Genomic DNA, 70474 nt, shown 5'->3' with positions numbered 1-70474 from the left:
GTTCACATGGTTTTTCAAATAAAAATGAATATATTAACACTAAAAAACTCATTAGTCATTAGTAGCACAAATCTATATGTATATAACAGACATTTCTTACCAAATACCTAGAGAACCAAAAGTCTACATCGATTCAAACAAAATCATCAAGCAATTATTCCCTTGGGAAATAAAAATGAAAATAAACCAAGCTAAGTATGTACAACTTGGGTTCATAAATCTAACAAAAATAATGCACCATGTCTAAATTTAAAGCTTTTCAAACTATGATCAGATCACCATTTTAAAAATGAACTTTTTCTTAAGGCTCTAAATAGAAGTGTACAAAAATATGCAAAACTTATTTTAGTTAAAAATTGAAGGATGAAATAATCTGGTTTGGACTCCACCATATTTGAACTAGTTTTATTGATCTTTTCTCCGTTATTACTCAGACTCTTCGTTTCACATTGGTTTATCCTAATACATTATTTAGGATACAACAAGACAAACAAAGACTCCAAATTAGACACAGATATACAGACAAAATCCCTAAAAGTAACTGAATCTAAACCCTTCAAATGCTTTGATATATGTTTCAAAGATTCCATCAAAGTTCAAGAAACATGGTTATTCACAGTTTTTGTTTCTCTTGAAACACTGCATGGCTTAAGAATGATTCTTAACAAATGAATCAAAAAGTGACTAAATCAATAATCTCATTAACATATGCTTAAACTCATATGCATACATTCATGCTATATTACCCAATATATTCATTTCATCTCAAATACCCATGTCAAGCCCTCTTCAACTCTAACATGGATATGAACATTACTCGAAACTTAAATTTGGACCAAAAACATTGAGATTTTTCAGAATATAGCCAAGTCAGACACTACAACATGTGCCCGTCTCTAACACATCATCAACGAACTCGAATTCGAGTAACCTAACATCAGCATCAATGCATGCAAATATTTGTATTAAGAAAGGAATGTTGAGTAGCAGTAGTTAACATACATAGGTGTTAAGCTGTCTGACAAAGCTGGAGAAGTTGTTGTGCTTGAAGTAGTTAGGAAGGAGATCTCTAGCAAACTCAGGAGGGCGCCAAACAACGAAAGTTGTCTCATCTTCACCCCAAGATACAATGTGGTCGGTACGAGGATCGTCAACAAGTTGGTAAGTCTTAGTTAAGAAAGGAGCAGGAACTGATTTCTGAGACTCTGACACTGAGAACACCATTTTCTGGTGTTGTTCTTGATTAAGATGATGTTGATGAATGCTGTGATGATGATGATGATGGTGAAGAAGAGGATCACTCCTTTCTACTAAAAATGCCATTGTAATCAGTAAATTCTTTGAAATAATGTAAGATGATAAGATCTTAGGGCATGTACTATGATATAAAGATGATGATGATGATATAATATATAGTATGATGGAAATGAGAATGAAGGGGATTATATGATATGATATGCTCTCCAGCTGCTCTACTTGTTGCTCAGCTATTGCACTCACTACTATTACTGCTGCCTAGCTAGTGCTATTTACATACTCCTATTCTCTCTCTCTCATCATAATTTTATAACTTTAAGAAGCAGAAACATATGACAAAATCACTAAAATAAAAGCAGTGATTCTCTCTCTCTCTCTCTTACTCTCCTTTCCCTTCTCTATTTTTCTTTCTCACTGGCTTTCTAACTTTAAGAAGCATATGACCATGTCAGAAAAGTCTAGGGTATTTTTAATTTGGCTATTATGAGATCCAATCAAAGTTATTAAGCTATTGATTGTCCCCCTTGGAAGCTGTAAATATATAGGAGAATTTGTTTTACTGTTAAGCAAAAATAGTACAGAAATTACAGGGATGGGGACCTCAACTCAACTTATTCGTGTTACACTGGCTTAAATGAGATTCGGGTTCAATCCTCACCAACCATAAACTTAATTAAATTTTAGCATATAAAGACATGCTCACAAATTTCTGATCCTCCGGTAGGTCCATAACTAATACTGTAGTTATTAATTTAAATATAAAAGCATTATCCCTGGTAAGTACACAAATTTTACCTCACAGTAATAATAAAGGAAAACACGTTTTATATTCCTAAAGATACTAATAGAGTAATAGGGGCCTGTATCTTACTTTATAATTTACCCTTTTATACTTTTACCATCACCCTTTTTCAAAGTTTTTATCTGTCTATTCTCATTTCTTCCTCCATTAAAGAAAAAAACTCCAACACATTTTTCACATAACATTGGAGGTAAAATGAATCATTGGAATCTACATATATACACTAGGAATAACAAACTAGCATTATAATTAAGAAAACAAGGTACATTCTGCAATATTCTTTGGGTCATCCTATATTCAAAATAGAAGCATTGGACAATGGATGAGAGAGAAAGGGACAATATTATTCCAAGTTCTATTAAATTATTATAACATGTAGTAGCTCAAAATTCATTTTTATATGAAAAAAGTTATAATAAGGAACATTCCTATCTCCTAACATATGATATGAGTTTAGTATACAGTAAGTAGATATCCCAATCTTATTATTAATTCATTTGTTTTTTCGTTGTTCAAGGTACACCCGTGACTCTACAAAGAGAAAGAGAAAGAGAAAGAGAAAGGGTTGGAACGTGTTCCTTCTCTCAACCCTTTGCCTTAAAAAATCACTTTTCATCTTCTCTCTTTCGGCCACAACTCTAGTGGGGCGTGGGACTATGTCCTAACAGCTGCTTCCCTATGTGGGGGGTTAAACAGTTCTACTGTAACAAATGAACTCATCTAGATTCTCCTAAGTAGGGTCTACTATTTTGAATAGTAATTAATATGAAAATTACTTCAAAAACCAATAAACCATCCCTGATTATAAACCCGTTCAAATAAAAGTTGATCAAAAGTAATACGAGTATTTGGTAGTACGTTATAAATATACTCCCTCTGTTTCATATTATAATTCCTATTTTCCTATTTTGAAGATCCAAAATGTTGATCGTATGTAAAGATAATTATACCCTCATTTTTTTAACTTTATTCATTGAACTTCCTAATTTACCCTTAAATTATCCACTTGCCTTATACTTTTTTTCACTTTCTCTCTCTAACTTTTGTCTATAATTGTACTTTTCACTTTTCCCTCCTTAAATTATCCACTTGCCTTGTACTTTTGTCTAACTTTTGTCCACTTTTAATATACTTCATCCACTTTCTCATTTCTTAAATACCGTGAAAAAACACGAACAACAACTATATATTGGGACGGAGGGAGTATAACAGACTAGTAGATGTATAGTCGTATAGAAGGTTAGTCATGACATAAGAGCTCAAGTATTCAATGTGTTGTCTTGTAATTGATCAGGATTACAAGTAATTTAGTGATTTGTACTATTTAACAGCTTTTTATGAATTTGATAAAGAAATAATAATGAATTTAGAGAAAGTAGTGAAGAAAAAAAATACAGTTTGATGAATTACCTAGTTATTAACATCATCATTTGATGGAAATGGTAGGCTATACTTATTTTCTTTATCCCTCCTCTTTTTAATCAATAAACAAGCTCCCAAAAAAACAAAGTAAGAAGATACAGAAACAACTGATTACATCACATGCGATTAGTATTTCTATTGTTTCTTCATTTCTATTAAAAAAAAGGTTAGAAAAAAAAAAAAAAGTTAACCATCTTCTTAAGGGATATGTAACTAACTCAGCATATTGGTCTATGGCACATACTCAAAAAGTAAACTAAGGAAGCTAAAGCACACTTCAAGTTAGTGAAGTTACAACATAATAGTTCATTATAACATTGGTAGATGGGGATTAACTCATGACAACTTCATCTTAGAGAAAGGCAAAATCATTCAAGTAACTCATTAAAATGCACCATCCAACCATCCATGTTAGTCATACTAAACAATGCCCCCGGAATTGGATCATATCTTCCGGGCCATTCTCTAAGATGGATGTATCATCCCTCAATAGAGATAACAATGTAAGATCTTAATGAATAAAAAAACCAAAATAAACTAAAACTCACACAAGGTATGCTGTTCCGCAAGCGGTTAAGTAAGTCATTTTTAACATCCATAGCATATACATACATACACATTAACTTGTCTGAATCAAAAGCCCATCACTAGCTGTCAATGTTCCTTGGTCACCTTATCCTAGACTCAATCTCACAGCAAGGCCATATCTAGCACAACTAATAATGTCAATGTCGTCACTCGGCCACACCATCCTTCCATCCTTCCTCATGAACTTATTACTAGGTTCTATCTACCACCTTATTATAACATGTACAAGTATATATCAAAACAATCGCTTTTGTCACTTTCTTCTCCGAATGATCATATCACTAGACTATTTATTAGCTCAAAAAAATTCAACACAAGTAAAGAACATCCTAGATACGTATGTATCCTATTCAAATCCTAATTTTTCCTGTTGAGAATGATTTTGTTTTCTTTCATCTTGTCTAAAAAAATTTCACATCTTGTATGTAACGTAAGAGTGAGCTAGAAAAATAAGGAAGATTCTATTCTGGATTTGACTGATTCATTGTAGACTCAGAGAATACAGGGTTAAATTATGCATTACATCACATGACCAATCTCTCTCCATGTGATAAACTGCACTACTTCCATATACCACAGACAAACATACACACACTCATTTACCAGAGTGTGGGGTCAGAAGAGAGAAAGAGTTACCTCAATATGTGCATGGATTTGGACACGGACGTGGACCTCAGTGCAGACCTTTTTCTTTTTTTCTTTTCTTTTTTTTTTTTTTTTTTTTTTTTTCTTTTGGGTTTGGGTTTCCTTTTCTGTTTGTTGCTTTACGTTCACAGCATTTCTCCACAATTATTGCTGGTCACTGTACTACTATCTTAAACCTGTATGCATTACACGAACTATAAGTCAATATAAATCTTATGTTATTTAAGTCAGTGGAACAAAAGAAGCATACCTATAATTAGAAATCTCCTTATTCTTGTAAGACTAGTTGTTCAAATTAATTACCAATTCAATATGCAGAATAAAAGGGAGAGAATACTCAGGGGGAGGGAATATATCTGCATATGACCCAACAATCATAAAGCAAGATACTTTTTGAGACGAACTTTGTGTTTTGTGTAATTGTGTTGGACAATAAGTCAAACTAAGGCCAAAATGTACAAATAGGGTTACTCAAGTTCAATATGCAACGATAATATGTTTAGATAAGGTGAAAGGAATGTAGCCTAAGCAATTTAGTGCAGGTTGGCAGCCATATGAATACGCACTATGTACTCGGTTACTAGGTTTTTTTTTAAATCCATGGAAGTATTTGTTTCAGACACAAATCCCATACTTTGAAAGGTTGTCATCATAGAGTAACATAAAAAGTGCTTCTACAATACAATAACGATTCAACTAATATGCTTTAAGCCAGCCACAAAATTGAGTCACTAACATATATGTTGGCGAGCAAGCCAGACTTAGATGCCAAACATGGTGGAAAATGCACATTGAAGAATAATATGGTGCATATGCTGGTCTTGTTCATTTTTTTGCCATTTCTGAGAATCAAAATGGATAGCTGTACAAGACTATTTAAACATAAGGAGTACGATCAAAAAGAGTCAAAAGGACACATCAAAAGTGTTTAATTTAACCCAATATTGTGATCTAAGAACAGAAAAAAGATGTAATCAGACAATAAAACACAGAAATACAAGACAAAATTATTTAAGTTCCTGAAGGGAAAGATTTTGATCAGAGATTCAACCCATTATACAATTTTCCTTTGTCCTTTTATAAGTTAGTAGTCAAGACTATCAATAAGAGTGCAAATTGTGGTGGTGTTTTGGATGGTTGTAGTGATATTTCAAGAGGATCAAATGGTACTTTAGAGGCTTATAAGTGGTTTAAGAACAACAAAATTTTGCCAATTCCCGAGATCAACCTATTAGCTCTTAAAGGGTGCCCTAATTAATAAATAAGGTTTAACAGTGAAGGCTCCATGTATACAAATTAACAAACGTTCATGCCAAGGAAATGAAATCTCACATGCTAAGGATCTGGTTAAGCCTAACTTTTAAAATAGTACATATCATAATCAATGTCCATATCATACTCTTCAAATCTAGAATAATGGGACGAAAGACTAAAATTATACTCCTAGTAGTAAAAAAAACTAAAAAACAATCTTTCTAACAAGTGTGGATTTGTGAGGCCCACTAAATTTAGCTGTTAGTATATTCAAAGATATCTTTAGTCTTTTCCCCGCTTCTGAAAGTGAGCATAGAGATGCTTGAGTTGAGAATATCAAAGAGAAGGTCAGAAGAAAGAAACAGACTATATGATATATTATATTCATATAATTTTCTTTACACTTATACACCTTTTAAATTACTCGTATATTATATAGTTTTCAAAGGAAGAAGATAAAAAAAAGATACTCTTGTGGTGGATGCGAGTTTCAAAGACAAAAACAAAATATGCTTTAGAGAAGAACATTTCTTCTTTTTCACTCGTAGGAAAGACAAAGCATATGGGTCAGTCAGTAGCTCCTAACAAGGGATTAGAAAAATTCATGGATTGTTGTGTACTCCGGAAAGAGATAGAAAGAGAAATTTTCATATGATTTTCTTCTTCTTCAACCCCTCCTTTTTCCCCACTTCTTCTAGAGATCTGTGGATATAAGCAGTGGCAGCCTTCAGTTTTTGTTTTTGTATGCATGTTTATTATACTTACTACTAATACAGGCTAGCACGTGCAAGCAATTTCATTCACTTTGGAAAGCATCTAGGGATGATGGTATGTTTTTATTAGGGTGTAGTGTTAATTCCCATCTTTTAGCTACTACGGTAAGAATGTCTCTGAGTTACTCTCCTCTTTTTTATTATTTTAGGATAAGAATTAGAATCTTATTATATAGAGTAATCGAATAATGCAGGAGGTTACATTTCCAGGGAAATTTTGGGATTCATTTCTTAAGAAATGTAGAGAACAGCATGATTAACGGAAGGAATTGAAGTTAAATTCATGTGAGAATTGAAGTTCCACTTATTTTAGCTAGAGTTTTTGTCAACCCAACAACTTTTCAGTATTCTACTTCACATTTAGTTACAATGTCTAAACTTGGGGTAAATTATCGTGCTTGTGGTAACTTCTTTTATATATAGACAGGAATAGAATTTGACTAGGTTGAACGTTGTGGAGTGAAGACAAGATATAGACATGGAAGAAGCTAAGGGGTGTCATGGTATACTAAATTTAAAATGTTGGGTGAAGACAATATATAGACATAAGAGAAGGGGTGTCATGACATGGTTGTTTGTTACTCCATGGATCAACCCACTAGACCGTGGGTAAAACAAAATTCAGCACATTACCATATAAAACGACAGGTTTGGTGAGTTTCTAATTCATCTTGAACAGTACACTAGCTACATCAATTGACTAAACTAGAATATAGCACTACATATAGTTCAATAGATGTGATTATCAAGGACCTAATCAAACACATCAGAGTGACAGTGAAAAATAACAACATTAACTATACTGGTTACTATATCAGTGATAAATTTGTTAATTACTATAACAGGAAGCACAAATCAACATACCCGTGTCTCATATATGTTGACAACCTTGTTCATGTTCAATTGATCCCTCAACCATCACCATAGCCATCACTTGTTTCGAAACCACCAGAATGATGACCCAGTTAGCTAAACTGCCCTAATCAATTAAAACGCTAGATTGGATCAGCGAATTTGAAATACAAATCTGATTCTCCGATAATCCGATGTCAACGATATTATTCACACAAAAGTATTCACTTTCAAAATGCACCTAATAATAGAAGAAAAACTAGGAAATACAAAGTAAAAATTACACTATTGTTTAAGAAAAATGACTGACTTGACAGAAACTTTGAGTGGTGGGACTACAAGTCCATATTTGCAATAGGTGAGCCAGAAAATCCCCTTTGCAACGATTTAGGCAGCCTTAACAATAGATATCACACCAAAGCTAAAGTAAACATAAAACCAGTTAATACAAACCCTCACCTTTGGTCCATATGACTTCTTCTATGAGGGTGTTTGATGAACATCAGATGCAGGAAAAGGAGTAGATAGTTAATATTATTACTTTTATTAGTCAATCATGACATTCATAAGAGAAAGATTAAATTAACCGAAAGTCATCGTAATTTTAACTGCTCCTTAATTCACTAATCAAAGTAAAATATACTAATCTCCTTGTGTATAGCTCCAAATATTCGCTCATAATTTGTAACTACAAAGTACTAATTTTCACACACTCTACTACAGAAATTTGCAAATCGTATCTGCTAATTCTACCTGCCAATAATCTATCAGCTATCTACTCTGCATTTACTAACTGCTAAAGGCCAAACAAGCCTAAAAATCATAAGCACTTCGATATTCAACCTGCTAAGAGAAGGGTCCTTCACATGAAACATGATTTGCTAGGCCTAGGCAGACTAAGATGTGGTACCACACAATAAAATGTCTTCTACCATTTACTGAGAGGAGCATACAGACAAGGAGAAGATGGAGTTGGACCATAATAGAATTCAGATAAATGTAGTAGTATACTTGCAATTCTACACAATGAACCAAGAATGAAGATTTCCAAATCTAATACGGAGTAATATTTAACAAATTAATACTTTGAATTAACGCAGCATGGGCCCTTATAGATTAAGTGAAGTGAACAATAGAAGACATTGCTATTCAGCGGTCTGATTCTCAATTTGTAACCTGTTGCTAAACAAAAGTCATCACTAAGGACCACAATACCCCATAACATGTTAAGCAATATAGCTCCAGATGACAATGGAGAAATTCCAGAAAAAGTAATGCTACTGTGGGCCCTTATAGATAAAGTAGCCCAGCTCTATAACGTTAGAAAATGGAAGTTAGTTCACACTAAAATAAACTGCCAGATTTTCAAGGCATACAGAGTGTGACTTGAAATTCCCCAAAATATGTGCAAAGTTGGGGCATTCCGAGAATCGAACTCGGGACCTCTCGCACCCAAAGCGAGAATCATACCACTAGACCAAATGCCCACTCTTTTGATTGGTCCAGGGTTTTTTAATCCTAATACAGAATTAAATCATACTATACGAATGATTCTTCTGTCATCGTTGTTAACTAGCATAATAGCATCATATATAAAAATGTAATTCTACATTATCAAGGCAAAAAGACCAATCATCCAAGCAAGCTAAGAAAACAAAAGAGGTGACCCATAAAACAAAACCATACTTTGAGAAACGAGTCACCATCCTCAACAAGACACCAAGACAGTTCTTCAAAAAGGCCTTCTTTTGTATATAGCTGACACCTAGCTTAAAACCTTATTAACTATTCCTAAAAATCATTAAGACAGAAAAAGCAGTTTATGGGGAACTGAAGAGCCCATAATACATCGAGAAAGATGAAAAACTATCTTACAATAATAGAAAGGAGTAGAGTTCCCTAATACGCGAGTATTAGACCTCTCTATTATAATTTGCCTTTTAAAATACGCGGTACACATGGAAATAAGAGCATAATGTATCACTGAAAGGAGTTCCATATCAATGAATGACTATGAAGATAATGGTAAAGCCACAGTTTACTCATCAAGAAATTAAGAAATCTCTTGTTTGGTACATGTTCTTTATAATTCTTGTTAAGATAGACTTGTATTAGACAGCAGCAATGCAGCTAATCTTAGCAAAATCATGTGCACGTTAAAAAAAGATAATGCATGCAAAATAATAGTTTCAGGCATCTAGTCTCAATAAACTGCAGCAAAGGGACAAGAAGCATCTCTTTTTTCACATAATTGTCGTTATTTCCAAGCTCTTAGGTCAATGCTAAACCATTTGATCCATTTGATGATGATGATAGAAACCCAATGATCCCTTATTTAACATTAAGATAAGACTGCAATTCAAGATTACCAGCAATTGATAAGGGTGGGGAAATTAGATTGATACCTGATTTATCTCAAAGCCAACGTTCCAGATTACTATCTAAGAGTCATAATGATATGTAGTTTAAGCCCCATCAATATTTTGTGGCCTATGTCAATTACTTACCACAAAACCACTGCTGATTACTCATTCTCAACTCTGAACAAGCAATTAACATGAGAAAGATAGAGACATTACCAGCAAAAGTCCCTAATGTCAGTTTAATGGAGAGGTGAAGAATATATAAGCATAACATGCCATAGAACATAAACCTTGGATAACTTTCTATGGAGAAGACCATAAACAAGTAGTCAAGTACTATTAGATGCAGGCTTACAGCAGTAATACGTAACAAGAACAGGCAAAATTTGAGACATTCATGGTAAATGCAGAACACAAATTGATAAAAAACAGAAAAGAACAATTGAGCATCTAGCTATGATGAATCCAAATGTTCAACATCCTAGGAACAAGTAACAGTTTACAAAACAAAAAGTGTGGTCAAAGGTCGTGCAAGTAGACATTATGGTGCCAAAGCACATATAGAGGTGTATCTTTGTTAGACGAAATCAAGAACCAGATCTTTCCGATTAAATGGCTAAACCTGGCAGCACGATGTTTAAGGAAGCACAAGACATGGCAGATAAGAAAATGGAACTAACCAAAAGAATATATATATATATAGGGAGTCCTGAAAAAAGGGCAAAGTGAAAGTGGTGATTAGCATCATTGTTTCCTTTCAGGCTTTCAGCATTAACATAAACTGCATTGCTTAATTATATTTTGCAATTCAAGAGGAATCAACTAACAGAGAAAGTTAATGACGGATCAATTTGGACATCACTGTTCAATCTTGGCATAGGTATATAATTTTCCAATAATGGACTACGAGTAATTCAATTCAATTACTGTTTCTCTGATCATCAGAAAACAGGAAAACCCAGGTAAGTCTGCTAAAACATCATGTGACTTGATTTAACAGATTGGCAGACTAAATGGCACAAAATGAGACGTAAAACAAAATTGGCTCAAAACAGATTTGCAAAGAATGACAAAATATAGAATCTTTCTCAAGTGAACCAACCAACTAGCAATAGTTAATTTGTAATACACAACACTCAAATAATAACCATTAGCCGTAAAGAAACCACACACATTATGCAAGCCATTGAAATTTCAAAAGAAGGGACAACATCATTTATTTTAGCATGCTGATGGGCTTCACAGAAACAGATGTAGTATTTCATTATACAAGATTGAAGTTCCTGAACACATAGACCAAATTGCAAAGCAAGAATGTAAATTCCGCATCTATTGATTTAACGAGACACAACCAGACAATATAACTCTAACTGTCTCAAACTCAACTCAACAGACAAGTGTAAATTTACCTATCAAAGGTGTTGCTACTGAACAAACCACATATACCTTTACATGCTCTAGAGACATAATTCCTCACGAGCAAATAACAATGGCTATAAAAGCTCCTACAGCAGCATAAATATGCATAATTTTACACACAAATAAGTATAACGCTGAAGTACTATACTCTGTATTATTCAAATTTGAAAGAAGCAATTAGTGTAAGATATTACAACAAACTCAATACAACAGGCAAGTATAAATTACTGTAACAATCAAAGATGTCTTCACTGGATAGAACCGTATAAACCCTTACGTGCTCTAGAGACGTAATTCATCACAACGAGCACATAACAACAGCTATAAAAGCTTCCACGGCTTATTTACAGCATAATTATGCATAATTTTACACAAAAATAATACAATGCCGAAGACTATGTACTACAATTATTATTCAATTTCAGAAGAAGCAATTAGGGCAAGAAATTACAACAACTTAACCAATTATCTCAATTGTATTAATCATCTAATCACTATCTATTGAAGCTTGATATAGCATAATTACACAAATTAAAATTAACACCAAATGATTAACAAAAACCTAAATGTTCCACTGCAAAATAAACAAACATATACAAACAAAATTGAAATTATATTCAATGAATCAAAATTCCTAACAAAATCCAGATGAAATTCTCAAAACGTTATCCAATGAAACCACAATTTATGTAATCATAATCAAAGCCAATTTTTCAAATTTAACCTAAAATTGGAAATAATTGCAATGCATAAATCAATATAATAATAATTCGTGAAAAGTAACAAGACTAGCAACGCAATTGAGTAGTTAAGAGTATGAAAACCGATAATTCGTCGCCGAAATTAGGGAGAATGATGGCCTTTGATGGAGACGGTGAGAAACCCAGATTCTATCTTCGCATCAGTTCGACATTATAGTGGCGCGCAATTGAGTTCGAAAGGGTACCGCTAGTAAAATAAATACTCATAACTTTATCAAAAATAAATAATAAATACTCGTAACTATTTATTTATTTTTTTAACACTGAGAAATCTATTTTTACAACATTTCACCTTAATCTTTCAAAATCCCAATACTCAAATCTTATGCACTTGGTAATATGATACCATAAAAAAGTATGTTGCTTAATTCATCTTCAAACACATTTTAAAAGCACTCCCTTGCCAAATCTAGTATAATGATGTATTTTGAGTAAAAGTAAGTCATACTACGTGTAAAATTGTTAGATTCCATAAATTTATTCACAAAAAAACACAAAATGAAAACATTTCATGACACCGCCTAGATATGAATTCTCTATAGTGATATAGTCTATGTTTTTAGTGTTGCGTTGACATACAAACTATCACCCTTCAATTAGGGATGTCAATGAGGCGGGGCGAGGCGGATGTTGGTCTTCCCATCCCCATCCTAATCTAAAATTTTCATCCCCATCCCCGCCCCGGCGGGTACAATTTCAAAACCATCCCCACCCCAACCCCCACTTGGATATCCACCCCCACCTAATCCCCACTAAGACCCGCCTAATCCCTGTCTCCCAAATACACAATCATTCATAATTAATAAAGATTGCAAAAAGAAAAAAATTATTGTTCATATTACACATTTTTTTTGTTTATAATATAAGTATATTACAAAGTATTATATTTACTTTTTTATTTTACATAAATTTTTTTATAAAATAGTATAAAAATATATAATTTTGTTTTTAAAAATATATGGATGTGGGGATGGGGCGGGTACGAAGTGGGATAGGTGGGGATGGGGCGGATACGAAGTGGGGCGGGTACAACCTAAAATCCAACCCCGCCCCATCACCCATAGCGAGTATGGTTTTTATCCCCATCCTCGCCCCATCACCTGCCAAACCAAGACCCATCCCCGCCCCGTTGGGCGGGGATAGGTCGGGTCTCCTATTTGACCCGCCCCACTGACGTCCCTACCTTCAATCTCAACCATGCTTAATCATGTCTTTGATTGAATCACTAGCTAACCCTATAGATGTATAACAATGGCTTTGTCTTCCATTATATCAATTTCTGAAACTAATTTGACTTCACGTAATAGAATATCATTACACGATCCATTTGCACTTTTTGCTTGGTACAACAAAAGAGTTCTTACTAGCCTGTGTGGCTATACCTTGTGAGCATGTGGACAAAAATTGACCTTGTACGTACCTTAACTTGTACAATTGTTATACAATGAATTTCCCATTATTAAGTCGAGTTCTCATTTGTGAGCAAAATTAGGTACTCCGTACTCTATTTGCCTACCTATTTTTTATTTTTTATTCGTACCTTTTTATTGCACAGTCCCTCTATCCTTAATACTTTGCTCCATGTTCATATATTGTTTTTTTTTAAAGTTTTAGTTAAGTGGAATTGATGAAAGAAAAAAGTAGTGGGATATAGAGTAATTTTGTGAGAGTGAAGTTGTCAATCTTGTGATCCTATATACATTTATGATATAGAGCAATTTTTTATAGATACTCTTTTATGAAAAATAAGGCAAATGTGCACAAAAAAAAAAGAAAAAAAAAGGGGCAAACAATTAGAGACAATGAGAGTACGTTATTTTGAGCTAAGCATCTCTAATTCTCTAAGCTCACCCAACAACCCAACATGGCACATGGACATATGAGTTTTTGAATAAGGGTGTTAAAAAGTTAAACTTGTTAAGCTCGAGCCAAGTCTGCTCTCAAAGTATCCAGTCTGCTGACTAGGATTTGATTGTCTAGTGAGAGTGACTATGGCTCTATTCACTTTACCTTTAAAAAAACATAATATTCAATAATCAATTCAGTAAAAATAATTTTTTTTTTTAAAGACAGCAAAAATAATTTCAGTTAAGCAAAAATAATTTCACTTAAGTAAAAATAATTTCAATTCGATAAATATAATTTCAGTTCAGCATAGCCGGTTCGATAGGATAGTTTTTCTTATACAATAACCCAAAAAAAAAAAAAAAAAATTAAGATTAGAGTTTACTTTCTTTCAAAAAAAAAAAAAAAAAAGATTAGAGAAGGGTTTTGTTTTAAAAAAAAAGGTGAAGAAGGGTATAGGGTTTAAGATAGGTGAAATTCAGTAAATCAGCCGAATTGAAGCTTGAAGCTCCTCTTGAAGAAGTTCGTCAATGGAGTCAGTGCTAGGGTTACGAGAGACGAATTATAACCTCGACGAAAATCACAAATTAGTTCCATGGTTAAATTGGGAAGAATGGGATTTCGTCAGATTCTCTCTCTTCTCCTCTTCTTCCGATTCCATTGCCAAAGCTCTTCGTAGAGTATGAAAAACCCTAATTCCTCTCTTATCAATTTCAAATTATTAACATTTATTGTTTCCAATTTCTGCATAAATTGATTTAATTGTGTTTTTTCGGGAGGAGCAGATAGCGGCTTGGCGATGCAGAGGATGTTTACCAGTTGTGATTGAGGTTACGGCTTCGATTGTCGAAATTCAGCAAAAAGATCCTTATTTTAGGTGATTATATGTGTCTTATTTTGAAATTTGGTTTGATTTCCATTGTATAACTAGTTGTGTTCATTTGGGGAGCTCTAAATAAGCGAATGAGCAAAAACAATTGAGTGAGGTTGTATCGTGTGCGTGGTATAACCGGTTGTACTATGGGCGTGATGTTAAGTTTGTTAGGAGTTTTTAAATAGAAACTGGAAAGTGACATTGTAAATTGACAACAATTAGTTATTATTGCATTTGAATTTGTGATTATGTATCTTTGTGGTGGCTGTTTAATTAATTGCTCTTTGTTAATTGGATTGCAGTGAGGAGTTGAGTAATGGAGCTTCGGATTCAGAGGATATGCTGGCCATGCTTTATACCATGGCTATTATGAGGTGAGCTTGACAGGATGATTATTTGGAATTATATACTTTAGTGTCATTTTACATGTTTGTGATTGTTTGGCCTCTTGATTGATATTTGTTGAGAACACTTTTATGAGAAAATCTATGGAAAAGTAGAGTTGTGGAAAACTCTAGGACATTGTCACAAAAACTGAAAAACGGGTTTTCTCTTGCTTAGTTTCTCTATGTCATGAACAATAAAAAAAGAAAAGTGATCTATACAATTCTGCAGGGTTTGGTTCATTAAAGAGGAAATCGAAGTGCAAATCCTCAGTTAACTAACTATTAATTTCAAAAGTTATGCAGACGAAGGAAGTATAATTGCATATTCCCTATGCTTTCAAATAAAAGTCCTACTTGTCTTTTGCACACATTCTCATTTTTGTAGGAAGGTGAATACGAAAAGAAGACAGTGGGATTGGTTGATTATGAATGAATCTGAAAAAAATGGGGTTTGGTTGATTAAAGGTGAATATAATAAAGAAGGCATGATCTAAGGTGAACAATAAAGAAGACAATGGGTTATTTTTATTTAAAGACAAGATTTTTGGGTCAAATGGGACCTTAATTTGGGATGGAGGGACTTGGGAGTAGTAGGATACCAAATTTCCACTATTTTTACTCAAGTGTAAAACACAGGAAAACCAAGTAATTTACACAATCTTCATGGTTTGGTTTAAAAAGAGAATTAAGCACAATCATATAACCAAATACTAAATTTCTGCTGTTTCCAACTGTCTTGGCATATGTCTATGCTATTCGATGGTACATGGAATATTGGTATTCATGATTTTTGCTTTGGCTTATTTTTTTTAATCGTACTTGCAAACTGTTTGCAGTGGATATCCAGTGTAATGGTTGGCTTACCTACTTTACTTTGCTATTATAAGGCTTGTGAATGGAGTTATTGAGAAGACACGTAACAAAGCTGTGTCAATAGCTGATGCAGCTGTAGAAATTGGCATGCCACGCATGCTGGTCGATGTTCGTCATGGTAAGAATCCTGTGAGAAATGCAATTTGGCTATAGTTCATTATCACATTTCTTCTGGTGTCAAGTTAATATGTAATCTGTAGTAAGTATGCGATCACCCGTATGTTTTCTGACTTAATCTACCGAACTAATTATGGGTTGTCTTCTAGGCTAGACTGGTAGGTCATGCCCCATTGTTTGTTGGGCTTATGCTGTTTTTCTGTTTCTTGTAATGCCTATGAAATCTGACTGATAATAGTTGGTTTGTCCATATTATGTAGAGGGTTCACACCGGGAGCTTCCTTCCCTTCGGATACTTCGTTTAGCTTCTACTAAGGTATGGCCTTCTTTCTACCTATTGCATGCCTGAATGAGTAACTTATTATTTGAAAGCTTTAGATGCACTTTTCTTTGGTTTATTAATGATAAAAAAAACTAAAGCATTTACTAAGGATAACTTTGGCTGTACCCCGTGGAACTTATTTGTTCCTGGATCTGCATTTGTGTAGTGAGTTTCTGACCTCTTTGTGCTCATTGTTCAGCCTTCTGACATTTCAAAAGCTACATTACACTTCATAGTGTAGGATTCACATTTTATGGAAGCTTCTGTTAAAGCTTACAAGATAAAATAACCCAGCACATTATCATAGTTTTGATAAGCTGTCATTGTTATCAGATGCTTATTTATGATGTTTGGAGATGTGTTATAGCATAATCATTCTTTTATTTTTATATTTATATTGAGTAGGAGTTTTAATGTCTTGCCTGTATTAACATATCCAGGCACTCAATTGGTTGAAATCCTTCTATTGGGATTCTCAGAAGAATGCTATTCCATACCTGAGTGGGAAAAGTATTGATGTCAGGAAGGAAATCAGGTCCAAGTTACGGGATCTAGCAGTCATTTTGAAAGTCAAGCAGAGCTCTGGATCAAATTCTTCTCTAGTAAAGGGGAACCGTATGTCATCAACCTTGTAATCTTCTGGAAAATTCTTGTGTACCATTGCTCCACTTTTTTTTTTTTTTTTTTTTTTTTTTTTTTTTTTTGGTTTTGTATACTGTCAGGATTATTTATCATATTGTTGCCAACTTTGCATCTTGTGATTGCTGCATTGCCTTGTTTATCTAGATAACCTTGGTCTTATAGGACCAGAGGTGCTCACCATGTCTTTTCTTGAATCATAGCTTAGCTAGATCCACTTTAACTTTTTTGCCGGAACTTGGAGATTGTTACCATTGTCAGGTACGGGAGCGCTAAAGAACCTAGGCATACCTAGGGCCAGGGGAGAGGAACAGACTTATTAAGTTCAATAGTTTTGGGTTTTCTTACTGGGTCTTATATGGCATTTGAAAGGAAACATTTTTTATTTGCACTTTTGCAGACATGAAAGGTCAGGGTACTTCTTTTGGTTTAAGTTTCTGACTTTTAAGCTCTAATGGAGTTAATGACTGTATACTGGGGTTGTTTCTATCTGATTGTTGTGGTCTCTTTGATGTAATCCCATAGGCATGTCAATTATCAGAGTAAATGAGGGGGGAGGGTGCAAAAGTTAAAGTTGCAGACATTGCAGCTGATAGAAGCCTTACACAACTTCATAGTTAGCCATTGCTTCATTATTGTCAGACTGCATAGTTATGTACCTGGAGTAAGTTTTTTTCACTGATCTTTTGGTAGTATGGTTGACACTTGGGCATTTGTAGTTCATAGGAATTGACATGAAGATCGTGAATTACCAAGGGGAGGGTAGGTAAGCCACTTCCCATGTCCCATGGGAATTCTAACCTCTCGAGGATGCGCCACTTCCCCATTTCAACCATCTTATGCCAACCAAACAACATGTCATATATGCACTTAGGAACTCACAGTCCCCCCTCTATTTGCTTGCAACTAAACAAGCACATAGGATATACAGGTATTTTCTCTTGCAATTTAACTTACAGCTAATTAATTAGCTTTTTGCTGATCTGTACTAGTGAATAGTTCTTTTATGTGACATAATTGGCCTGCTGGTATATCTTACTTCCATCTTAGGTAATCTTCATGCCTCTATCTTCTCAAAACCATGAATACAGTCCTTTTAGTATGCCTCTTCTTGATCCTGTGTTTGGTATGCAATTTGTGTTGTTTTTTATTAGATATGGTATATGCTATATTTCTTCCTTTGAAGGAGCACATCTGCATTGCTGTATATGCTTTGTAATATGTCTCAATTTGCTTACATGCTTTTGTATAGCGGCTAGGGCTTGATATGGTATAGCCTCTCTTATATAGGTATTAAACATCGTGAACAAATGGTAGGTGCTTTTCATGGACGCAATAAATTTTTGTCCGTTGTGGCTAAGAAAGTCCAATCCTCTAAGTATGTAGGTAAGTTATTTTTAGATTGCTTTGTACTTGATGGAGCCCCTCACCTTTTTGTATATTTTGTTGCAATGACATGACAAAACAATGTTATGTATGTATGCAAGTATGTGATTCTGTGCTGTTGATGTTCTTTGATTCTCCCATCATCTAAAAATATCTGTCTGACTTCTATTGCACGCATTTTAATTTTCAATTTCGCCCCTGGCGAAATTCAGAACCCTCTACTGTTATTGTCATGTTTATTTTTATTTTTCTCACTGGTTTTTGCCGAATTGGAGATCAGAGACCATACATACCATCTAATGTCCCAACTTGTGTCACCTTTTTATGAATTTTATCAACTGTCAACAATTTTGTGTGTATTATAATTAATAAAATGAAATCATATCTTGTCACATATACGTTCTTAAATAGGTGATGTGCCAGAAACAAAATGGAAGAGAAATTCCCCAATTGCCCCCCCCCCCAAACACACTCATACGCAAATGCACGTTTAATTCCTAGGGTCTATTCATTTGTTTTGTAGTTGAACCCATATGACCCAAATTTTTCCTAAAATTCATCACACATGCTTTCCATCTATGAAATTCTTTTGCCAATGGTATATACACAATCTTATAACTTATTTGGTTGATTAATTCGCCTTTTTCAGTTAGAATTGGTACAGTTTTCCAATAGATATGTGGGATTTTGATTGCATATGTTAATTGCTTTAACAGTGATAAACTACTACACCCTAGCATAGTATGACACTTGTTTTCTTGATGTATCCAGGATCTAAGAAGCAGATAAAGAGGACTTTAAAAAGCCTTGTTAGATTATATTCTTTCTTTTCATCAGATGTGGTCGTGGTGTCGCTGGAGTTCTTACTTGATGCATCTAACTCAATAGACTTGGTGAAAGTTCCAGAAGAAATTCAGATTAAATTGAGCTTAGATGTTGCTGAGGCTGTATTTGATGAATGGAAACCTGTGATAAGTAAGGTCTCCAAAAAGGAACCAGAGCTACTACTGAGTCTCTTGAAAGCAGTTCTTGACATGATTGAGTCTCGAAAAATCATTAGAGATGATTTTGGTAATTACTAAGGGCTTGTTTGGCATCGTTTTTCGTTTTTAGTTTTCTGTTTTTTTTAAAAACCTAAAACGGGAAACAAGAAAAAAGTGTTTCCACTTTTCTATTGTCAGTTTTCAAAATTATCATGATTTTAATAAGTTTGACTAACTTTTAATTCATTATAGGACATATATTATATGATTTTGAAAAACAAAAAACCAGAAAACCACAGCAATGCCAAACGTACCCTAAGCCTTTCGTTTAATTTTGTTGTGTTGATTCTGATGTCCTTTTCTGTGTAGTGATATTAGAGATATCGGCAACATTTTTGGTTCTTTTAAAACCAAAGCTAGATTTATAACATTTTGTTGAGGGCCATTCCGATCCTTTTCAGCTGAAACATCCTTATTGCATTTAGCTTGACACTACCCTTCATTGCAATTATTTTTCTTTGCAGCAAGAGATTGTTTGACCACCTTTTTTTAATCTTGGTACTGCAATACTGTATTATTGTGATCTGTTGTCACATGCAAGTGTTTTTATACAACTATGTCTCTTTGTAATCAAGGTTATCTAGTAGATGGGATTAATTAGATGCCTTCTCTGTTGTTAGTACTCTTCTTTTCCTCTGATTTTTCCCCCTTTTTTCCAATCACAAGCCTACTGTCATTAATCCTATAAATTTTTTTTTAACCTTTGCTGGGTAGATCAATTTAAAAGCAGCCTTAGATAATTTAAGACTAAACAATTGTCTTTTTTTTTTTTTTTTTTTTTTTTTTTGGGGTTAATTTAACAATGAACTGGGCAACTTAGTTTCCCTCAGAAAAGACTGGGCAACTTAATTTTAGTATAATTCAGTGTATATCTGATAGTTATCTGTTGATTTAATACATTTTTAAGTTAGTCTTCCATAATTTTTTTATGGTTGTTTATCTAAACATCACTTTATGCATCTTTAGGCAGCGAACATTTCAGCCTACTGCAGTATGAGCCAGAGATGCATAGAATTGGAGTTCTATCTTCGCTATTTAAGTGGCTGGTGCTAGTTCTCAAAGGTCTTAAATTATTTCAACATGAAGCTCAAGAAAGCCTAACAGATGCTGTGGGTTGTCTTCCTAAGATAACGTTAATTGAGCTTGTGAGAAGATGCTTTCACATCGCAGATCCTGAAAACCGGGACCTTCTGGATTCAGCCATGCTGCTGGCAGAAATGGTTCGAGATGGCTATCTGAGTGAGAAGCTTGGCAAATTGTCATCCCTCACTAAACTTTATCCTAGACTTGCTGAAGATGGTGCTTCAGATGTGAACCCCAATGATCTTATACGTCAAGACAAGTATATTTATGAAGCTGCTGAGAAATTGGAATTGATTAAACGTTGTAAGATTAACAATGCAAGTATTCGAAGCACTCAAGATGACATTATGGAAGATTCAAATATTTGGGTCATTGCTAAATCATGGAAACCATGCCCTATAGGAATGTTGCCTCGTGATGTAGGTTCGTCGGGATGCCTACCTGTTCTTGACCATGCTGTTGATTGTGAAAATAAGGGGCCTTTGAACTCAACAGACACCGAGAAACATCTCGAATTAAGGAGTTGCAGTAAAAGGAAACCTAGCGGTGATATTGTGACGATAAATGACTCGAGCATGGAGAGAATAAGAGAGATACAGAATTCTGATTTCTGCAAGTCAGATAATTCAAATGCTATTGCAACATCTGATGGGATCAAAGGTCTACTTTTGATTGGTGGGGATTGGCAAAAAGTGGGATATCAAGAGCTGCAAGACATCAAATCTCGCATCAGCATTTTAGTGAATACGAGAATGAGTTGACAAACGGACTACTTGTATCCGAATTTTGTTGTAAGTTAATCGCATTAGCGTTTAGTTTTGGTTTTACGTTGGGTCATTTGCTACCACAGTTTTTTCCAATGATAATTTTTTTGTGGTTATGCATGCTCGTCTTCAAACTTACCTTAATTAACGGACTACTTCTGAAGGAATTATACCAGTTATTGCAGTTTATGAACAATCAGTATCTCTTGGCCAATGTCAAGTGACGTGGATCTTGAACGTGATAGCTGTAGTAATTGTCTGGTGGAAGAAGGCCGGCAGGGGCGACCTGAGAACACATGAGCAGCACAGGATAGCAACCTCCCCAAGAAACGTGAATCCAAATCACCCATATATTGGTGATCTGGTTTGGAAAGGTGCAGAATGCCTCATTCATGTGTTCTCATATCGCTCCTGTAGGACTTCGCCACCTGTTGCAAGTCATAACTCGAACTTCTTAATTTATCTTGTGATAGTGTGATTAAAAGTTGCTGGTGATTATAGCTGAGAATTTGGGTATTGATTTTATAGTGCAACTGGGAAATCTGGTACAGGGTACTCCATTAGTCCAGTACTCCAGTGTACTGCATGATATAATATGGTGGAGTACTAGTTTAGGGAGTTGTACAACATAGTCATCTTTCAGTTTGTACTGCTGCTGATAATATGGGAGTACTAGCTTTGAAAAGTTGTACTCATGTTACCTTTCAGTTTGTACTACTACTGTTGTTTTTGTAACTTGTACTTTGCTGACTTTGAAGTTGTACAGGCACTGTACTTCACATAAAAAAGGGGATTGTTGGTTTGTAAATGCCCTGCTTTCCCAAAATACCCCTCCACCTATATTTTGTAGAACAAACACAGACTCTACCTATTTGCTTCCATTGTATATTCGCATAGGTGCGGGGAAAGTGATATATACACCCGAGTGTACCGTACACCCATGAGTATTTTGTTCTCATTCTAGTGAGTTTTTTTTTTTTTTTTTTAATCATCAAATAAAGAGCAAAATCTAACATTGGGGTATTTGGATACATGTTGCACCCGGGTGTATATAATAAATTTTAGGCATGTGCCGTGTACCCCTTTTTACGCTCCAAACTAATGTGTGTCCCAGATGAGCCCGCGAGGTTGAATTGATGCGTGATATACTGATATGTAATCACATAAAAGTGTTTGGGAATTAAACTTAGCTACAAATAACATGATACAAGTGTGTGGCCCGAGCGATCTCCGGGTCATTACTATAATTATCATATTGCAATACTTAAATCTTTATATACGCAGTGCATCTTAAATATTACTCCGTATTAAATTAACACTCCAATCAAAGTTAGATATATAATTAAAACCATTATATATAAAAGTATAACTAAAAGTTGGCTAAGATGATCAAACTTTCAACTTAATTATTATTGGTCATGAGTTTAAACACTATAAAGATCATTTTATTAGCATTAATAAATGTTGATTGTGGAGAATGTGGCATGTTTATAGTGTTTGAGAAAGATGTCACGTGGCACATATAATTTCTTAAACCCCTTTTAATAAATTAGTATAGATATACTCCGTACAATGCAAGGAATTGGAGTAGAAAAATTCTATAATATTATCTCGTTATTATGAGGGGCTTATATGAAAACTGAAAATGACTAGGAACAATTGTATGTGAAGGAGAGTGTCACCTAATACATAAACTTTATCCCCTTTACATTTTTTTTGGTAATTATATTTGCTTTTCATATGATAATGATAGACATCATAGCTCACAAATTGGTTTGTAAATTGAAACTAGTTTTGAATTTATAAACATTACAATTTACATCTAAATTGAACATAAATTCTACAAAAAAAAAAAAATGTTAATTACAGGTTCTAATTCTAATAACATTATTATAGTTTGTTTTCTTTTCAAGTAGTTGTATAATTTAAAGGAAAAATAAAAATAAATAAACCCATCTTTACTCGGTCTTTTGAAAACAATCTCACCTTTGAGGCTTTGATATGGGTATTTTTTTAACAATCCCTGACCGGTTGGTAACTGATTTTCCTAAGTTGTTTGTCACGTGTTGACTTTTAATAGGTTGATTTTTTTAAGAAAATATTGAAAGCACAAACATATACTACTTCCGTTTCATATTATTTATAACAATCAAACATTATCTATTCACAATTTATATCAAATCATTGCAAATAATATAAAACGGAAGTAGTACATTAAAAAAAATAAAAATAAAAAAAAACCTCACAAACCAGCCCCGCGCCCTCTTAAGGCCTGAACCACCACTCCAAACAGGCAAAATCCCCCATTGTTGCACTCCGAGCTTTCTCCTATCACTCCAACCAGTCTCGCGGCGGTCTTCCTCGCTTCTTCTCCGAAACCCTTCCTTCTTCCAAGGCACTCTCTCTCTTCAACTTCTTTTCTTCGCATTTTTATTCTTGCTATTTAATCAAATTGCAATTCAATTTTCATGTTTTTGGAGCTAATTCACATATTGCTGAAGTTTTGAAAGTTTTGGATTATGAAGGGTCAATTTTAGGGATTGTTTATTTCGCTGCAATATTGACCTAATTGGTACGACATTGTGCAATGAAAATGCCTAATTGTGGAAAAAATAAAATTAGTGCATAATTCTGGCCTTACTTTGGTTCAGTAGAATTTTAGAAAGTTCTTTGTCATAATGATACGGGACAATGTAAGAGTCATTCCCAAAAGGGAGCTCGAGAGAAGGAGGGTTTATTGTCCAATATAAATCCCACATTAGCCCCTTGTACGACTGATGTGGGACTCAAGTCCTATACCTTGCAATGGATCATAGGATCGTAACACAAAATTTATTCTGTATATATAAGTGTAATTTCACAATTTTAGGGCTAAATTGTTCCAAACAATGGTTAGAAACATAGCTTTACGAGTGAGCGAGAGTGCAAGCTCTAAAGGGAAAGGGAGTTGCCATCCTCAATAGTTTGACCTTTGATTCTCCACTCGAGTTGTAGGTCAAAAGGATTGTTAAAAGAATATTCACGTTAGAAGTGGGATTGTTTTGAAATAAATTAAAAGTGAGATTATTTTCGGAAGACATAGCAAAGTTTTTTGGTTGTGTATTGCGTTCATGATGCAATTGTATTTGGATTTCTCCAATTTTGACTAGTTATATCAAATTTTATTGTTAGAGGTTGTTGGAACAAGTGTGTTTTGGTGTAAATTTTGTGGAAAACAAAAAGTCCCACATTGGTGGGAAATAGAAGTTTGTCCTTCCTTATATTGGAGAATGTGGAGTATTTGGGTGTGGCCCTTGGGCTACCCACATTTTGTGGAGAGCCGGGCTGGGCTGGGTTGGGTTGGGTCGGGTCGAGTCAGGTTTATTAATTAAACTTAATTTTTGCTCAGTTTTTGAACAAGGCTTAATTACGTAATTAGTGCCTTGATTTTTGCTAAACGGTTTTGACTGGTTATCTCTCTAACGTTTATTTCCAGATTAATTAAACTTTGGCCGTTTTACTAGCTGTTTTGACTGGGTAAATTAACGTTTTAATTGACCGTTTTTGGCGTTAATCACGCTGGTGTTGGAACGGTTTTTTTTGCCTATAAAACATCATGTTATGTTCACTGTTTTTACATAACAAAAAATCACAGAATTTTTCTAATCCCTTTTTTTCTCTTACAAAATATTCGAGCAGTGTTCTTTACATTTTTTGGTGGTTAGTTGTCCACTGGTTCTGTGCAAATCCACTGGTATTTTCCTTGCTTAGACAGACTGTTTTATCCTGGGGAACATCCGGTTGTTGTACGAGCTGCTTGCACAAATTAAAGGGCAGTACCGTCAATGTTCTAAAGAGAGCGACATAGTCCGCGACTCAGTCTAATTCCCGGTAACTTTGTTCTGTTTTTATTGTTTACAGCAGTTCGGTTTATAACAATTTTAGAACATTCTTTTCTGCCTTTATAATCATCATGTCTACCGAGGAAATAACTATGTCCAATGACCTTAACAAGCCCTTCCGTTTTGAAGGCGCTCATTTTAAAAGGTGGAAACAGAAAATGCAGTTTTTCTTAACTGTTAAAAAAGTGCATTCTGTATTGACTATCCCTAGGCCTGTTATTCCTGATAATGCTGAACAAGATGATCTAGTGTATTGGAATTCTGAAATTGAAACTTGGAATGAAACCGATTTCATGTGCAAAAACTATATTCTTAATGGTCTGTCTGATAACCTGTATGACTATTATAATCTGGAAAACACCGCTAAGGATTTGTGGGATGCCCTGCAAAAGAAATATGACACCGAAGAAGCCGGTGCCAAAAAGTATGTTGTTAGCAGGTACCTGAAATTCCAGATGACTGATGATAAGTCCGTGGAAGTGCAGTCCCACGAACTTCAGAAAATTGCCCATGAGATAATTTCCGAAGGTATGGCTCTTGATGAACAATTTCAGATTGCTGTTATAATTGACAAGTTGCCTCCTTCTTGGAAAGATTTCAAAAACAGTCTCAGGCACAAGACTAAGGAATTTTCCTTAGAGAGTTTGATTACTCGGCTCCGTATAGAGGAAGAATCCAGAAAACAGGACCAGAAAGAAGAAGTCTTACAGCTCTCTGCAAACAATGCTCCTAAGCGTTCTGCTGCAGTTCTCAAGCCCGCTGGTAAGAACTTCAAGCCTCAGAACCGGAAGAATAACTTCAACAAAAATAAACAGAATGTTCAAAAGAACGATGGAAAGCAACAAATTCAACCCCCTAAGAATGGTACTGGTCAATTCCTATGTTATAGGTGTGGAAAACCAGGCCATATGGCACGAAAGTGCAGGAACATGCCTAACCCTGTACCACAGGCTAGCATGATAGAAGAGCCACTTGTGGCTATGATTACTGAGATCAACCTTATTGGTGGATCAGAAGGGTGGTGGGTAGACACTGGCGCTACACGCCATGTCTGCTATGATCGTCGGATGTTTAAAACTTATTCTGAAAACACCGATGATAAGAAAGTGCTGTTGGGTGATTCCCATTCCACTAATGTTGCTGGTATTGGTAATGTTGAGTTGAAGTTTACTTCTGGCAGGACTCTCATTCTGAAGGATGTACTGCACACTCCGGAAATGAGAAAGAACTTAGTTTCTGGTTTTCTTCTTAATAAGGCTGGTTTTACACAGACCATAGGTTCCGATTTATTTACTTTAACTAAGAATGAAATGTTTGTAGGGAAAGGTTATGCTACTGATGGCATGTTTAAACTGAATGTTGAGATTAATAAAATTTCTGATTCTGCTTATATGTTGTCTTCTTCTGTTAATATTTGGCATGCTAGACTCTGTCATGTGAACAAAAGACTCATAAAAAATATGAGCAATTTAGGCCTTATCCCTAATGTTTCCCTCAATGACTTTGATAAATGTGATTTTTGTAGTCAGGCTAAGATTACAAAAACACCTCATAAGTCTGTTGTTAGAAACTCAGAACCGTTAGATTTAATTCATTCTGATATTTGTGAATATAATGGAACGCTGACCAGAAATGGACAACGATATTTCATCACCTTTATTGATGATTGTTCTGATTATACTCGTGTTTATTTGATGAAAAATAAGAGTGATGCTTTTGATATGTTTAAGTTGTTTGTGACAGAGTTTGAGAATCAGTTCAACAAGCAAATAAAAAGGTTGCGTAGTGATCGTGGAACTGAGTATGATACTGATGCTTTTGTAGAGTTTTATAACTCACATGGTATCATACATGAAAGATCAGCTCCTTATTCTCCAGAAATGAATGGTAAGGCTGAAAGGAAAAATAGAACCTTTATTGAGTTAGTAGTTGCTATTTCCTTAAATTCTGGTGCTGCTGATCATTGGTGGGGAGAAATTCTTCTCACTGTTTGTTATGTCTTGAACCGTATTCCAAAGACTAAGAGTAAGATTTCTCCTTATGAATTACTTCGTAACAAACAACCTAACATTTCTTATTTCAGAACTTGGGGTTGTCTGGCATATGTTAGGATTCCTGATCCTAAAAGAGTGAAGTTAGCTAGTAGAGCTTATGAATGTGTATTCATTGGCTATGCTGTTAATAGTAAAGCATATAGATTCTTTGATTTAACTGCACGAGTAATTATTGAATCTAATGATGTTGATTTTTATGAGGACAGGTTTCCTTTTAAATCTAGAAATAGTGGGGGTTCGTCCTCCTCTTTTATTCCTGCAGTCAGGTCTAACTCACAGGATTTAGATGCTGAACCCGAATTAAGAAGGAGCAAGCGGGCTAGAGTGGCAAAAGACTTTGGCCCGGACTTTGAAGTTCTCAATGTAGAGGAGGATCCTTCTACCCTCCAAGAAGCCTTAGCCTCAGTTGATTCAGATTTATGGCAAGAAGTCGTGAATGATGAAATGGACTCACTTGAGTCTAATCGAACTTGGCATCTGACTGAGTTGCCACCAGGATGCAGAACAATTGGCTGCAAATGGGTCCTAAAAAGAAAGCTAAAAGTTGATGGGACCGTTGATAAGTATAAAGCTCGTTTGGTAGCTAAAGGCTACAGACAAAGGGAGAATGTTGATTTCTTTGATACTTATTCACCTGTTACTAGAATAACTTCTATTAGAGTGCTAATGTCTCTTGCTTCTGTTTTTAATCTTGTAGTACATCAGATGGATGTAAAGACAGCATTCTTGAATGGTGAATTGGAAGAAGAAATCTACATGGATCAACCAGAGGGCTTTGTCATCCCAGGAAAAGAACATCTGGTATGTAAATTAGATAAGTCTCTTTATGGTCTCAAACAAGCACCTAAACAATGGCATGAAAAATTTGATAACTTAGTCATTTCACATGGTTTTAAGATAAATGGTAGTGACAAGTGCATATATGTAAAATTTGAGAATGACATTTACACTATAATTTGTCTGTATGTGGATGACTTGTTAATTTTTGGCTCGAATATTCACGCTGTGAATAATGTGAAGCTATTGTTAAATGCTGAGTTTGATATGAAAGATCTAGGAGAGGTGAATGTAATCCTTGGTATTAAGATTACTAGGACAGTAAATGGAGTTTCTTTGGATCAGTCTCATTACATTGAGAAAATCCTAAAGAAATATGGTTACTTTGACTGTAAACCTGTTAGTACACCTTATGATCCCAGTGTAAAGTTATTTAAGAACACTGGTGAAGCCGTAAGGCAATCTGATTATGCGAGCGTCATTGGCAGCCTTCGGTATGCCACTGATTGCACTAGACCCGACATTGCCTATGTCGTGGGATTATTAGGCAGGTTTACTAGTTGTCCTGGTAATGAGCATTGGCATGCTATTGAAAGGGTCATGAGATACCTTAAGAGGACCATGAACCTAGGATTACATTATGAGAGGTTTCCAGCTGTACTAGAAGGCTATAGTGATGCCGACTGGAACACCTTATCAGACGACTCTAAGGCTACTAGTGGATATATTTTCTCTATAGCCGGTGGAGCTGTATCTTGGAAGTCTAAGAAACAGACTATTTTAGCTCAGTCCACCATGGAGTCAGAGATGATAGCACTAGCTTCAGCTAGTGAAGAAGCAGGTTGGTTAAGAGACCTGCTAGGTGAGATTCCCTTGTGGGAAAAACCATTACCTGCTGTCTTGATCCATTGTGATAGTACCGCGGCTATTGCAAAAGTTCAGAACCGTTACTACAACGGTAAGAGACGACAAATACGTCGTAAGCACAGCACTGTAAGAGAATATCTTTCTATAAGAGCTGTGAGAGTGGATCATGTACGCACGGAGAATAATTTGGCTGATCCTTTGACGAAAGGATTAGCTAGAGAGAAAGTCCATAATTCGTCTAAGAAAATGGGACTATTGCCGTTGAAATGAGTTACACATAATGGTAACCCAACCTATAGACTGGAGATCCCAAGAAATAGGTTCAATGGGTAATAACAAGTTATGGAGTGATATGAGTTGATTATGTTTAAATAAACATAAAATTCCTGAAGCGATCAAGGATGAGTTAATAGGAACTCTTAATGAAATCTATACTCCATTTAGAGTGGAGTACCTAGCTACAGGAGTACTCTTGATAGATTCACCTATGTGAATGTGGAAGTGAGGCCGCTTCCTATGAAATGTGTGGCAGCATTTCTAGAGCATTCACTATACTGGGATAGACGTGCATGGCCGTAATAGCACGGGTCTTTAACAACACCAAGAATAGGTCGTGTGAGGTACGTTGTCAGAGATAGGGTTCAAAACTTCGAGTTACCCTTGTTAAATCTGAATCGTATTGACTATGCAGAAGTTCAAGTTGAAAAACACTTCTGTGTATGCACAATCTATATGTGTAAGGATTCTGCTCGAAAATGTTTTCAAAAAAATTCAAGTGGGGGATTGTTGGAACAAGTGTGTTTTGGTGTAAATTTTGTGGAAAACAAAAAGTCCCACATTGGTGGGAAATAGAAGTTTGTCCTTCCTTATATTGGAGAATGTGGAGTATTTGGGTGTGGCCCTTGGGCTACCCACATTTTGTGGAGAGGGAGGACTTACCTACCAAGCCCACTTATCACACACGCGCGCCGAACCGAACCGAGCCGGGCTGGGCTGGGTTGGGTTGGGTTGGGTCGGGTCGAGTCAGGTTTATTAATTAAACTTAATTTTTGCTCAGTTTTTGAACAAGGCTTAATTACGTAATTAGTGCCTTGATTTTTGCTAAACGGTTTTGACTGGTTATCTCTCTAACGTTTATTTCCAGATTAATTAAACTTTGGCCGTTTTACTAGCTGTTTTGACTGGGTAAATTAACGTTTTAATTGACCGTTTTTGGCGTTAATCACGCTGGTGTTGGAACGGTTTTTGCTACCGTTATACCATTGTTTTGCCTATAAAACATCATGTTATGTTCACTGTTTTTACATAACAAAAAATCACAGAATTTTTCTAATCCCTTTTTTTCTCTTACAAAATATTCGAGCAGTGTTCTTTACATTTTTTGGTGGTTAGTTGTCCACTGGTTCTGTGCAAATCCACTGGTATTTTCCTTGCTTAGACAGACTGTTTTATCCTGGGGAACATCCGGTTGTTGTACGAGCTGCTTGCACAAATTAAAGGGCAGTACCGTCAATGTTCTAAAGAGAGCGACATAGTCCGCGACTCAGTCTAATTCCCGGTAACTTTGTTCTGTTTTTATTGTTTACAGCAGTTCGGTTTATAACAGAGGTGATGCAATTTTTACCGATTAACTTCACAATGTCTGAATGTGAATCTGCCATTTAGAAAGAAAAAAAAAAGTCTAATCTTTGTAGACTAATGAAAAATTCTTTCGGTAGTACGCTGTACTTAACACATACATACCAATTGAGTTTTTCACTACTCAATTATAAAGAATTGTTGTGGTAGCCATTATCTTTCCTTGTTTTTTTTTTTGTTTTTTCTTTGGTGTGTTTTTATTGGTTATTAGAACTTCTTATCTTTCCTAGTTCATTATATGCAACTTCTTCAACAAAGTTCTCAAAGCTTCTGCTTGAATAGAACAATGGTGAATAGTGTACAGTATGTGTTTGTGCCATAAACCTTATAATTCAAGTTTATATTTGTCCGACGTGGCGTAACAAGTACCTGAAAACCGAGCGTTAGGCTATGTTGGGTCAGTCCATGGGCCGTTATTTCAACTACTCGGAAAAAGTGGACAGTCGATTAATCGGGTTTATAGATCTGAACTCCCCTAGCCGTCACCTCCTTCCTTTTTTATGATGTAAACAAGAATTTTCATTTCATCATGACATAAATAAAAAAAATCAGGGGACAATTTTCGGAATTTAGTTGGATATATCATTTTTGTGTATCCGATTTTTTTTGGATAATAACTAAATATTCTATCCGTCCCTTATCTACATGCCTACCTTTCTTTTTAGAGGTTTTAAAACTACTCCATCCCTTTTGCATTAGTTGCAACACTTTCTATTTTCGGCCGTTTTATATTAGTTGCAACACTATTATATTTGGAAATGACCCACCATTATTTTATAATTTCTTTCTCCTACTAACCCCACTTTCACAAATATTTTATTATTTATCTTTCTTACCAATTCCACCCGCGCTATTTTTCTTATTATTTCTATCTCTTACGAACAATATTTTATATTATAAGCCTAATCTATAATTTTCTTAAACTATGAGTCAAGTCTACTGTTGCAACTAATGCGAAACGGAGAGAGTACATGCCTATTTCTATTTAAATAATGTACTTTTTGACAATATTTCCTCTTTTTTTATGAGTTGTCATCAATTTTTTTTTTTTTTTTGCACTTTTTACATCATTTGTTCAACATTTTCTCTCTCCATCTCTTCAATAATTACCAACTACCTTTTCTTTCTCTATCTCCCTCTAACCCCACATGCATATTTCATATTTGTACTTCCCAATCACGGTTTTTAAGAAATCTCTAAGGGGCCGTTTGGTTCGCTGTAATGGGAAAGGGAATGAGAATCATTCCCTTTGTAAGTGTTTGTTTTGCATCTTTTGTCATTCCCATTCTCCATTTTTATTTTTGGGTTTAACCAAAATTGTTCTAAACTCATTCCCCACCCTCCCCCCTACCTTTTCCATTCCCTTTCCTTAGCCACCCCTCCACCACCACACACACTAGCCACCACCCTTTTACCTTACCCCCACCACCCAACTGCCACCCAGTCGCCCCTTCCTCGACCATCGCCGCCCCTTCCCCGAGCATCCCACCGTCCAGCCACCACCCAGCTACCCTCGCCGCACCTCACCTTCCTCTCGTCGCCCTTCTTCGCCGCCCAAAAACTCCACCTTCCCGCCCAAAAAGAACCACCAAAAGAAGAGGGGAGAAAACATGAAACATAATGTGGAAGAAGGCCGAAATTAGTGATGGTCCACCTCTGCGAGCTCAATCGAATAGTAGACCCATAAATGTTGAAGGTATTTCTTCGATTAATTTTGAGAATCTTGATGATTTGCTACTCTCGCCATAACAATCGATGCATGAATTGATTCAAGGTTCAAGAATGAAGTCTGATTGGGTGTAATTCATTCAAAGGAGAAGATCGATGAAACAGTGAAAATAGTAGTACTTCCTCTGAGTGACCTATCTCTTCCTCCTCTAAGAATTTTCTACAATTATCAGTTGATGATGTTTCAGATGAAATTACATACTGGAATATGGGTATTGTTGCATTTGTAATTTGGGGTAACCCATTTCATAATTCCTTTACTGGGTTTTGTCAAAGAATTTGGGGGGGCGAAGAACATAGATAAAGTAATTCCACTTAAGAGAGGTGCTTTTCTGAGTAGATTTTTAAATTTTGAATCTAAGAATAAAGCTCTAAATTTTGCTCACTTGATATTTGATAATCGTCCTGTATTTTTCAAACAATGGGTTGATGGGATGGAAATTGATAGTACCGAGTTTACTCGATTTCTAGTGTGGGTTCAATTACCTGACCTGCCTCTGAGGTTTTGGGGGAGGGTGGGGTTTTTGGGCGGCGAGGAATGGCGGCAATGGGTGGGGGAGGTGCGACTAGGGGCGGCGATTGTGACTAGGTGGTGGGTGGGTGATGGCTAAAAATTTGAAAGAATGAGTTGTTTGTGTGGCTGTGTGGTGGTGGACCGGTGGCTCCATTCCTTTTATTTTTTTTATAAAACAAACAACATACTATTTGGAAAGGTTTTTCATTCCATTCTCTTTTATTCCCTTTGTTCATTCCATTCCGATTACCCCCTACGAACCAAACGACCCCTAAATTTCTTAATTTCCGTGTAAAATGGAAAGTAGACATGTAGATAAGAGATGGAGGGAGTATTATTTTCCGATGACTATACGTTTTACTTGTATTATAATTTGGTGTAAACAATAAGATTATCACGATAGTTGCGATAATAATCATAATATGATTCACCTCCTTGGCTAATTTGCAAATTGAGATAAAAAGCATAACTTCATAAAAATTTAATTTCATTACTACGATTTATGAAAATCAAAAGTGTTGGTCAATAATTTTAGGCAAGTTTCCAAAAAGAAAAAAAAGGCAAGTACATACATCCTTGCAAGAAGAGTGAAGCGAAAGTAACTCCAAACAATGAATACCATTTAATTTACACGCAAAATTTATTAATTATTTTTAAAAAAAACCCCACAAAAAAGGATTTTTTATAAAAATAAAATAAAAACCCAAGTTTCGTGGGGTCTACTCTTTCTTTGTTTCCTATTTCTACATCTTCCTGATTCTTTTCTTCAAAATCTTAAAAATAAAATTAAATCCCAATAAATGATAATAAAAATAATAAATATAATTTTATTTACGACAATATTTATTTAATTATTTTTATATATAATGGGGTATAAATCCAAAAATCTCATGTCACAAAAAAGCTTTCTTCTTTCTTCTCTGTGGCCTTCTCTCCCCACAATCGTAACTGGTGAGCAAAATTTCACCCAATTTACTAATTTTCTTTGTATTTCCATTAGATTTTAACACAATATTCAGAATTTATAGTTAATACGAATTTAATTTTCTGGTGTAATTTGGTTGATATTTTAGTGGGTGATTTCTTAGAAAGGGTTTTTGTTAAATTGTTGGTAATTTTACAGGTTTAGAAATATTTTTGGTGGGAGATCTGATGTTCGCGCTAATTAATCTTTTTGACTCACAAGATCATGATGGCCCTTGATAATCGAGGTTAGAAATTCTTATATTTTTCTTATTTATTATTAAAATTAGCAATTGTGTTTAATGTTTTTTTTTTTTTTTTCAATTTTATTGGAATTTATTGAAAGTTGGGATCTTTTTACAGTTATGTTTGTGACAATGTCAATGTTTGTGGTTTCTAATTACATGGGTTTTTGATTTTTCTGGGGTTGGAGTTGGAATTACTTTCTGGGTTTCTCACTGATCAAGTTTCTCTTGTATGTTTACTTGGATGTCACCTTAATTACGTTCGTGTTAGATCTTTGACACTCGGACATGGATATGGACACTTAGACACTTCAAATTGGGCCTATCTTTTCATAATATAGTTGAGTTAGGCGCTTGGACACTTTCCCGTGTTTTACATGATTCAACTGAGTTATATAGCTTTTATTTGTGTTTGGGACTTTGGGTTTAAGTGACATTGGGCACTGCTCAAGGGAAAAATTCCCTTTCTTACATAAATTCCCTTTCTTACATATCTTTGGAGTTTAAAAGAATTGCATATCTATCTCATTCTCTATTAATTGGAAGTGAATTACCTTCTCGTGGGGTTCGAGGTTGTTGAATGAGTTATTAGAAGTAAAGTTGATATTTTGGGGTGATGAATGCTTACTGCAAGAATGGAATTTGATGCTATAGTGTTAGTTGAAGGAGTGATGAGTTTATGGCGGAGGCGAGAGGTGGCTGTATAGATTTTAGTTTTGCGCATTATATAGGGTCGTCATTGAAGGTTAGCTATGTGAGGAAGATCATATCCTTTGCTTGTAAGTGATAAGTTTAAAAGATGAGTATGTAGCTGACATAAGTAGACTTGGATTTGATTAGCATTTGTTAATTTGTGAGCTTGCATTGTGTTCTGGATGAGTGATGTCTTGTTTGGCATGTGTTGCTGGCTATTTATAAACCTTATAGGTATTTTAAAGGATAGCTAAACTTTGTTCATCATTGACTCATTGTTTATAGATTCAAGCCATTAATTATTTTTGGGGTTGCTGAGCATTTTGCTCACTGAAGAAATTGTAGCAGGTGTAGAGAAGTTATTATACAGCTTTTTATCTTGATGTACCTATATCCCCACATCAACACATGCTTAATGACGAATAGTTTCCCGAATGTAGGCTCTTTTGTGTTAGCCCTTCTATCCCTTTTTTTTTATTTATTTTTTTATATATATTTTTATTCATAGTTTTTTAAGGGTGTCCCAAGAGCTGTCTATTCTTCAACGTTCATAATTGGAATTAGGGCACCTTGGAAATGCTTTACCGTCCACTTCCTGTTCAATGCATTAGAAACTTAAACTTTGTCTTTTGGATGATTTGGGTACAAAGTATTGGGACGACGCAGGTTCAGCATGTGGAGTTGCAGACAATTCGCATGGATAGTTTATATTTATAGGGGATAGTTATGCTTTTCTTACAATGATTTTTTGTGGAACTTTTGTATTTGACATTGATGACAAGACCCGCTAGCTGAATAAAACATTCACAAATTTTGTGTGAGCGAGAGGGCTGTTTTTGGGTAGAGGTTTTTGGTAATTGCAGCTACGAAATAGTGCAGCTGATGACTGATTTGGATCCGACCAGTGCTTCTGTATAATACTAAGATCTTTGTATCACCAATAGAGAAACAAGAATGTTAGAACTTCATTTTACTATTATAGACATGAGCAGAGTGTCAAAGTTATCTCTCAAAGATATATTGACTCAGTAATTAAATACCAAAAATAAGCTGCAGTAGACACATTGCTAATGTACTGTCACAATTTGTTGGCTATGTTTGATGATGAAGGGAAAGAAGTGCTAGGAAGCTGAAATATGGGCTGAGTCTATCATCACTCACTTTACTGTGACGAATTGACAACCTAAATCTTTTAGATTTAGTGAAAAGCTGTTAAATCCACCACAACCTAGGCAAGAGTGAAGAGCTTCATCGGAAGCACTGGAGTATTGGTATAAAATGGGGTGAGCAGCTCTTTTCCAATTTAACTCAATCTTTTTCCTTCCTTCCTTTGCCCTATCTAAATTGAAAAGGAAAAAGGATCAAATCACTTGTTTAATGCGCTTTGGAACCATGGCTGGGTAGTGTTTGAACTTACAAACATTTGTAATTACCCCCTTCTCTATTTCTTTATTTTGAGTTTGAAATCACCAACTTTACCATAATGCCAAAACCATTGATGTATTTTTTTAAAAAATTCTTGAAATTTTTTTGGGGGTTCTAAATGGTCCGGGAATTTTTTTTCTTAAAACAATTTTCTTATCAGCCAAAACAACAAAAATAGTAACTCAGTATTCTACTTTAGTTAGCTTTTGTGATCGACTTTTATGATATAATACAGATATGTGGGATCTTGTTAAAAACATCTCAATGTATAATTTCATAATATCAACTTTGTATAATTTTTCAACATTAATAATTAGAGATATTGATTGTTGAATTTGTGCATTGGTAAATATGATAAAAGAAATGTGCCAACTAAAAAAGAATGGAGGAAGTATGCAGCAAATAAGTTACAAACATGATATTAATTCACTTGTATATTCATCAACATTATCTTATATTTATTGAAATAGGACGAGATCCAGTATTTCTATCCGAAATCTCAAAAGGAAATAAATCTACAATAATTTTAGTCCGGGAATCTCATTTTTTTTTCCGTTTTTGGAGTGCCCATCTGTCTTGATGGAAGCTTTAATTGGTTTGGTTTGGACAGTCTTTCATGCATCTTTGTTATATCCCGTGTTTGTCATTTTTTTTTCAAAATTCATCTCTAGTCTCAGGTTTTATGGGCAGAATCAGCATTTCTCAGTAGCTATTGCATACCATTAAAGTTCATTTATAAGAAGTATTAGATTCGTAGTGTTTGGCCTTGATTGACCGCTATTCTACTCTTACTTGTTTACTTAACCTTTTGAAAAAAAAACTTGTTTTGTGTATCCGTAATTGTTTATATATATATTTTTTTAGCATTAAATAACTTCCTTGTGCATCAATTGCCAAACTGAATTTTGACGTTTCAACTTTTTTCCGTTGAGCATTCACCCTGTCTTTTATAGACCTAATATCCGCCCCGCACCACTTCATCCTTTACATTACCCTCTTTCTCTCATAAGTGAAAGATCTGTTGAAGATGAAGAATTCTCAATCCTCAATTCCGCAGCGTTCTAAACTCCAAGATGACTTTAAGCTTAAGTCTGTTGATCGCTTTCCTGGTGAAACTTCAGGTGTATCAATTGTTTCTGTTGATTTCTGTCTCCTCCACCCCCCTCCCCCCCCCCCCCCCCCTCTTTTTACACCTATTTATGTTATCTTCTTTGATCGTCAATGGACTTACTTATTCCTTGATGTTTGAATCCCATAAACAGAATTTTATTTAAATTCCAAATGATCTGTGTCGCTTTCAATGTTATTAGGGTTTAATTTAATTGATATTTCTGCATGATCTGTTAGCCTTTTTTATCGATTAATGGCTTTGCCTTTTCTGTTATGTGTAACCTTGATTGAAGTTAATGGTTTTCATTTGATAGCCCAACATACCATCAGGATATCTATGGTTGTCTAAGAAGTATTGTTAGGGCTCTACCGTAGATCGTATTAAGTTCAAGACTTTTTCTTGTTGGTCGTTCTCTCTGTCGCCCTATTCATTGATTGATGTTGGCTATCCCCTGAATCTTTGCACCTATTCTTTGATTCTACTTGTGATGCCTACCTCCTGTTATCGGATTTTCCCTATCTGAACACAGGACACAATTAAATAGATTTGAGTTTATTGATATAAAAGGAAGTAAAGAAATTTTAAAAGTTCCTAGTTTAGATGATACCTGCTTGTTTATTGGCTTAGTTCTTTCCTGTATTAAATAATAGCTTGGCTAAGTATTATATCTTGCCTTACACTCTTTCAAATAAGGTTCAACAAAGACATGATACTTATTGTCTTCTTTGTATTTGTTCCATGTCTGAATTTTGTGTTTCCCTACAGATGCTATGCAGAAGGGCCTTGAAGCATCCCTTGGATGCGTCCAAGCTAAAAGCTTTTTGTATGGCCCTACTTTTCCGAGGAGTTTCAGTGGACATACTATGGAGTTCAATTATACTTATGGTGGAAAGCAAGCAAATGCTGTCTCCGATTATGGAGCCTTGAGTCATAATAAATTAACAGTCCCGAGTGATAGTTGTGGTAGATCAGTGAGACAGGAAGATCATTATGTTTGGCCAGCAATGTCACCTACTATTCTGAAGGATGTGCATGGCGAGTCCCATCCATTTGATGGCTGCTTTTACCCTGGAAACTATGGGCACTACTTCCAAGCTCACTGGTTTCCCCAGGTTCCTTTGCAGATGTTTCCACAGAGCTACTCACCTGATTATGTGCTCCAAGATTTTCAGTATTTTGTGGTCATCGATTTTGAGGCTACTTGTGATAAAGAAAGAAACCCTCATCCACAGGAAATAATTGAGTTCCCATCTGTGCTGGTGAACAGTAGAACTGGACAACTGGAGGACTGTTTTCAGATTTATGTGCGTCCTACTCATAATCAGCTTCTATCTAACTTCTGTAAAGAACTTACTGGCATTCACCAGTCTCAGGTTTGTTTAATAACACCTCTTGACAGTTCTTATCACTTGAATACTCTGTATATGATTTGTATTTATGTGAATTTTGATTTATCTTAAAATCGAGTTTTCTAGTTGGTGTCTTTTTGTATGTCAGCAAAAGTGATAGCTTGATGCTGTTCTCATCTTGGTAATGGTTTTGGCAATGAACGTCTTTTTTCTGTATGATTCTAACATTAATGCTGATAAAAGTGTATGTGTAGATTTTCGTTGTCCCTTCAACTTTCAGTGGAAAGTGAATAGTCATTTTGGCCATACCCCTTTTCCCGGGCCCTTCTCCTACCTACCCAAAAAAATGCCTGTTTTAGAAGCAAAAATGCATTGGTGATTTGTGGATATAGCTGCATTTAACAAATGCCTGATGGCAATTTCATTAAATTTAGGCCTATTATGTAGAATAAACTAGTGTAAAATATCACACACCTTTGCACATCCTCTCATGTATACACACATGATTGTACTATTAATATTATAGCTGTTGGGTTTTGGCTGGCCATGAGTTTGCCTTTATACTGTCTTGTGTTTATTAAGGTTAATGTATTCATATGTTGGTTATTCCTATTAGAAGAGAAGAATCAAGAAAGTATGTATTATCTGTCTATTGGTATTGGTAATCAAATTTGATTGAGTTAGGAAGTATTATATTAGCTTTGTAATGTGACAAGTAATATGGAACAAGAAAAGTAGGATAAACAACATATGTTAAAGATAGCAAAGAATGCCTATTCTGAATTTTTAAGTTAAAGATCAGTACTTTTTTTATACCATTAGGATCTAGTAAGTCTGTTCGAATGTCCACTAGCATGACACACTTAGTTGATTGATTCTTTCTTTGATTAACCTCCTTGAACTTCTCATGTTGCCACCTCAAGAATTAATAGAACGTGGGTCTTGTATCTTTTTCTACCCTTGGCCCTTTCACATCCGGTGGTCTTCCAAGTAGGATAAGATGATGAATATTTTGGCTATCTTTTCACAACTGGTATTAATGTAGTTATGGCTATATATTAGTTAATTTTGTGCATATTGTCCATATTAGGATATTTGCAATAATGCAAACTGAGTTGATGCGTTTCGGTGATTTACAAGGTTCTGGAAAACAGTTGGTGAAGCAACTTCCAAACAGCTTTCAGAACTGTATTGTTGCAAAACCAATTGATGTGTCTTAGGCCAAACAAAAGGAGTTGCATCACCAAGGATTTGTATTGAAGGAATTTCGGCATCACAGATGTAATTTTCTAAAGGGGGTTTATTATAGTAAACCGTTTACCAACTTCTACAGCTAACTAAGGGAAGCTAGAACACTTGGAATTAAGAGATTTAAATGGTTCATATTTTTTTTAAGCAAGCAATTCTCACACTTTAAACTCTGGGCTTAAACTCTGCATAATTCATGAAAGTTTCCCCCTTGTTTGTTTGTGAAAAAGACCTAAGCAAACTTAAGCTGAAATATCCCCTTTTAGTTTTGAAAAATAACTTACTGTGCACAAATTACAATAATTTCCTAAGAATATTAGTTACTAATCTTCTAATTTTATTGCATAAAACAAAATATTTACGTTGGATTCTTAATCTTACCAAAAGTGTAACATGATTGCATTTTGTTCCTAAGACAAGCTCCTTTATGCTATTATTAATGTTACTGAGGCTCGGCTGGAAGTGTAAGTGTCGTACCCAGGTATATGTACAAGTGTTAGACTAAACATACCATTATATAATATTTCTGAATGATTTTGGTCTGGAACTGGAACGAAGTATATAAGTGGGACAACAATGTCCTATCCAAAATGGGTATTTGAGGTGAATTGAAGAACAGGAGTAGCTTAGCTTGTGCACCAATTTTTTTATAAGAATTTCAAATTTGTCAAATGATTGCCTTTTGGACTATTTTGAATATTGCAGTTTTTTTTTTTTTTTTTTTTTTTTATATTTAGGATTATAATGATTATTATTTATTCATTAGCATGCCATGATGATTTTAAATGATGCACTGGTTTGAATTGCTTGTATCAGTTGTGTGACTGAATTTTATAAACTGATTTCAGGTGGACAAAGGTGTTATTTTGAGTGAAGCATTGCTCATGCATGACAAATGGCTTGAAGACAAGGGCATTAAGAACACAAACTTTGCTGTAGTTACTTGGTCCAGCTGGGATTGTCGAGTGATGTTGGAATCAGAGTGCCGATTCAAGAAGATAGAAAAGCCACTATATTTTAATTGGTAAGCAAAGAAGTTGAATTTATCGATTACATTCATTTTGTTTTAGTTAAATCTCAGGCTTTTAATAGATGAAACAGAATTTTATGCTATAGTTTTTAGTTTGCTCTTTGTGTAGAGCCCTGCATGGATACATCTCGCTTTGATTTTCTAGCTGAAATCTCATCATTAGCTGCAAACTTCAAATTATGGCTCAAGTATGAGCTGGCTAAAGAAGAAAGTATATAAAATAAAGGATAATGATACAAATTTGAGAAAATTAGATTTCTTTTCTTTTTTTTTTTTTTTTTTTTGGGGGGGGGGGGGGGGGGGGAGGTTGGGGAGAGAGAGAGTGTGTGTGACTTCAATAAAAGTCTAGTCTTGGAATGAGTTAATGAGCAACTAGGACCTCTATAACACTGATTACAGCCATATACAAATTTTTTGTCAATAGCCCCTTTAGCTAAACCATCTTTTTGTAAATAAGTTTCTAGTAGATTGTTGGTGACAGATCCCATTGAACTTGCTGAAGACACTATCTATCTGATTGAAAAGCCTTATTTATGTAAGATGAACCTGCTTTGGAAGAGTCACTTTCTAAGTCTCTATTCTACTTGCATGCTCTTCCAAGTCTTGACATGCTTAACCAGTGTGTTGCACAAATACTAAACTGATTAGAGGCTTGAGATGAAGACAGTGAGTTGGCATTAATAATCATTCATCATCTTACGGTGTTTTTCTACCTTGAACCTATCTATTTCGTCAAGTGTCTTGCTAACAACGGTTGTCCCTTAATGAGTCAATGTAGTTATCAGTATATACCTTCACCATAAACTTGAGTTTTTTAGTGAATTGAAGAACCCATCTCAGGTACTAGTAATGTATCATAACTGGGTTTGGATTATTGGAGATGTTTCAATTTACATTATGAACATGCCAAGTATTCAGAAACTGAGCAAGTCAATCTTCTACAAATAAATAAAATTGCTGGACAGTCTGTTACACTTATGAATACTATGGAAGCTGTGTAAAAAGATGTAATTATTAATTTGATGTTTGGACTTGGATAGAATTCTCCTTTGTAATGACATTTTGGTTTGAATTTTCTCAGGTGGATAAATTTGAAAATCCCCTTTAACAGTATGTTCGGATCTGCTAAACGTAACTTGAAAGAAGCGGTGGAGCTTGCTGGGCTCACTTGGGATGGTCGTGCCCATTGTGGACTGGATGATGCTAAAAACACTGCTCGCCTGCTGGCTCACCTTATGCGTATGGGTCTCAAATTATCGATAACAAATTATATTTGGTGGCAAGTTGCTGATCATTCTGATGCTGTTCCCCAGTACCAGCAGATCCCTGCTCCTGAAAGCAATCTAACTTATCAAGCCCAAATGTACAATAATTCCCCTTGGTTCACTGTCTTTCCTTTTCAACCGCTCCAAGCTGGCAATCCTTTGAAAGAGCCTTATGTTTACTGCTATTGCGGGGCAACAAGTATGAAGCGGATGAACCATAAGCCTGGACCTAATCATGGTTGTTTCTTCTTTGGTTGCGGCAACTGGACTGCTAACAAGGGACCTGCTTGTCAGTTTTTCAAGTGGGTTTCTGCTTTTGATTCTGCTAAGCCTGCCTAAAATCAATGTGCCCTGGGGATAAACTGAAATCATGTTCAGCTTGCTGGTATGAGCAGTTTAGTGTCATCATCTCATGTGTGAATTCATGGGTCCTGACAGTAATGAATTTGATACCGTAGCCTCTGCTTGTTAGATTATGTTTAACGCCTTCGTTAGTAAAGGGACAATGGGCTTATACAGGACAATGTGCAGAGATAATGCAAATTAACATGAATTTCAGTTCGATTCTAAATAATTTGATATTTGAGATAGCGTCTATTTATGTGCATCCTTTAAATCTGTATATTGTTGATGGTCTTGAAACTTGCATTTTGCAAGTGAATTGCAGGCATATCTTGTTGGCGGTATGGTACTGCCACGCACTCAAGGGTAAGTTTGGTGTTTGCGACTTTGCTTGCGTGCCTTGTGTCTTTGTACCATACATTATTCGAGTTTTTTGAGTACGGATTTTTGCAAATTATAATTGAGAAAAAAATGAAAAGGAAGAAACAACTCTCATCAATGACCTATTCTCCAATACAATATCTATTATACGCTTAAGCGCATCTAAAGTTAGAATTATATATGCAAGGATAATATTTGTGTTTGATCAATATTTGCTCGTTTTAATATAGATCTTAAGGTTTTACCATGAATAATGCATTTTTTTTGGTAAAACCGCTAATAGTGTTAGCGATTCTATCATGAACCGAGCAAATTTAACAAATTTGTCATTTGATAAACAACCAATGTTTATCAAAAAATCAACTGAGGGCGCCCTCTTTTGCGTTAGTTCCATCATACTTAGGGCTGAGCAAAGTTATCCGAAAACCCGAACCGTAACTGAACCGAAAATTAGGGTACCCGTTTCGATAACCATAACGGTTCGGGTATCCGATCCGATAATTTGTTATCGGGTACGGTTATTGGGTATCATTTTAAAATTAACGGTTACCCGATCCGATCTGATAAGCAATTTTTTTTTTCCTACTTAAATCTATTTATCAAAAATCTAAACTCTTACTTTACTTCGTAATCACTTCATAATTTAAATGATTAGTAATTATTAGTAATTTGGTCATGATCATGTGGTATTATTGTTGATTAGTGTTGAATGATATCATAATAATAACTACGTAGTATATATAAAGTCTAAATTTTTATTATTGGATATCATATGGGTACCCGATAATCGATCCGAAAATCCGGGTACCCGAATTTATATCATTTTTAGTGTTATTGGTTATCGGGTACCCGAACCGATAGTGTTAACGGTACGGGTACCCGACCCATGCTCACCCCATACTATAAAATGATTAAATAAAATAATAGGAGCAAATTGCAGGAAGAAAACGTCAACAAAGCATCAAAAATCCTCTTCTCTAAAGTCTCACACTCAACGTCAATTACTCAATTTCCACTGGAGTCCAGTCCAATCCAATCCAATCAAATCGAATGAATTCACAAAAATAGAAATTTCAATCTTTCTCAAAGATAATATTTCTCCAATCTTTGGGTGATTATATTAAATTTAACTAGGATGATCATTCAGTTGCTAATCTTGGTGAATCTCTTTGCAACTTTTTCTCTCCTACCTGCGACAGCCACCAATTACGTAAGTTCCTCATTTATTTGCTAACAAAATTGTTAATTCATTCTGGGGTTTTGATAATTTTATGATTTTTGTCAACTTTCATATAATCTATTACTTATAATGTTTTACAATATGAAATTTTGATGGGTTTTGATTTCTGGGTAGTTTTGTGATGCTGGAATTGATTATGGAGAAAGTGGGTGTCAATTTTCATCATCATCATCATCATCATCAAAGATATTGATTAAAGGAGGAACAATTGTTAATGCCCATCATCAAGAAGTTGCTGATGTTTATGTGGAAGATGGTTTAATTATCGCTGTCCAACCCAATATTAAGGTAATTATTATCAACCCATTTTTTAACCTTTATTAAAAAGAAAAAGTTGTCAATTTATGGAGTATTATTTTGTAATAATCACCAATTAGTGACCTAAATGATGTTCTTGTGATTGTTTTTGTTGTGTGCCAATAGTATGTGGCACACTGGGTGCCTATATTTCCAGTGATCATGATGTTAAGTCTGTTGGCCTCTCATTACTACATTGGGAAATTTTATTTACATATGTTGTGATGTTCGGAAAAAGTTGTCATATATCGGAAAGTAGTGATGGACAGTGGTTGATGTCTCATGAGTCATGATATCCTCACTTGTAATGAGTGAGGGGTAGAGAGTGCAGTGATCATAGCTAAGGAGTGTTACAAAACTTATGTGGTATCCATGATTATGATTTAATTCTGACAAGGGAGTTGTTAGAGCAATTGGTAAAAATTAAAGTAATTAGGAAGAACAAACAAAGAACAAATGAAAAATTTGAAAGTGGAGGAGAAGACACAAAAGTGTGGAGGTGGAAAAATCAAGTGCAGAAAAATTCAAGCAATAGTATTAATACAATCCGACGGACAATAAGAAGCCACTCATTTAATGTGAAAAAAAGTACATTCGTAGATCTGGCGGCATGGCCTTTCAAGTAACCCAGTGCAGAAACTCTGCGGGAACTATGAGAGGCCTCTCCACCGTGTTAGGGGAGTTCCTGGTAAAAAATAAAAATACACATGTGACAGAATTGGTCTTAAGTTGTCCTGCCTCAGAATGCAGTACTATTTATTCTAAAGCTGAACTATGATATCAAATTTTAATTCTGCAAACAGGTGGATGATGATGTTGTTGTGCTTGATGCAACTGGAAAGTATGTCATGCCAGGTACTTCAAACTTATCACTCTTTCAATCCTTACATAATAGGCCACAACACCACATATGATTTCATTTAAATGAGCTAAAATACTACAACTTTCCTTTACTAATTATATTTTTACATCTCCATCATACCAATCTGTTTTCTCTTTGGAATTCTTTTCAGGCATTTAGTATAATATGGAGTTTAAACTTTGTTTTGCTAAATTTATAATGTGACCTGTTATTTTAAGATGAACTAAAGTGGCCTACCATTTTGGGTCAGAGGTAGTGTAAACTGTATGATATGGAAAGAATGTGTACCATTAGCTTACTTCATGTATGAAACACTTAACAGGAGGCATTGATCCTCACACTCACCTGGATATGGAGTTCATGGGTACTCAGACCATTGATGACTTCTTTAGTGGTCAAGCTGCTGCATTAGCTGGAGGTACGACTATGCATATTGACTTTGTCATACCTGTTGATGGAAGCTTGACTGCCGGTTTGAAGTTGTACAAACAAAAGGCTCAAAAATCATGTATGGATTATGGTTTTCATATGGCAATTACAAAATGGGATGAAGTTGTTTCAAAAGAGATGGATTTGATGGTAAAGGAGGAAGGTTTGTGCTTCAGTTTCTCAGGTTATATCTTTTGTAATTAATGATTAAATTTACAAATGCTTAGCAAATTTCAGGTATAAATTCTTTCAAATTCTTCATGTCGTACAAGGGGTCTTTCATGATAAATGATGAGCTTTTGATAGAGGGGTTCAAGAAATGCAAGTCTTTGGGTGCCTTGCCTATGGTTCATGCAGAAAATGGTGATGCTGTTTTTGAAGGACAGAAGCGAATGATAGAACTTGGCATCACCGGTCCTGAGGGACATGCTCTTTCAAGACCTCCTCTGGTAATTTCTTAGCATCTATTCAGTATTTACGGACTTTTGAATGCTTTCTCATTAGTTGAAGAGCCTCTTGGACTTCAAATTTCTTTTTTTTTTTCTTTTTTTTTTTTTCTGTTTCTGAGTCGCGGAGGAAATTGCAAATTTTAACCTACTTCTTTCACCTGTTTCTCATTTACTGATCATCTTCCTTCCTGGATTTATTCTGTGCATCAACTTTCTATTTTTGAGGAGTCGAGTTAAATTGTTAAGATCTTTATGAAAGCTAGGAGTTTGTTTTATGGTTCCTCATCATTCCTAGAACATTCTCTACTTCTCCATGAGCTATGGGTTGATATATTTGTGAATAAAAAGTATAACCAGCACATTATAGGTAGTGGTTACAAATATCATTGGGATTCTTTCTCTGAAGTAAAATGAAGTTTGTTTTTCGATTTGTCATGACTTTCACGGCCATTCAGCTTGAAGGAGAGGCAACAGCTCGAGCTATTCGACTAGCGCGTTTTGTAAACACACCTCTATACGTGGTTCATGTGATGAGCATTGATGCCATGGAAGAAGTAGCCAAAGCTCGAAAATCAGGTTCACAGCTTATGGTTATTTTGAGGATCAGGTGTTGTCAATTGTTACATTCCTCTTATATTGACTACTTATTGTCTCTCTTCTTGGTTACAGGGCAAAGAGTCATCGGCGAGCCTGTGGTTTCTGGATTAATCCTGAACGATTCTGTGCTTTGGGATCCTGACTTCTCCATTGCATCGAAGCAAGTACCTCTTGTTATCTTCTTTATTTTGTTTCGTCAAACTACCAGTTTTATTCACTTGTTCTTTGTTCTGTATTTTTTTTTTTTTTGGGGATCAGATATGTCATGAGTCCTCCTATTAGGGCAGCTGGTCATGCTAAGGCGCTTCAGGGTGCTCTTTCATCTGGAGTCCTTCAGGTTTCTTCCATTGCTAGAGAAAATTTGATGTTGATTCCGTGAAAAAAAAATATGCCGTTTAGGAACATGTTGACTCGAAATTTCACAAAAAAAATTCCAATTGAGCATCTAGACTATTTTGTTGGTTATTCTATAGTTTGGATGATTCTCATCCTATTGAAGACATCTGTTCATTCTAGGCATTCATGTATAAACATAAAATGATGAACATTGTAATTTACCATGTTGCAGCTAGTCGGAACCGATCACTGTACATTTAGTTCAACACAAAAGGCTTTCGGAATTGATGATTTCCGAAAAATTCCAAATGGTGTTAATGGTAAGCATAAGATTGACACTTTCTATTTTTCCAACAGTGGTCAAATTTGATTGAATAATTCAAATATGAATTTCTTGCTGTTATCTCATCCTTAGGACTTGAGGAGAGGATGCATCTAGTCTGGGATACTATGGTGGTAAGCTGCCAAAGATTGTAGCATCCATGAATATAATTTTGCTTAAGAAAAGCTCATAGGTTTCAATTTTGTTTGATTGTGCCTTTGTTTATTCAGGAATCTGGGCAGATATCAGCCAGAGATTATGTTAGGATAACAAGCACAGAATGGTATATTTCTTGACGCTTAAACTTATGGTTCCTAATTTATCCGTTCATTCTTGATAAGTTTCTTTGTGCAGTGCGAAAATCTTTAACATATACCCGAGAAAAGGAGCAATACTCCCAGGATCTGATGCAGACATCATAATACTCAATCCTAATGCAAGTTTCACAATTTCAGCAAAACTACATCAATATAGGACTGACACAAATGTCTATGAGGGGGTAACGGGAAAGGTAATCCGCTGCTAATTCTTCTATCTTTATGTTTTATGCTTTCTATACTATTGTACGGATATTGAGAATCAATTGATCTTTTTATTGCTTCGGCTGTCCCTCTGTTTGCCACTATTTTATTTGTCTACCCCAATTCAATAGTCTATCATCTGGATCTAGTGAGTTAAAATTTGAACTTCCCATACTACACTAAATGATACACATCTCCAAAAGTTTAAACAAAGACTATATTGGTATAGTGATGTAAAAGTGAACCTCATTGAAATATGGACTGTTATATAGGGATGGAGGAAGTGCTATCTATAAAACCTTGCATTTTGCTGAGCCTTTCCTGTTATGTTTGCGTATTTTTCCAGGGAAAGGTTGAAGTGACTATTGCGGGAGGAAAGATTGTCTGGCAGAATGGGGAGCTGAAAGCCTTTCCAGGTTCTGGAAAATATGTAGAGATGCGTCCTTTCAGTTATGTTTTCGACGGTATTGAAAAGGCAGATAGCAATTACCTCTCTTCTCTCCAAGCTCCGGTAAAACGATCCAGATCTTCAACTTAAAACTGCAAATACTTTGTACAGAAAGTTTCGTCTTTATATTACTTACATCAGTTACATGAACTGAATTGAGCATGAACAATACACGTCATTGTTGAATTTTTTGGATAATACAGGGGAGAAAAGGTTCCTGTGGTGTGACACAAACTGCATATGCATTTTAATTTTTCTGAATCTATCTAAATAAACAAAATTTAGTTAGACTAAAATGGCCCAAGCCTTAATTTCAGTCGCATAAATAAATTTTTTACTGATTCATATACCAGATGTCTGCATTTAATCACCTTATTGTAGCTATGATTTTACATGAATTTGACAATAATTGCAGCAGGGATTCTTCTTCTTAGTAAGGCATTATGCAACAGTACGCCATAATTTTGTTTTTCTTCTGCAAAAAAAGAGAGTTCCAAATATTAGATTGGGAAATGCAATTTACAGTTGTGATCAAGTGTGTTATTTTTTACACCATCTTTTGCTAGGGTTGTAATTGATTTTTGTTTTGATCCAAGGACACTGAGATAGGGTGTATGGATCAATATCAAGATCAAGTATAAATCCTTTTTCTCTAATAGCTGATCATGGGTCGGGTCAGGGCAGGCTCCTAAACGGCCAGCTGGTTTTTGAGCCCAGCCAGAATTTGAGCTTGAAAACAGTGGCCAAGCCCTGTAAAATCAGGCTTGGCTGAGCTTAGTTGATCAGCTTACTACCCAACCAGCCAACCCTATGTCAGTAATGTTACTGCTGCTGCAGCATTAAAATTTCTGTGAAACCTGCACAATTTATATGTTTGGATGAAAGAGTTACCATGGATGTAGAATCATCTTGGTGTGTATTTTGGTGATCGTGGTGGTGATGGACATGAAGATTTGGTGGAGCTGTAAAGATCGGTTCATTTTTTAGGCCCACATGCTTAACATCCATCTTGGCTTGTTTTCGGTGAGCTCGTGCTTGGCCAAATACCATGGAATAATTTGGACTTATCTCCCCTTTTTGATCCCAGGCTCCGAACTGAGGGACTGATTTCCACTCCTTTTCCTGCATGTTTCATTTGTTTAGTTAGTGGAAAAAAATTGAAGATAATGTAATAAGGTGTATTGTAAATTTGCAATGCATCATAATTCATCTTGTATAATATGTCATTAATTAGTTACTTGGGACTTTGTAATGGTTAATACTTAATACCTCCTTAAACCATGAAATGCCATGAAATTCAGATTAACCGTTACAAACAGAACAATCATCTATTGCTTATATCATGACACATGAAGCATAAGTTTATTTTCTTGCATCATGCATGCATCATGCAACCTAGAGATGGATGATATATCTTGACATTCGAGATAATTATGTATGGTACAACCTGACCGGGCAGACTTACACCTGATTTGTGTTTCCAATATACCAGTCGGGTGTACAGCCTGAGTAACATTTTCCAGCCATTTTTACATGGAATCATTCTGATTTTGTTTGGTTCGGGCTAACATTTTCTACTCTGAAATTGGCATGGCATATGCATACTCGATTCTACAACCCGTCACATGGTTAGCTCTACATGACATATTCAACCATTCAGCTATAATAGAGTTGCCAGACATCACAGGAATAGACAGACAAACAGTTTCATAAACATAATACGCGAAGATCAGGAAAATTAAAGAACTAAATAGAAGGAATGCAAAGAAGAGGAAGAATGATGCAAAATATGTTGGTATCTTGTATATTTGTTGATGGAATTTACTTACTTTACCACGGCCTTCCATGGCAAAGTGGCGAAGAAGAAGAAGAAGAAGAAGAAGAAGAAGAAGAAGAAGAATCTGTACATTGGTTTCATGTCATCAATGATATTGGAAATCTTTCTGTCTAAATTTGGTGATGATGATCTGTGTTTGCTTGACAAGCGGGAATATCTTTTTCCTTTTTTGAGCTTTTCTATTGTTGCTTCCGTAAGGACTGGTTATATAATTACCCCAAAATTGTAGGATTTACCGCCGATGTTCCTTAATGTAGTCTTATTTAATTTTTCTTTACCACGTTCAATGCATATCTGTTATTAGTTATATCTTTAATTATGTACAACAATTGATTATTACACGAGTATATATACTATGTATATTCAACGAATAATCATGGCCAAATTTTCTCTTTATTAAATGGAATAAACAAAGAGAAGAAATTCTAACTAAGCTTTATTGGTTTTTTATATATATGGATTGTACGACAAATTTCATTATCATGCGTACATTACAAATTTTTTCTCGTTTTAGATACCTCCAAATAAGCCTAATGACATAAATGTACATAATCGACATCTTACAAAATTAGGAAATATAGAAATTCGAAAATTTTAAAATACTAAGGAATTTTTATGAATTTGCAACACAACTTGTGAATTTAAATTCAAACTAATTACGGGGTACCAAAAAAATCTAATATCTCATTAGCGAATTGTTCGTGCATGAGCTTCACACTTACGATAAATTGACACGAGCTAGGCATATCACTTTTTTTCTTTGCTTGTTCTATAGCACAACACAGTTAAGCACGAGATTTGTTGGCACAACACGCGAGCTTATCCAGCCCGACTCGACCTAGCCGATCTGTGGCCAACTCTTGTGTAGCTAACTGCCTAACTAGCTATACTTGCGCTTTGAGTACATCTCAAACTCTTCTTCTCACTCTTAGTTTTTATATATACAGTGGCTGGATTGTTCTTTTGGTTTTTTTAACAAGAAGAGATGTCAATTACCCGCGTATCTCAATTCAACAAATTAGCGCAATCACGCAACTCTCAAATACACCTCAAATTTTCAACAATTTCAAAGGGAAAAACCCAATCAAAATCTCCAAATACCCAGAAACCTGGACATAAGAAGCAAGCATTATTGAAAAAAGATGATCATGATTCTTTGTTTAGTGAAATTACTGAGATATTGGGAACTGGAAATCTTGCTCTCAGTAAAATTCCATCTGGGGTTTCTGTCCCTGTTGCAATGACTCTAGATTTTTCTGGAAATGGGAATTGCACACAAGGTGTTTGTGAAAATGCCCAAGAGAAAATTGAGGGTGAAAGTGAAGAAGTGTTTGTTAGTAGAGATAAAGCAGGAAACTTGACTGGAATTGATGATAACCGTTTTGTTGTACAGAAGATAACAGAGATTGTAAGGCAGGCTGATGCTGACGGTTGGATGATTCGGGCTGTGAATTTAGTTCCGATGTCGTTGTAAACGTGTTAAAGAGGTGCTTTAAAGTCCCACATTTGGCTAACAGGTTTTTCAGTTGGGTGAAGTTGAAGAATGGGAGTTGGCTTACAACTGAAAGTTACAACACTATGTTGTATCTAGCAGGGGAAGCTAAAGAGTTCGAATTAGTTCAGAGGTTGGTTGAGGAAATGGATAATTTTGGTTGTGAGAAAGACATTAGGACTTGGACCATCCAATTAATGCATTATGGAAAGGCAAAGTTGGTTGGGAAGGCCTTGCTGATCTTTGAAAAAATGAAGAAATTGGGTTTTGAACCTGATGCTGAAGCTTACGGATGTTTGATTCGCGTACTTTGTCAATCTAGGAAAGGTGAAATTGCGTTGGAGTTTTACAAAGAGATGGTCCAAAAGGATTATAGGCCTGATATTAGACAGTATACAATGCTGCTCAATTGTCTTGCTGGTTGTGGAGATATCGATGGAGTTTACTTAGTTGCAAATGACATGATTAGTATCTCTCAGATTCCCGATCAGAATGTTTATGTCTTTGTCTTAAAGAGCTTCTGTATGTCAGAACGCATAAGAGAAGCTTTAGAGTTGATTCGTGATCTTAAGACTAAAAATTTGACGTTAAGCTCTGAGTATTTTGAAATCCTGGTGAAGGGACTTTGTAAGGCTCGTAGGATGGATGATGCTTTGGAGATTGTTGATATTATGAAGAAAAGAAATGTTGTTAATGAGGTGGTTTATGAAGCTTTGATTAATGGGTACTTGAGAAAAAATGACTTTGCTAGGGCTTTAGATATGTTTCAGGGGATGAAGGATGCTGGTATTACACCCTTGACTTCAACTTACACAATGTTGATGCAGCATTTCTTTAGCTTGAACGAATATGAGAAGGGTTGTGCTCTTTATAATGAGATGCTGGATAGAGGCGTGAAGCTGGATTCTGTGGCTTACACAGCTATAATTGCAGGTCATGTACGCAATGACTCTATTTCTGCTTCTTGGAAACTATTCAAAAGTATGGAGGAGGAAGGAATTAAAGCCACACAAAAATGTTACTTAGTAATCATCAAGGAGCTCTGTAGGAATTCAAAGACTGATGAAATGATCAAGGTTTTGTATCAAATGCAGGATAATAAAAATAAGATTAGTAAGGAAATTTCCTATTGCGTCATATCTTATTTGGAGGGGAAAAGGGAGACTAAGAAAGCAGAAGAGGTGAAGAAGATGCTAAAATGTTGGGGGATTACTATGAAGCAGTTGAACCATCTGAAAAAGATGAGTTTTCTAAGACGAAGGTGCATAATCTGGAGTCGAACAATATTGAGCAAAATGGGGATTCTCTGTTGTTAGAGCCTTTACCACGATCTTTCAATAGCGAAGATCTGCATAAAATCTGTGCCATTTTGTCATCACCAAAGGGTTGGTATGATATGCAAAAAGCTTTGGAGGAGTTCCAAATTTGTTATACACCAGATCTTGTGACTGAGATCCTACGCATTTGCAGTCAATATGGTTATGCTGCCCTACAATTTTTCTCATGGGTTCGAAATCAGCCTGGTTACAGACACACAACAGGATCTTACAATGTGGCAATGAAAATAGCTGGTAAAGGAAAAGATTTTAAACACATGAGAAATCTTTTCTTTGAAATGCAAAGAAACGGTTGCTTGGTAACACCTGATACATGGACAATCATGATATTGCTATATGGTCGAGTGGGCCTGACTAATATTGCATTAATGAACTTCAATGATATGAAAGCCAGTGGTTTGAAGCCAACAGCAAGTACATACAAGTACTTGCTTTTGTCACTCTGTGGGAGAAAGGGTAGGAAGTTGGACGAAGCCATCAACCTGTTTAAGGAGATGATTAACACAGGGTTAGTTCCGGATAAAGAATTGGTTGAAGTATGCTTCAATTGTTTTTGTCAATCAGGTAAATTGGAAGATGCGAAGAAGTGTCTGGAATATATCCAAAAGGTTGGTTATACTAAGCCTCTGAGCTATTCCTTGCTTATCAAGGCGCTTTTTCGGTGTGGGAAAGTAGAAGAAGCTTTACCTCTAGCAAATGATGTCAAAGAAGAGCGCTCTACACTTGACCGTTACATCTATGGGAGCCTAGTTCATGGTCTCTTACAAAGCGGACAGTTAGACAAGGCATTGGCTAAAATAGAATCGATGAAACAGGTTGGCGTTCTTCCAACAGTTCATGTTTACACATCATTAATTGTACATTTCTGCAAGGAAAAGCAGATGGAAAGAGCATTGGATATTTTTAAGACAATGTGGCAAGAAGGCTGCTATCCTACCGTCGTTACATATACAGCATTGATACATGGGTATATCAACTCACAAAATTTTGAGGATGCTCAAAAATTGTTCCTTCGTATGAGACTAAAAGGACCGCTTCCAGATTTCAAAGCATACTCTATGTTGATTGCGAGTTATTGTGAGATGGAAAAGTCTGAAGTTGCAATGCAGTTGTTATCTGAAATGTTGGATGATGGTATTGTACCTAGCACTGTTAATTTTCGGACTGTATTTTTTGGGCTGAATAGAGAGAGTAAGCAACATTTGGCACAGAGAATTATGCAACTAAAGCATGCCGTTGCAAATAAACGTAAATTCTCAACATAGTTGTGCCTGAAGGATGATGCAGCTTTGTTGATATTTCCTTGTTGTAATTGGACTCCTAAATTGTACGGAGTATGTTACATGGACGGCATCAATTTCAATGCTAATGAGCGAGCTATACAATTCTTTTTTTCACTCCATTGTGATGTCTTCTATGTTATGAAGTAACTCGGTCTTTAATTTTTAATGCATATGGCATATCCCAATCGCACCATAAATGAGAATTGAATCTTCAGATGATGTATTTTTGTTTATCTAAACAAGGCAATTCTCTTCTTCCCTCTTTTGACTGTTATGACCACTTTCAAAAACATTTATCCAAGAGGGCAATTGGTGAATGATGATAGAGGCCATAATAACCACCAAAACCCGCAACAATCTTTCGAAGTGGTTCTTTTAGTCTTACGGTTACAGTAATCCTTATTCACTTAAAGATATCTCGTATCAACTTGATCATTGTACATTGCAGCAATTAATACCTAATATGTTAATTATACTTTCAAGGTCAAATCATATTAAAATATCATAATCATCAAACACCGTCTTAAATGAGACTTAGCTCGAGTTCAAATAAAGTGTTGCGATTCGAACCCAAGCTACCCTAGCTCAGTCTCCCCTCGGCTAGTTAACACCCCTAATTACACCCCTTTTCACCTGTTCTTCCTCTATTGCATCCCAAGACAACAAAAGAAGAAAACCATCAAAATTTGAGCAGCAGAAAACGCAGACGAAATGTTGAGCAGGGTATCTTACTCTCATCATCATCATCTACCCTCCTTCGCATTCTCATCATCTTCCTCATTTCCCTTTTCTGCGTTTAGACCTTCTTTCAATTTACTCCCGAAATTTTCACTCTCCACCTCAAAACACCCTCGAAAGTTTCAAATTGAAAACATCCGATTCTTTACTTCTTCAACTTTCACCAGTAAATTCAGTTTTTCTAGGCCTTTTGATCGTAATTCCTACAAACCCAGTTCGAGTATTAGTGTTTCTTCAATTTCTGGAATTTTCAGTTCATCCCCAACTATGCTGGGTCGTCCTTCTTTCAAAGGTATAATCTTTGTTCTTCATTTAAATTTTTATTATGCTTTATAATTGTCCATTTATTTTTATTTTTCAGGGTCTTAATCATCAGTTTAATTCGATTATTTTCTATTGCTGTTATACTTAATAAATTCCTGTGTTCTCAAGTTCTGAAAATGGGCTAGTTGAAAATCTATATTTAATTAACAATTTTAGGTTTTTTCTTATACATTGTATCATTTTAAATAATTATTTAAGTTGTAGATTTTAGTAGTTGGGTTCATTTTTAGGATACCCAGATTGTCTGTACATTGAGAACTACATTCCTTCCCTAATGGCAATGTGATAATATAATGTGTCCATATTTCTTCTGCTTGTACTGTTATACTTGAGTGTTTTATAGTGAATTGTTACATCAGACCTTTACTGCTGAGGTATAGGTTCTTCGGAGGGGGAAATTGCCACATAGGCGAATTGGTATCGTATATGACAGAATTACAGAAGCCTGTGTCTATTGTTACAATGCTATCTACAATATTTTGGCAACAAGATTAAGGCAATAATCTGTTTGAGGAGTCGGTCTACACCATTTTATATAATTTTGCTTCTTTATGGTTTGAATTGAAGTGTCAATGTCCATCTCATATCCATATCTGAGTATTGAGTATTGAGTATCCAACATTAATACTTGAAGCGATACTAGTAATGATGAAGATAAATGTTGTTGATGAAGTTACATATTATTTTTTGGATCCTGCTTTTGATTCACTGTCTAGTTTAAGTGATAGAATGTGAATTGATTTGATGATGATGATTTTGAATGCATTTAACAGCATTTACAACTGGAAGTAGCTCTGGAGGTGATAGGGAAATATTGGTGCAGCACTTGCTTGTCAAAGAAAATGACCTTAACCTTTTAGTGGAACTTCAAAAAAGGGTCGCAGGAGGTATGCTTTTGCTGAAATTGTTATCAAGTGATTGTGTATGTGGATATGATCGATGGGTTTATGCTAATTTCTGTTGTTGAATGCCAGGAGAGGATTTAAGTGATCTTGCTGTGGAGTACTCTATTTGCCCGTCAAAAGAAGAGGGCGGAGTGCTTGGTTGGGTCAGAAAAGGACAAATGGTATGCTGATTGTTTAGGCACTTGTTTCCTGCAAAGTTATCAGATAAGTTGTTGTTATGGGTATATTGCTCAAGAAATTTGACCCCTATATTATCAGTTTATAATTGTTCTTCACCTCCCTAATACCCTATGTTGTTCAGAAGCAATTGATACTTTTCTGTATACAGAAAACTTGTCATGTTTCCAAATGATATATTTGGAAAAAGCTTTTTATGTTTCCGAATGTTTTTGTTAGGAGAAAGCTATTTATGTTTCCGAATGAAAGCTGATTTGAATCATCCTCCTCTTTCTAGGTACCAGAATTTGAAGAGGCTGCATTTTCTGCACCATTAAACAAAGTTGTAAGATGTAAAACAAAGTTTGGATGGCACTTGCTGCAAGTTGTATCCGAGAGGTTAGTTCATCAAAGATATTACCTTTTATTAAGCTCTGTAAAGTTACTGATTTACTTTCTTGATTCTGTACCTTTTTATATGCAATTACTTTAGGGAAGGATCGTTGCTTGGTGAAGTTCAACCATGTGAGTTGCATGAGAGATTGCAAGATCCCAACTTCACAGAAACAGTACAGCTGATCGATGTTCGAGAGCCAGAAGAAGTGTATGTCTTTTTTCTGCTTCTCTTTTTGATGGGTTTATGTATTACAGTTTGATCAATATCTCTTGCTCCCTGGATTGTTTTTCCATTATAAACTTATCCAATAAACTTCGTCATAGACAATGCTTTGGTTTTATACGATTATGAGTTTATGATGCTAGTGACACACAAAGGTATCTATACTTTGTCACTGAAAAATGTGAGGCAGTCGTGTGTTGAAATTTAAAGTTGAGCTTGTGGTTTGAAACCTCTTTTCAGGAGTTGGGGTTATGGGAATCTTGAGTTGAACTTGTACGTTCAGAAAATAGATCTAGTCACAAAGTAAAACTGTTTTCAGGAATGGTTTTGTCTATCAGGATGGTTGTAGTTTATGAACGGGATCCCTAGTCTATGTCATTAAGGATCTTAGGACAAAGTAGCTTTCTGAAAGCCAATATTTTTTTATTCACTCAAGGTAACAGAGGAAGATATACTATTAACACAGCAAATTTTTGGCATGTTAAGGGGATCATCACAGTCATCTTGCTGTTTAGGACTGTATAAATGCTTAGTGTTCTAAATTATCTGCTAATTGCCGTTTTGAGAAGTATGAGAACTTTGACATCTTTGAAGTAAAATCCTTAGCTTCCATTTACTTGAAAAACTAATACTTCGTGCTAAATAATATCACCTTTGTTCCTTCAAAATTCACTCTTTCACCTACTATTGGATGCTTGTATCATTGTATGCACTGATCTGTTCTTTAGACTTTTGAATTGACAACTTTGATACAATGGGTGCAGTTCCAAAGCATCTTTACCAAGTTTTCAGGCTCTTCCTCTTCAACAATTTGGAACCTGGGGACCCGAGATTACAACCAAGTTTGATCCTAACAAAGATACTTATGTTATGGTTAGTAGTCTATTTCATTCACAAGTACTGTCTTAAATTTAAATTCTGTCTGCGTCTAATGCACTAACACTTGTAAATTGGATCCAGTGTCATCATGGGATGCGATCACTGCAAGTTGCCAGATGGTTGCAGTCACAGGTAAACTCCTCTTTAATTAGTTTTATATAGTATATGCTATTCCCTTTATTTTGTCTTATCTACCTACTTTACGGGAGTTATTATTTTAATTCTATATTTTTGTCACTTATAATATCAAAGTTTCATTACTTATCTGTTTAAACTTTAAGATATCAATGCAATGGTTTCAAATTGATGAAAATAACTCACAACTTTAGTATTATAAGGCACTCATTTTGGAACGGAAGGTGTATATTTGATAGGCTAATTTTATGTGATTCTCGATTGATGCTGCGGTTTAATTCTGATAGTCTTTAAGAATGTCGCGGCCTATGCTTGTTTTCCTCTTGTTAACTTGTTGGTTTAGTGAAATTGGTGCTTGTACTCTCAACTACCATCTTTTTTGTTTTGCCATGGTCTTTTGGGCTTTTTTTAAATTGATTACGGAGTCATATCTAAGTGAGATTTGAGTTTAAGTAGGTATGAGGATTACTGGATCGTTTCCTTTTTACTCATGTTTGTATCTTTAATTGTAAAGCTATCGAAAAGTTTAAATTAATGTATTCATTCTTTGCTGATATGAATATCTCTTGTTCAGGGCTTCAAGAGAGTGTTCAATGTAGCTGGAGGTATTCATTCTTACGCTGTGAATGTCGATCCTTCAATTCCAACCTATTAGGAAACTATAAGAGGTAGCAGTAGCACAACCAAAGAAACCGCGAATTTTGTTTTGGTCTTCCATGTCCTTTTCCCCTTACCATCAAGAGTTTCCAAAATATGCGCATAGTTTGTTTATTTGTGAACTCCTTACTTTGATAGAATTGTAATGTCACTGAATTTAATCATTTTTTTTTTTGAATAATTTGGAAAATCTACAAGTATAAATAGTAATTTCTTTTTTTTTTTTTTTTATGATTCAAATGATTATAAACTGTCCAATAATTCGCGGTAGTTAATTACAGAGTATTTATTTGGGTACAAAACTATGTATGTTCCTAAAATAGAGAAAAGAAATAAAATGAGTAAAATAAAAACTTAAAGATTACATAGATGTTGATATCTGAAAAAACAAACATGAAAAAAACAGTTAGATTCCCGCGAAATCCTCTTCAACCAAAATTTAAGGGGCTTTTTTCTGAAAAAAATAAAAATTTGCTTATTTTCTCCTACAATTCCTCAGCATCAAACCCTTCATTCTTCCCTGTAAAATTTCCTTGAATCCAACCTGTATCTTCCCTTTTTCTTTCACTGCGCTTTCTCTCTCCTCTTCCGTCCTCTAATCTTTCGACGTCTCCCTTCAAAAAACCCAGTTTTCCTTTAATTCTCTTACCCCCTCCCCCCAAAGAAAAGATTAGGAAAGAAAAGCAACCCCCCATCTTATTCCTAAGCATCCGATATTCCTCTGTTTTCCCCTGCCTTTCTCCCATGGGCAATTGTTGCCCTCGAGGCAACACAGCCCCTACCGAACCCTTGGATAATCAAAAGGGTGTCATTTCCACCTCCGGCAACAACAATGCTGCTAATAACCATAGCCCCCATAAGACGGAGGCTTCCACTAAGCCATCTGTTCCTACATCTTCCTACAACAAGCACTCCAAGCCTACCCAAGTCGGGCCTGTCTTAGGCCGGCCTATGGAGGATGTCAAGTCCACGTATAGCTTTGGTAAGGAGCTAGGCCGAGGGCAATTTGGGGTGACCCATTTGATTACCCACAGGCAAACGGGTGAGCAATTTGCATGCAAGACCATTGCCAAGAGAAAGCTGGTGAATAAGGAGGATATTGATGATGTTAGGAGAGAAGTTCAGATCATGCATCACCTAACAGGTCAGCCCAACATTGTGGAGCTTAAAGGCGCGTATGAGGACAAGCATTCGGTGCATTTGGTGATGGAGCTTTGTGCCGGTGGGGAGCTGTTTGATCGCATTATTGCCAAAGGTCACTTCACTGAACGTGCTGCTGCTTCGTTGCTTAGGACCATCGTTCAAATCGTGCATACTTGCCATTCTATGGGTGTCATTCATCGTGATCTCAAACCCGAGAATTTCCTCCTTTTGAATAAGGATGAGAATTCCCCCCTCAAGGCCACAGATTTCGGTCTTTCTGTCTTTTACAAGTCAGGTAAATGGATCTTGATGATCATCCCTTTGCTCCATCTAGAAAGATAACAATGACTACACAAATGTTTCTACATTTTTTTCTTGCATTATCTTGTGTTTTCGACAGGTGATACATTCAAAGACATTGTTGGGAGCGCGTACTACATTGCACCAGAAGTATTGAAGCGAAAATATGGGCCAGAAGTTGATATATGGAGTGTTGGGGTCATGTTATACATTTTATTATGTGGTGTTCCTCCCTTCTGGGCTGGTAATTATACCAATATATTTTCTTTTATTTACCCCTTTTTTATGTGCCATTAGAAGAATGAATTGAAATGTGAATATTATGCTTTTACTAGAAACCGAACATGGTATATTCAATGCTATCTTAAGGGCTCATATCGACTTCACAACTGATCCATGGCCATCAATTTCATCTCAAGCAAAAGATCTTGTTAGAAGGATGTTGAATGCTGATCCTAAACAAAGGCTTACAGCTTATCAAGTTCTCAGTAAGTTGCTAGGAAATTGTCTTTTTGTAATTTCTTAAAATTGATCTCTTCATATATTAGTTGCCTTGCACTATTTAGTTTCCCATAGGATTTTACATATTCCTGACAAATTTTGGGTTTAACTTTGTTAGATCATCCGTGGATTAAGGAGGATGGAGAAGCTCCTGATACTCCTCTTGACAACGCGGTCCTTGATAGGTTGAAACAGTTCAGAGCAATGAACAAGTTCAAGAAAGTTGCTCTAAGGGTCAGTACATTTTCCTGAATATCTTGGTTTTTGCATGATGAAAAAAAAAACACACAGAGATATTTCAGATTTCCATTGTCAATTTCCAAATACAAGGAAGAACAGTGTAGTTCTATAAATTTTAAAATGAAAATGTAGCTCATAGTTCTTGAGAAATCATAGGGACTGAAAAAGATGTGTAATGATATAGGTTATTGCTGGATGTTTATCGGAGGAAGAAATCATGGGACTTAAAGAGATGTTTAAGAGCATGGATGCTGATAACAGCGGGAGTATAACTCTTGAAGAGCTAAAGCAAGGCATGCAAAAGCAAGGGACTAAGCTATCCGAGTATGAGGTCAAGCAGTTGATGGAAGCTGTGAGTATTTTTTTGCTCTAAACTCCTGCATATACTAACTTTCTTTTTAAAAATGAGGAAATGACTTAATGTTCAATAAAACAACAGGCGGATGCAGATGGAAATGGAACTATAGACTATGAGGAGTTTATCACCGCGACAATGCACATGAACAGAATGGACAGAGAAGAGCACTTGTATACCGCGTTCCAGTACTTTGACAAAGACAACAGTGGGTAATGATATAAAATTTGACAACATTGTTAGGCCTTGTTCTTAGATTATTGACAGCAAATAGCAGCTAATGTATTCATGATCGTTTTGAAAGGAAATTTGGTCATGCTTACAAGAAGTGATACGATATTTTCTTATAATTTTTTCGTTATAACAGGTACATCACAATGGAAGAGCTGGAGCAAGCTCTGCAAGAGTTTGGCATGCATGATGGAAGGGACATTAAGGAAATAGTTTCTGAAGTGGATAGTGATAATGTAAGTAAAATAGTAAGATCATCAATTATTTTTTTCTGTTGGAATGTATAAATTAGTCTAACAAACGGTGTTCTTTTTGTGTAGGATGGTCGAATAAACTACGATGAATTTGTGGCTATGATGAGGAAAGGAAATCCCGAGGCAGGAAATCTGAAGAAGAGACGCAGTATGGCAATTTAAGCGTTGGAGGCTATTAGTGATTGAGCTGCTCAACAAGCATCATTACATGTACAAAAACCTTCTGAGAAGTTGGTGTTTGTATAAAACTATAAATGCTTACTGTGTATTGAATGTCTGAGCCAAAGAATGGAGGGGTAGGGGGGCTAAAAACAAGAAGCAGAAAAGCTCGTGGGCTGTCTTGTGGCTCGTCGGGGTGGTGTTGGGGTGCTGCTTTTTTTTCTTTATTCATTCCTTTTCTTGTTTTTGGGTCTTATCTTTAATCTTGTCCTGCGCAAAGTGTATATTAGTGCAATCTAACTCTTTTGTAAGTAATGCTTAGGACTGGCTTCCTTTGTTCTTTATTGTTGTTGTAATTGATTCATTATGATGTACCATTTGCTTAATTGCTTCAAAGTTCTAACTCTGAAAACAAAAGGTTCGAAATTACATTGTTGTCAACAAGATTCCAATGATTTGAATGTATGCGGCCTATCCTATTTCAATTAATAAGACGTTGATACTAGCAAACGCAATGTAATAAAAGTATCAATATGATGGCATCATCTTTTTTCTTTTCTTTTGACGGGTAAGAATAATATCATTAATGATTAGGATGACACGTATGGTGACACCAACGTTAACAAATTGAAACATAATTGACATTTTAGCAAGAATGTGATACATTACAATTTTCCATAGGGTGGCAATTTGCTCACCTCTATACCTTGCCCTACTTTCCATAGAAAATTTTTAATAATAATTTAGGTATCAAGGATGGGCTGAAAAGTAGGCAAGAAGGCCCACTAGAGGGGCATTAATGTATGTAGTGGGCTCGGACTCTTGAAAGTAAGGCCTGGAATCTGGAAAGGCATCTGTGACATTAGGCCCACCAACAACTGCTCCAACAAGCTTATTTGGGTTAGGGTTTGGGCTGAGGAAGTATCGAGAGCCCTCTTTACAGCCGATGTGGGCCGGATGAACATGGACTGATGGAAGAGAACTGCCCCTGTGATGTATCCTTTGTGGATATCGTGGCCCGTAGCCCACCATGTATGACATCCTTATTGGATTATCCCCTAGTATGTAATCCACCTGCCAATTCATTCATTACCAGTTTACCACACAAGAAAACAATCCGTTAATGTTCATAAAGAAAATGTCACGTTTTCTAAAACAGTAATGGTTTGTGAATTGTGATTGTAAAATGTAAATAATTCTTGTGAAAAATTACTAGGACAATGTGACAGTCAGTTTCGGACAAAGGAATGCGTTATTAACAATCCAATTATTAAGTTGATTGACTATTTGTAACATTGTTGTTGTTTTCATTCCATGTCACATGAAATTGTGCTGTTACAGCAAAGTGATGCAAAGTTCCAAAATTAAATCAGAAACCTAATATGAAGGGCATGAACATGAACATGATAGATCATGAGAAGTATATAATAAAGTCAAAAAATAAATCCGTTGCATGTGATATAAAGTGTCCTAAAAATGAATAAGCAAATTATACAGTTGGATAGTAGATAGATGCCTTGACTTTGTAGGATTATCATTGGATTTAATGTACTGCCTACCATTTTCAGTCCAAAATTATTCTCTCTTGTGGTCCTCTTTTTTTTACCTTAACTATTTTACTGTGGCTTGGGTAGTTAGGGTTTTAGACCAAACTGTAATTAATTTACCATGATAAGTAAAACAAGCGATGATAAGTGAAACTGTAATTAACTTGCTCATTAACTTGACTCCGTAATACTCACTACGAGCTATAATAAAACATTAGTCATATTGGTTTTCTAAATCATGTCTAAAAAAGATGAGTGGTAACGATTCAGTAATACAACTTTAAACTAATCAACGTTGCATGAAAGTGTCACCCGACTGTACATAATTGCATACTCTATTCCTATCCTGACATGAATAAATAGTCGTATGTGAAAATAAATTAAAGTTAAAGCTACATTCATATGCATTTATTCATGTAACGGTAAACCTTATTGTATGGTTAATAATATTGGTCCCCAAACCTTAGGTTATAATGTTATCTATGTATGGTTGGTAATATGTACTCCATAATGTTATATGAAGATGAACGTTAAAAGAATCCAAGAATAATTATACATACCTGACGTTTGGCAAATTGTTTTAGGAGAGCAGAAGAAGCTACGATTCCGCCACATGGCACTTGGTGATTGGAGTGGCTTAGATAGTTAGAGTAAGCTAGAAGTAGGAAAGATAGGGACGTTACATGTTGCATGTTACTTCCTCCAGTCTTGAAGATCAACCCACCTACAATATCAATTGCAACGATGTATCGATCATGTGTTATTTTATCAGATTTGGTACAATTCATATTTGTTATGTATCCACGAATTGTGCAACACATAGCGTTATGTGTAAATGATACAGAGTATTCCATATAGTATTCATATTAATTGAGTTAACGCGTGTTTATAATTTACCTGGAGAATATTGTACTTGTGGGTGAGCAACACCGGGAATCACTGAACATATGAAATCATCCGCATTGTTCTTGAAATTTTTCAAGTCATCGGCTCTCCCCATCAACACTTCCTATAATAAACAACATACGACCAAAACATTCATGTCAAACTTAGCTTGTTTATGGTAACGTTAAAAAGGTATAGGTATATATTTCTTCTGTTTCAAATTAGTTTTTAAAATATGACGCTATTGAATGACATAATGATGAACATAAACCCCACACTTAGATTATATATTTTAATTAAAAATGACAATTGATAATTAATAAAGTGAAAAAACATAAAGATAAAGGGAACTAAAATAAGTCAAACATAGCTATTATATGAAGCAGAAGTTAATGGCCAGAATGGGAAGCTCTGCATTCTCTACTGCATTTTTCAGCCTTATAGCACATGCATCTGCCAATTATTTCTCCACTATTTTTCCACATAATTACAAAAATAAATACTCATATAATATATAGTAATAATTTTTATATTAGACCAATTGGGAAAATCAACTTTTGGGTAGACAAAGGTATTAATATAAAAAAAAAAATTATTTACAGTAAAATGCACTGTCCTCCATATATCATCACAACATATAACAATGTATTTGATTCAATCAGTTGGTCAGTCCATTCATCACTTCTTTTCATTTTTTTCTTGTTAATTTCAAGATTTTTTTTTATCTAATGGACAAAAACTTTTAGGCACCCAAATTAGTGGCATAATTAGAGCCCTAAAGAAACATAATATGTTCCACAAATGTTGAATTATGTTGACTTTTACATTATTCACGATCAGTAATTTATATGTAAAGAGAAAATATAGTTATTTGAGATTTTGTTAGTGTCATCTTGATAATCTTTTATAATTTTCACATATTGAGATTTAAATATATTAATAGCAAGAATGTTGGAAAGTGTAAAACTTCGCCACTGTGCAACATATATGGAATAGAGAAAGTATTAAAGAATTGGAATTGTAACAAGTTTCTCAACATGTGTTATTAATTGATATATGGGTTGTAAACTACGGAGTAAGGAGTACATAATCTTGAACTAGAAATCTAGAATTTTGATGAAAGAATATGTAGGAAGCAATATAAAATATCATAGTGTGACATTATTGTATTTCTTTTACATGTTGGAAAAAACCAATAATTATGTATTTCACATGTTTAAAGAATCAAAAACTTTACTAATCAAATATTTAAAATTAGAAGAAAACACAAACATAATTTTATGCTTCAAAATCCAAGCTGTACACTTTACACTAAGATCTAAAATCACAATATCACAACTAATATCATGTGCAATCATATCATATCTACATAAATTCTTCTCCTCATATTATTTATATTCGTTCCTTTTGACTATTTTTATAATCGAAGATGTTAATTTCATGATTACAAAAATCTTAGATTAGAAGTAATTGGATAACAAATGGGTTGGGCCCACAAGTTGTAGCCCATAAATAGGGTGGAAAAATTCAGACCCAAACCCGAAACCAAACACAATCAGATAGATATTCCACAAGCACGTGATTGGCTAAGAGTGGGTCCCTCATAATTTAGTTCCCCTATACCCTAAAATTAGTCACAGGACAAGAAGAATAATGTCTCATTACATTAGGACAACAATTCCGTAGGTCCAGCTTGGATTTAGGACTATAATAATTAGTATTCTACTTCAATTAATTAATACGAAGTACTTTATACACTAATATGGAGGACTCGGTAAGAGCGATAAGCCATGGAGAAGGGTGACGTAAAGGTAATGAAATAGACAAGATTCAATCACATATGTATTTTATTGGGGCTATAATGTGTCAATTCGAGTTAATAGGTCAAATTCAATCGGATCTTGTCTAATTTAAGTTTGAGTCATGTGAAATCATAGAGTTAATGGGTTAGATTCAATCAAGTGGTGTCAAATTTAGGTTTGAGTCATATGAAATCATTGAGTGTATGCTGGTTGAATTCTGAATCGAATTAGGTCAAATTAATTCAGTTTTTGACACCTCATTTACAAATTCATACAAGAATATGCTAAAATTACCTTATACTTTAATCAAAGAAATTAAGAATAAAAAAATACCTTGGAAATGAGGACATTGATCCCAGCATGCTTATTATCCCATCCAAATTCATTAATAGTGTCTCCAGCTCTTAATATGACCTCGTTCTTCACTATGTACTCTCTATATTTGCGCCTTCTTGTGGCCTTGTGCAACCATGCAGCTCCCCATAGCAACTCGTCCTGCATATCCCCCCATTCCAAGAATTACATACAATATCATTTTTAATCACCGTCGTCCTGATTTAATTATTACAGAGTACACTACTCATACATTACAACTTTTAATTACATTCTACTCGTACTTTAAATAAATATGACAATTAAATTCGAATAAAGAAATTTGCTGTAGATTATAGATACAACCTTAAGCATTAAATCAGAGATATTCACAACATATTGTAACACAAATCTTTAAATTATCGATATATGCAACTTACAATTATTTAATAACAAATGGAATAAGTAACGATAATAATAACAGGAAAAAGACTTGGAAGTGCCCGAAAAAAAACAGAAAAACGGGAATAAAAGAGTTGACACTTGACATGTACACTACAAGTATACGAGTACAAATTAAGAAGCCTACCTGGTAACCGTTATTATCACAGTAAAACGGGCAAACTGCTCTTTTTAGACTCGAACTGTATGCACCTCGATGTTTGTCTGCGAAATTGAACACCTATTCACACCATCAAAGCCAACTATTATTATCAGATATACGTAAAGAAAAATATAATCAAGTTATTGTGCACCCGAGAACACATAGAATATAACAACAGCGTGTGTTATACATAAACCGACAAGATAATTATGTGCTCGGGTGTAAAGTATAAACTCATAGTTAGATAATTTAGGCAATTTTATTCCCCGCTATTAGTGGCCATGACCAAAAGAGTGAGCCGTTGATTACGCGCCAAAGCAAATTATATTCTCTTGGCTCTATATATTTACTTTGTCCTTTTTTCCAGTTTGTCAGTTTTGTGCAATTCTACTTTTATGTTAGTATCAAGTAAACTTTACTCAAAAGAAAAACAATTATCATGGATTGAAGTATTAATTGGACACTATTAATTTACACTCCGATCCTGATTTAATTATGACACTAATTACTCCATAGTTAGCTAGCTTTGATTGATTGATTACATAATTATATGTCTTCTTGTTTATTTACGTGTTACACTGCAACATTAAATGCTTACAAATAAATTAAAAAGTAACAATTTATTTCCTCTATTCGAATTTAATAATCATGTTAAACTAGTTAAATACATAGATTTTTATAATTCACCATTCCTACATAATGGAATACCACAACAAATCAACCATATGTCAGATATCAAAACATCATTTAATTAAAAAACACCTAGCCAATTGCAATATATTTTAGTAGTCTATGTTCAATTAATTACCAATAACAAATTACAAATTGAGTGTAAAATCCACATAACTTAAAAAAATTACTCCGTAATTAATAAATTAAAGGTGAAATAATGTAATTGGTATACAACTTGTACAATACTTACTTTGATGGCGCGACTAAGGAGCAAACGAGAATAGGCACGATCACGAGACCTAAACACGATTGAGGCAGCAGCCAATGCCGCGGCAGTCTCTCCAGCAACGTCGGACCCTGGATGCTTGCGATCAATGGCATACACACTCCTTAAGGTGTCCATATCCTCGGGCCTCTCCCAACAATTATGGTCTGAGTACGGATCACCAACTTGAACATACATAACGTTTGGTACCTCGACCGTGGCCTTTAAGAGGTAGTCGGTTCCCCAGCGCACTGCTTTGAGCGCGTTGGGGAGCTCACTCCTCATATTTTTACCAAAATCTATCACACTCCATGATAGGAGTGTGACACTAAATGCCATTGGGAATCCAAACTTTATGTTGTCCCCCGCATCATAATATCCACCGGTTAAGTCTTTCTAAAATTATGTATACAAAAAAATTCGTTAATTTTAGTTGGCAAAAGCTAATGAACATCAATGTTGGATAATATAACTAAAAGTAGAAAATAACATTAAAAATTTCATAATGTTAATCTTTTCTACTAGCGTAAGGTATTTATTTCATCATACAACGTATATTAAAAAAAAAAATGCACGACAAAATCCTAAGTATATTAGAAAGCGTGATTAATGTTTAATTTGTCTAAATATTTTCACTTTTAGCACTTACAGTAAATTACATTTCCCTTAAAATATTTATGATTAACATCAATGATTTTAGTCTTAAAGAAGCTTTATTGGTTTTAATTAGCAATTTATGAAAAGAAAGAAAAGTTGGTTACTTTATTTTTATTTATTTAAGTTTTCATTCTGAAGAAGTGACATCAAAACCAAAATGCAGCTATCCTAGGAAGAAAAACTTACTAAATTCAGTAAATTGAGTCCAAAAAAAATTAAATATCATCACCTATATTATTTAATGAAATACCTAGAAAATCACCCGAATTACCAAATAAAAAAAAATGTAGCCATCAATTATGATACATTTTAATAAACTACATTATAATACATGCAATGTTACTACATTGAGTACATTCAGTCCAGCTAGAGATTAAAAATGGCTTGTATTATCGATAGTGTAATTTAAACTAGTAATGCAAGTATGCGACAACTAAAAAAAGAAAGACAAAAACATACACCAATAGAGTGACCGTCACGAAGGGCGGAATCGCGGCGCCAATGAAGGCGTTGATCAGGGGGGAGTTTACCAGAGCGTTGGCCTTCAAAGAAAAGAATGCTCTTTCTAAGAGCATCCATATAATTATGGGCAAAACAGAGGGAAGAGAGAGAAAGAAGAGAGAAAACAATTAAGAGAGAGAGTGTAGAATTTTGCGCCATTTTTTGTTTGTGAGGAAATAAAAGAGAAAGGGTTCAATGTATTTAGAGTGAATCGCTAAACCATGCCCGAGTTGGATTATTTATACAGGGAGAGTATGGAGTGCTAAAATAAGGATGGAAATGTAGGAGTTATGGTGTAGTTGTATAAGGAGAGTTTAATTTCATTGGATTCTTGTGAGAAAGTATGGTTTCAACTGCGGTGGACACGTGGTTAAACGTGAATGGATAAGGTTTTCAATCACTGCTATGGTTGACTGATTCTATTGGTTGTTTGACTCTTTTGTGGGGTTTTGAGTTTGCTTAATTTCTGTTTTAATCCACTTTCTTTTCTTTGGTCCCAAAAAAAAAAAAAAAAACTCTGTAAATAATAAAAAGTTGTTTTTCTGTTTTTTTGGTAGTTATTTTGGCTGATCAATTACGTGTAATTACGAATTTAGGAGTTTAGGACTGCATATATTATAAGTGCAAATTATATCAAAACATGTTTTCGAAAACTAAAAATGAGTATGAGTAATCACATATTCAAATATATCATACATGCAATTTTATGTTTGTCGTTGCAAAACTTATACTAATTTAATCTTTAATTATAATTCTTAAAAATGATTATTGTTTGATTAATTTTGTTTTTAGAAAGCATGCTTAATACAATAGTCTAAATATGATCACATCAATTAGACATGGAAAAACGGTCAATTAGTGCAATTTTATGTCAACATTACTTTTAAGTTGAATTATTTTCAATTTTGAGTCAACAATACCTTAAACACAGCCAAAGTTTTGGGTAACAAGTTAATTAATTTGTTTAGGTGTTTCTTAATGCTCAATATAGCACCTCATATAAACTTACATTAAGTAGGGTTGTGAATAATCTGGGTCAAATTAAGGTTTAATCTGTTTGTACTAATCTTGATACTCTATAAGAATTATTAATGTTGGAGTCATCCTAAGTTTTTAAAAATCTCATTCAAGCTTGATTCATAAAGAGTTCGGCATCCTTTAAGAAATAACCGAAACATGTACTATTGGCTTATACAATCTCATT

At 35.1% G+C, this 70474-nt stretch overlaps 8 protein-coding genes and 1 non-coding gene across 12 annotated transcripts in view; 6 read left to right on the top strand and 3 right to left on the bottom strand.

Annotated features, from left to right (window-relative positions):
- The window catches only part of LOC110736313 (heat stress transcription factor B-4-like), a 3676-nt gene extending 1790 nt beyond the window's left edge, over positions 1 to 1886 (bottom strand). The window contains exon 1 of the mRNA XM_021916513.1: positions 1003 to 1886. Coding sequence (XP_021772205.1) covers positions 1003 to 1323 — 321 coding nt within the window. The 5' untranslated portion in view covers positions 1324 to 1886. The remainder of the gene's footprint in view (positions 1 to 1002) is intronic.
- A 7122-nt stretch (positions 1887 to 9008) lies between these two features.
- On the bottom strand, positions 9009 to 9080 carry TRNAP-UGG. Its single transcript has one exon. It is a non-coding gene; the product is annotated as a tRNA-Pro (tRNA).
- Positions 9081 to 14393: 5313 nt separating this feature from the next.
- LOC110736312 lies at positions 14394 to 21670 on the top strand. Of its 3 annotated transcripts, none has more exons than XM_021916511.1 (9): positions 14394 to 14661; positions 14767 to 14858; positions 15158 to 15229; positions 16129 to 16232; positions 16492 to 16547; positions 16994 to 17168; positions 18510 to 18578; positions 19350 to 19649; positions 20588 to 21670. In XM_021916511.1, the coding sequence occupies exons 1-9, from the start codon at positions 14512 to 14514 to the stop codon at positions 21463 to 21465; spliced, it is 1896 nt and encodes a 631-aa protein (XP_021772203.1). In that variant the 5' UTR covers positions 14394 to 14511; the 3' UTR covers positions 21466 to 21670. The 3 variants fall into 3 exon arrangements, with proteins under 3 accessions (XP_021772203.1, XP_021772204.1, XP_021772202.1); XM_021916510.1 differs by having other exon boundaries at positions 14395 to 14661; positions 18483 to 18578; XM_021916512.1 differs by lacking the exon at positions 18510 to 18578.
- A 12110-nt stretch (positions 21671 to 33780) lies between these two features.
- LOC110736311 lies at positions 33781 to 42865 on the top strand. 2 transcript variants are annotated; one of them, XM_021916508.1, is made up of 5 exons: positions 33781 to 33878; positions 34051 to 34138; positions 38130 to 38737; positions 40810 to 40985; positions 42073 to 42865. In XM_021916508.1, the coding sequence occupies exons 2-5, from the start codon at positions 34117 to 34119 to the stop codon at positions 42593 to 42595; spliced, it is 1329 nt and encodes a 442-aa protein (XP_021772200.1). In that variant the 5' UTR covers positions 33781 to 33878; positions 34051 to 34116; the 3' UTR covers positions 42596 to 42865. The 2 variants fall into 2 exon arrangements, with proteins under 2 accessions (XP_021772200.1, XP_021772201.1); XM_021916509.1 differs by lacking the exon at positions 33781 to 33878 and adding an exon at positions 35939 to 36111.
- A 1051-nt stretch (positions 42866 to 43916) lies between these two features.
- On the top strand, positions 43917 to 48714 carry LOC110736310 (dihydropyrimidinase-like). The gene is made up of 13 exons (XM_021916507.1): positions 43917 to 44189; positions 44334 to 44507; positions 45320 to 45371; positions 45701 to 45970; positions 46045 to 46256; positions 46712 to 46832; positions 46926 to 47013; positions 47112 to 47190; positions 47422 to 47509; positions 47605 to 47645; positions 47742 to 47794; positions 47866 to 48022; positions 48379 to 48714. Exons 1-13 carry the CDS (start codon positions 44115 to 44117, stop codon positions 48568 to 48570), a joined length of 1602 nt encoding a protein of 533 aa, XP_021772199.1. The 5' UTR covers positions 43917 to 44114; the 3' UTR covers positions 48571 to 48714.
- A 2289-nt stretch (positions 48715 to 51003) lies between these two features.
- Positions 51004 to 54710, top strand: LOC110736305 (putative pentatricopeptide repeat-containing protein At5g06400, mitochondrial). The gene is given in 3 exon segments (XM_021916503.1): positions 51004 to 51741; positions 51744 to 53006; positions 53009 to 54710. Coding segments are annotated over 3 exon segments (3105 nt in total). The 5' UTR covers positions 51004 to 51302; the 3' UTR covers positions 54412 to 54710.
- A 307-nt stretch (positions 54711 to 55017) lies between these two features.
- Positions 55018 to 59069, top strand: LOC110736308 (rhodanese-like/PpiC domain-containing protein 12, chloroplastic). The gene is made up of 8 exons (XM_021916506.1): positions 55018 to 55459; positions 56265 to 56378; positions 56466 to 56557; positions 56851 to 56951; positions 57046 to 57156; positions 57936 to 58044; positions 58132 to 58182; positions 58760 to 59069. The coding sequence occupies exons 1-8, from the start codon at positions 55141 to 55143 to the stop codon at positions 58838 to 58840; spliced, it is 978 nt and encodes a 325-aa protein (XP_021772198.1). The 5' UTR covers positions 55018 to 55140; the 3' UTR covers positions 58841 to 59069.
- Positions 59070 to 59586: 517 nt separating this feature from the next.
- On the top strand, positions 59587 to 62028 carry LOC110736306 (calcium-dependent protein kinase 17-like). Its single transcript, XM_021916504.1, has 8 exons — positions 59587 to 60280; positions 60386 to 60529; positions 60621 to 60773; positions 60905 to 61020; positions 61211 to 61378; positions 61466 to 61593; positions 61749 to 61848; positions 61933 to 62028. Exons 1-8 carry the CDS (start codon positions 59587 to 59589, stop codon positions 62026 to 62028), a joined length of 1599 nt encoding a protein of 532 aa, XP_021772196.1.
- A 616-nt stretch (positions 62029 to 62644) lies between these two features.
- Positions 62645 to 69753, bottom strand: LOC110736307 (endoglucanase 8-like). Its single transcript, XM_021916505.1, has 7 exons — positions 69229 to 69753; positions 68098 to 68508; positions 67161 to 67253; positions 66593 to 66754; positions 64470 to 64581; positions 64133 to 64296; positions 62645 to 63099 (listed from the first exon to the last, which is right to left on the bottom strand). The coding sequence occupies exons 1-7, from the start codon at positions 69427 to 69429 to the stop codon at positions 62776 to 62778; spliced, it is 1467 nt and encodes a 488-aa protein (XP_021772197.1). The 5' UTR covers positions 69430 to 69753; the 3' UTR covers positions 62645 to 62775.
- Positions 69754 to 70474: the final 721 nt, after the last annotated feature.

This window comes from Chenopodium quinoa, unplaced genomic scaffold (genome assembly GCF_001683475.1).
Source record: "Chenopodium quinoa cultivar QQ74 unplaced genomic scaffold, ASM168347v1, whole genome shotgun sequence".
In the NCBI taxonomy this organism is placed as follows: domain Eukaryota; kingdom Viridiplantae; phylum Streptophyta; class Magnoliopsida; order Caryophyllales; family Amaranthaceae; genus Chenopodium; species Chenopodium quinoa.
This window is presented reverse-complemented; position numbering and strand designations above follow the sequence as displayed.

Bases quoted from the DNA above. Each gene is read 5' to 3' on its own strand.
- LOC110736312 (XM_021916510.1), top strand. From the start codon at position 14,512: ATGGAGTCAGTGCTAGGGTTACGAGAGACGAATTATAACCTCGACGAA. The intron at 14,662-14,766 runs GTATGAAAAACC...CGGGAGGAGCAG, and splicing joins TTGCCAAAGCTCTTCGTAGA to ATAGCGGCTTGGCGATGCAG. The intron at 16,548-16,993 runs GTATGGCCTTCT...TAACATATCCAG, and splicing joins TTCGTTTAGCTTCTACTAAG to GCACTCAATTGGTTGAAATC.
- LOC110736306 (XM_021916504.1), top strand. From the start codon at position 59,587: ATGGGCAATTGTTGCCCTCGAGGCAACACAGCCCCTACCGAACCCTTG. The intron at 60,281-60,385 runs GTAAATGGATCT...TGTTTTCGACAG, and splicing joins TTCTGTCTTTTACAAGTCAG to GTGATACATTCAAAGACATT. The intron at 61,021-61,210 runs GTCAGTACATTT...GTAATGATATAG, and splicing joins TCAAGAAAGTTGCTCTAAGG to GTTATTGCTGGATGTTTATC.
- LOC110736307 (XM_021916505.1), bottom strand. From the start codon at position 69,429: ATGGCGCAAAATTCTACACTCTCTCTCTTAATTGTTTTCTCTCTTCTT. The intron at 67,254-68,097 runs GTAAGTATTGTA...TGGTGTGAATAG, and splicing joins TCCTTAGTCGCGCCATCAAA to GTGTTCAATTTCGCAGACAA. The intron at 63,100-64,132 runs GTATGTATAATT...ATGAATTGGCAG, and splicing joins AACAATTTGCCAAACGTCAG to GTGGATTACATACTAGGGGA.
- LOC110736310 (XM_021916507.1), top strand. From the start codon at position 44,115: ATGATCATTCAGTTGCTAATCTTGGTGAATCTCTTTGCAACTTTTTCT. The intron at 44,190-44,333 runs GTAAGTTCCTCA...ATTTCTGGGTAG, and splicing joins CTGCGACAGCCACCAATTAC to TTTTGTGATGCTGGAATTGA. The intron at 45,971-46,044 runs GTTTGTGCTTCA...AGCAAATTTCAG, and splicing joins TTTGATGGTAAAGGAGGAAG to GTATAAATTCTTTCAAATTC.
- LOC110736311 (XM_021916508.1), top strand. From the start codon at position 34,117: ATGATGGCCCTTGATAATCGAG. The intron at 34,139-38,129 runs GTTAGAAATTCT...GTTTCCCTACAG, and splicing joins GATGGCCCTTGATAATCGAG to ATGCTATGCAGAAGGGCCTT. The intron at 38,738-40,809 runs GTTTGTTTAATA...AACTGATTTCAG, and splicing joins CTGGCATTCACCAGTCTCAG to GTGGACAAAGGTGTTATTTT.
- LOC110736308 (XM_021916506.1), top strand. From the start codon at position 55,141: ATGTTGAGCAGGGTATCTTACTCTCATCATCATCATCTACCCTCCTTC. The intron at 56,379-56,465 runs GTATGCTTTTGC...GTTGAATGCCAG, and splicing joins TCAAAAAAGGGTCGCAGGAG to GAGAGGATTTAAGTGATCTT. The intron at 57,157-57,935 runs GTATGTCTTTTT...CAATGGGTGCAG, and splicing joins GTTCGAGAGCCAGAAGAAGT to TTCCAAAGCATCTTTACCAA.